This window comes from Macaca mulatta, chromosome X, assembly GCF_049350105.2.
Source record: "Macaca mulatta isolate MMU2019108-1 chromosome X, T2T-MMU8v2.0, whole genome shotgun sequence".
In the NCBI taxonomy this organism is placed as follows: domain Eukaryota; kingdom Metazoa; phylum Chordata; class Mammalia; order Primates; family Cercopithecidae; genus Macaca; species Macaca mulatta.
The window spans coordinates 55,767,077-55,839,165 of record NC_133426.1 but is presented as its reverse complement, the minus strand read 5'-3'; the positions used below and the strand labels follow the sequence as shown (position 1 = coordinate 55,839,165).

General features: G+C 39.0%; 1 protein-coding gene and 1 long non-coding RNA gene across 14 annotated transcripts; one reads left to right on the top strand and one right to left on the bottom strand.

Annotated features, from left to right (window-relative positions):
* Window positions 1–12,548: 12,548 nt before the first annotated feature.
* On the bottom strand, window positions 12,549–51,290 carry RRAGB (Ras related GTP binding B). 13 transcript variants are annotated; one of them, XM_077987750.1, is made up of 11 exons: window positions 51,251–51,290; window positions 49,688–49,721; window positions 46,780–46,879; window positions 41,714–41,797; window positions 39,739–39,805; window positions 37,324–37,546; window positions 20,135–20,230; window positions 17,819–17,941; window positions 15,393–15,484; window positions 13,999–14,114; window positions 12,549–13,077 (listed from the first exon to the last, which is right to left on the bottom strand). In XM_077987750.1, the coding sequence occupies exons 2-11, from the start codon at window positions 49,697–49,699 to the stop codon at window positions 12,980–12,982; spliced, it is 1,011 nt and encodes a 336-aa protein (XP_077843876.1). In that variant the 5' UTR covers window positions 49,700–49,721; window positions 51,251–51,290; the 3' UTR covers window positions 12,549–12,979.
* LOC144338689 (uncharacterized) lies at window positions 45,472–48,207 on the top strand. Its single transcript, XR_013412981.1, has 2 exons — window positions 45,472–45,722; window positions 46,019–48,207. It is a non-coding gene; the product is annotated as an uncharacterized LOC144338689 (long non-coding RNA).
* Window positions 51,291–72,089: the final 20,799 nt, after the last annotated feature.

The following is a 72,089-nucleotide window of genomic DNA, read 5'->3' as shown; positions in this document are numbered from 1 at the left end:
TGACAGACTGGATTAAGAAAATGTGGTACATATACACCATGGAATACTATGCAGCCATAAAAAAGGATGAGTTTGTGTCCTTTGTAGGGAAATGGATGCAGCTGGAAACCATCATTCTCAGCAAATTATCGCAAGAACAGAAAACCAAACACCGCATGTTCTCACTCATAGGTGGGAACTGAACAATGAGATCACTTGGACTCGGGAAGGGGGACATCACACACCGGGGCCTATTATGGGGAGGGGGGAGCGGGGAGGGATTGCATTGGGAGTTATACCTGATGTAAAGGACGAGTTGATGGGTGCTGACAAGTTGATGGGTGCAGCACACCAACATGGCACAAGTATATATATGTAACAAACCTGCACGTTATGCACATGTACCCTAGAACTTAAAGTATAATAATAAAAAAAAGACAAAAACCACCTGATTATCTCAATAGATGCAGAAAAGGCCTTTGACAAAATTCGACAGCCCTTCATGCTAAAAATTCTCAATGAACTAGGTAGTGATGGGACGTATCTCAAAATAATAAGAGCTATTTATGACAAACCCACAGCCAATATCATACTGAATGGGCAAAAACTGTAAGCATTACCTTTGAAAACTGGCACAAGATAGGGATGCCCTCTCTCACCACTCCTATTCAACATAGTATTGGAAGTTCTGGCCAGGGCAATCAGGCAGAAGAAAGAAATAAAGGGTATTCAATCAGGAAAAGAGGAAGTTAAATTGTCCCTGTTTGCAGATGACGTGATTGTATATTTAGAAAATGCCATCATCTCAGCCCAAAATCTCCTTAAGCTGATAAGCAACTTCAGCAAAGTCTCAGGATACAAAATCAATGTGCAAAAATCACAAGCATTCCTATACACCAGTAACAGACAAACAGAGAACCAAATCATGAGTGAACTCCCATTCACAATTGCTTCAAAGAGAATAAAACACCTAGGAATCCAACTTACAAGGGAAGTGAAGGACCTCTTCAAGGAGAACTACAAACCACTGCTTGACGAAATAAAAGAGGACACAAACAAATGGAAGAACATTCCATGCTCATGGATAGGAAGAATCAATATTATGAAAACGGCCATATTGCCCAAGGTAATTTGTAGATTCAAAGCCATCCCCATCAAGCTGCCAATGACTTTCTTCATAGAATTGGAAACAACTATTTTAAAGTTCATATGGAACCAAAAAAGAGCCCACATTGTCAAGACAATCCTAAGCAACAAGAACAAAGCTGGAGGCATCATGCTACCTGACTTCAAACTATACTACAAGGCTATAGTAATCAAAACATCATGGTACTGGTACCAAAACAGAGATAGATACCAATGGGACAGAACAGAGGTCTCAGAAATAACACCACACATCTACAACCATCTGATCTTTGACAAATCTGACAAAAACAAGAAATGGGGAAAGGATTCCCTATTTAATAAATGGTGCTGGGAAAACTGGCTAGCCATATGTAGAAAGCTGAAACTGGATCCCTTCCTTACACCTTATACAAAAATTAATTTAAGATGGATTAAAGACTTAAATGTTAGACCTGAAACCATAAAAAACCCTAGAAGAAAACCTAGGTAATACCATTCAGGACATAGGCATGGGCAAGGACTTCATGACTAAAACACCAAAAGCAATGGCAACAAAAGAACAAAAGCCACAAATGAGATCTAATTAAACTGAAGAGCTTCTGCACAGCAAAAGAAACTGCCATCAGAGTGAACAGGCAACCTACAGAATGGGAGAAAGTTTTTGCAATCTACCCATTTGACAAAGGGCTAATATACAGAATCTACAAAGAACTTAAACAAATTTACAAGAAAAAATCAAACAACCCTATCAAAAAGTGGGCAAAGGATCTGAACAGACACTTCTCAAAAGAAGACATTTACATGGCCAACAAACGTGAAAAAAAAGTTCATCATCACGGTCATCAGAGAAATGCAAATTAAAACCACAATGAGATACCATCTCACACCAGTTAGAATGGCAATCATTAAAAAGTCAGGAAACAACAGGTGCTGGAGAGGATGTGGAGAAATAGGAATGCTTTTACACTGCTGGTGGGAGTATAAACTAGTTTAACCACTGTGTGTGGTGATTCCTCAAGGATCTACAACTAGAAATACCATTTGACCCTGCAATTCCATTACTGGGTATATACACAAAGGATTATAAATCATGCTACTATAAAGACACATGCACACGTATGTTTATTGTGGCACTATTCACAATAGTAAAGACTTGGAACCAACCCAAATGTCCATCAATGATAGACTGGATTAAGAAAATGTCGCACATATACACCCTGGAATACTATGCAGCCATAAACAAGGATGAGTTCATGTCCTTTGCAGGGACATGGATGAAGCTGGAAATCATTCTGAGCATACAGAAACCAAACACCACATGTTCTCACTCATAGGTAGGAAATGAACAATGAGAACACTTGCACACAGGGTGGGGAACATCATACACTGGGGCCTTTCGTGGGTTGGGGGAATGGGGGAGGGATAGCATTAGGAGAAATACCTAATGTAAATGATGAATTAATGAGTACAGCATACCAACATGGCACATGTATATATATGTAACAAACTTGCATGTTGTGCACATGTACCCTACAAACTATAAAAAAAAAACATTAAAAAAAAAGAAAAAGTGAATGCTCACCAGAGCCAGATATGGCTTTAATAGTCAAAGAAGATGAATACTAAAACGTGTCCATTGAATTTCATGGTATGGATGGCACTGGTGATCTTAACAAGAGCTATTTTGGTGGAATGGTGAGGACAGAAGCCAGAATGGAGTAGGTAGAGGAATGAATGAGAGTTGAGGAAACAGAATTGTTTTTTAATAAAACTATAAATAAGTTAGCAACTTATAACGACGGCTTTTAAAAATAATTATGCAAGTTATCTTTTGATCTTTTTCAGTGTATACACTTAGGTGTAATTAGTACTTTCAACTCCCTGAAAGTCTAAGACTTAGTAACTGGTCATTTTCCTCTGGTACAAATTTGAATTATACAAAAGCAAGTCACCCTCCCCTCTTAAAAATAACCAGCATCCCTAATCTTTTTTTTTTCTCTGTACTTGTTGTTATATAGGCAGCACTCTTATCAAGTGAGAAAAAGAATTCTTTGTGAAAAACAGTTATCAAGGAAACTTAACAAAATTGAAAGGGATTAACTTGTGTTGTGAGACAAAGCATAGGAAATACATAACTCAACAGAAATGATTCCAGAAAATAGCCAGGCACTTAAATCAACATTTTCACTTTTACAGTTCTAGAATTTTTAAGATCTCTGATGACACCCCCTCATAAATGCCAAGAGTCAGCTATGCGTATCTCCATTTATCAACTCAATCCATAGACATAATTATAAGCAGCCGCTTGTGGCAAAATCTATTTTCCTACAACAACATCCATTCTTCCCTTGCTCCTTAGTAACAAAACATTATTTCATTTGGGGAGGCAATGTACCTAACTAAAAGATGGCAGCCGGGCACAGCGGCTTACTCCTGTAATCCCAATACTCTGGGAAGCCGAGGCAGGTGGATCACTTGAAGTCAGGAGTTTGAGACCAGCCTGGCCAACATAGTGAAACCCCACCCCTACTAAAATACAAAAATTAGCTGGGTGTGGTGGCGCGTGCCCGTAGTCCCAGCTACTTCAGAGGCTGAGGCATGAGAATCACTTGAACCCAGGAGGTGAAGGTTGCAGTGAGCCGAGACTGCGCCACTGCACTCCAGCCTGGGCGACAGAGTGATACTCCGTCTCAATAAATACATAAATAAAATAAAAGATGACATTTCTGAATCTCCCTTGTAGGTACATATGATTGTGTGACTAGATTCTGGACAGTGAGATATGAATGAGTGCTGTATGTGGTTTTCAGGAAGTCTGCTAAAATATTCTGTTGGCTGAAATGTGGATGTGATGGCTAGAGTTTAAATAGCCATATTGGACCATGAGGTAACCTTTTAAAGATAACAAAGCAACAAGCTAGAAGGAGCCTGAGTCTCTGATTTTACCATACAGCCAAGTCTTAGAGGATCTATCTCCAAACTTCTATTATTTGAGGAAAAAAAAAAAAGTCTTATTTAAGCTACTCCATTTTGGGTTTAATCCTAGACAATATGATACTCTACTGTATTTCATTAAGTTGCTGCATCAGATGTACATCTTTAATCCACTGTTAGGTATTTGAAATGTTCCTATTGTTTGCTATTATTTATAATGCAGCATTAGTCATATTTTTAAAATTTTCCCTCTAAAACCACATATACTTTTGGTATTTTCTTAGGATATCTTGCCACAAAGGAATCATCACCACATCAAAGGGTAAGAAAAATTTTGTAATATTATTTTTGCCAGATCCCTTGTCAGAAAGGACCGATTTGGAGCTTTCAGCAATATGCAAAGTATATTTCAGCAATATGCTGACAATAGCCCTGTCATTTTTTGCATTTGAATGGTACATAATAGTACCTTAAAATGTATTTTTGATAGCTGCACAGGCAATGCATTTTTTTCTACTTCAGGATCTACTTTGTGTATCACCTCATGCATTCTCCCCTACTTGAAAGGAAGCTCTCTAATGAGGCTGAAGCAAAGCCAGTGCATCTTTGATTTCCCTAGTATATTAGTTTTTATTTCTGTGTAACAAATTACACTAAAACTGAATGGCTTAAAACAATAAGCATTTATCATTTCACAGTTTCTGCAGGTCAAGAAACTAGGTGAGGCTTAGCTGAGTGTCTCTGCCTCAAGGATTCAAGACCTTCCTGGCAATCAAGGTGTTGGCTGGGGCTCTGGTCTCATCTGAAGGTTATACTGAGGGAGGATCTGCTTCCAAGCTCACTTATGTGGTTATTGGAAGAATTCAACAACCTTGTGAGCTACTGGACCGAGGGTCTCAGCTTCTTGCTAGTTGTTGGTCAGAGGCCATCCTCAGTTCCTCAGTTCTCAATGCTGAACATGCAAGAAAAGGTAAGCTAGACAGAAGCCACAGTCTTTTTGTAACCTAATCTAAGTGACATCTCATCATTTTTGCAAAATTCTGTTTGTCAGAAGAGAGTCATTAATCCAGTCTACACTTAAGGGGAAGGGAAAATACAAATGCATGGAGACTGCCTATCACAACTACTGAGGGTCCTGGAGTAAGCATTTGTTTTAATTTGTAAACTGTCAAGTAAAATTTGGATATTAAACAGAGGTGATCATTTAGATTGTTTACCTACTCTAACTTTTACATGTGTCATACATTATTTGTCCTTTTGGTGTTTTTTTCCTATATAAATTTATTTTAATAAATATATTTATTATATATTTTAAATAACCACTCTGTTATAACAATTTTAAGTTGAAATTTCTACTTGATGATCATGTGGAATACTTGCAATGTGTGGTTTGCCAAGTCTATTTAGAATGACTGATGTTCATAAGTTATGATCAGCCTGAAATTTTCATTTGTGGTAAAGTTATTTTGAGGTTTGGGGATCAAACCTTATTTGTCTCATCAAGCTAGACAGCACAGCATCCTTTTCTGTAGTACAATACAGGATTAACTCTTCTTGAAACAGTTGGAAAAAATTCATCAGGGTCTATTTGTGACACAAAGAGATGTGGAATTCCTTAGTAACATTTTCATATAATCTTCATTTGCTAATGATTATTCATATTCTTCAGCTGCAGTGTCCAACATGGCAGCCACTAGTCACATCTGGCTATATTAATTTAAATTTAATTAAAATTAAATAAAAAATTATTTGCTTAGTTTTGTTAGCCACATTTCAAGTGTTCAATAGCCACATGTGCTGAGTGGCTACCATAGTGAACAGCACAGATTAGAAAATTTCCATTTCCATCATCACAGAGACCTCTATTGGACAGTGCTGTCTTAGAGCAAGTTTGTATGGAAGGTATAGGTGAGGCTGGCTTGGAATCAGAACTGGGTTTAAGTGCCAACTACGCTCTTCACTAATTTGTGACACTGGATAAATCACAACCTTGTTGATGCTCAGTTGCCTTATCTATAAAACTGTGCTACTACCTTTCCTATCCATTTCACAAGATTCTTGGGAAGAACATAAAAGACAATGTATGAGAAACTAATGTGAGAACTATAAAATATATTCACAAGACAGAATTATTATAAGTTTAGAGAGATTTTTGATTAAAGTACAAATTGGTCTCTTCATACAAAATAAAGAAATAACAATACCCATTTCATAGGGCTGCTGTGACAGTTAAGTGAGTGAATACATGTCACAACAATTAGATCCTATGCCTGGCACGTCTTAACAGATCAGTAAATATTATTTGCTATTCTTGTTGTAGGCATTCAGCCACTCAATATTAAGGACATATACAGGCCTGAAAGTAAGCTTAAGGAGTTATCCATTTCAATCCCTCACTTTTTCAGAAAATGACAATATAGTTTTGCATTGCTTAATGATGATATGTTCTGGGAAATGGGTCGTCAGACAATTTTGTTATTGTGCAAACATCATAGAGTATACTTATACAAACCTAGGTGGTATAGCCTAGTACACACCTAGGCTATATAATATAGCCTATCACTCCTAGGCTACAAACCTGTACAGCATGTGACTGTACTCAATATTGTAGGCAATTATAACACAATGGCAGGTAATGTGTCATGCTACAATGTTAGATGGCTACAATTCCACTAGGATATAGGAATTTTTCAGCTCCATTATAGTCTTAGGAAGCTACCATCATATATGTGATCTGTTTAACCAAAATGTCATTATGTGGCGCACAACTGTATATGTTCAAGAGTCTGAGATTCTACATCAGCTATCTATTCTAATGCTTGTGGCAAGCTATTTCCTCCTTTCTTTATAAATTTTAAATAACTATTTAATTATTTTCTTTATCTACACTCACCATTGAGTTGATCTCATCCAATGTCAAAACTAAATTTGAATCTGTAGCTCAACCTCTCCTCTGAGTTTGACACTCATGCATCATACTCATATTCATACTCATAGTCAGCAACTCCATCTGTGTATTGCAGGTATCTCAAGCTTACCATACCATGTGCAAAACTCCCAAGCCTTGTTTTCTTCCTTAAGCCAGGTTCTCCCTCAACATTCTCAGTTTCAGGCAGCTTCATTAATCCAGTTGCTCTAGCCAAAAACGTTGAAGTTATCTGATTCCTCATTCTCCTATACACTTCATTAAGAAACCCTGTTGATGTGGCATTAGAAACTTAGCAAGAATCCTACCACTTCTCATCACTTCCTCTGGTACCATTCTGACCCAAGCCAAGCCACCATCATCTCTCACTTATTACTTTAATAGTTGTATTAGTCAAGGTTCTCCAGAGGGACAGAAACACACACATGTATATCCAGAGGAGATACACACACACACGTACTCCCCTGTGTATATGTGTATACACACATACATATGCTCCCTCATGTGTGTATATATGCTCCCCCCACACATGGGGGAGCACATTAGGGAAAATTGGCTCACACAGTTACAAGGTAAAGTCCCACAATAGGCTATCTGCAAGGTGGGGAAAGACAGAAGCCAGGAGCATGGCTCAGTCTAAGTCTGAAAGCCTCAAAACCAGGGAAGCTGACAGTGCAGCCCTCAGCCTAAGGCCAAAGGGTCAAGAGCCCCCTGGGAAGCTGCTGGTGCAAGTTCTAGAGTCCAAAGGCCAAAGAACCTGGAGTCTGATGTCCCAGGGCAGGAGGAAAGGAAGCCAAGCATCGGGCATAGCATGGGAAGCAAGAGAACAAGCAGATTCAGTAAACAAGCTGCTTTTATCCCCCTTCTTCCGCCTGCTTTGATCTAGCAGTACTGGCAGCCGACTGCATGTTGCCCACCCACACTGAAGGTGTCTTCCTCTCCCAGTCCACTGACTCAAGTGTCAATCTCTCCTGGCAACACCCTCACAGACACACCCAGAAACAATACTTTACCAGATAGCTAGGCATCCCTCAATCCAGTCAAGTTGATACCTAATATTACGTATCACAATAGCTTCTTCACTGGTCTCCCTGCTTTTACTCTTATCTCCAAATTGTCTATTCTTTAGCTGTGATCTTTTTTAAAAAGTAAGTCTGATCACATCACCCCTCTGCTCATAACTTTCTAGTGGCTTTCCCGTCTTACTGGTAGTAAACACAAACATCCTTACAATTGATTAAAGGGTCCTACACAGTCTTCTCTCCCACCCCATGTCTATCTAATTCCTCACCTTAATCTCCTATTCTTCTTACCACTCTTACCTCCACATTGGCCTTGCTGCTGCCTCTCTAATATTCTGAGAATCCTCCCACCTCAGGGACTTTGTACTTGCTGTTTTCTCTGCCTAAAATGTCTTTTTTTTTTTTTTTTAACGTGCTATACACATGGCTCTCACATTTTATTCAGTTCTTTGTTCAGATGTCATTTCATGTTAGAGGCTATCTCTGATCTCCCTAATAAATCCCTGTTTTAGTTTCTCTGATGATTAATTTTACATGTTGACTTGACTAGGCTGCAAGGTGCCCAGATTAAATATCTAGTGAAATATTATTTTAGGTATGTCTGTCAGGGTGTTTTTAGATGAGACTAACATTTGAATCGGTAGACCGAGTAAAGCAATTGCCCTCTCTAATGTGGGTGGGCCTTATCCAATCAGCTGAAGGCCTGAATAAACAAAAAGGCTGACTCTCCCATTAGTAAGAGGGAATTTCTCCTGCCTGACTGCCTTGAGCCAGGACATCAGTCTTTTCCTGCATTCAGACTTGAACTGAAACACTGGTTCCTTCTGAGTCTCAAGCCTGCCAGGTTTTGAACTGGAACTTACATTATCAGTTCTCCTGGTTCTCTGGCCATTGGACTCAGACTGTAACTACATCATTGGCTCTCCTGGGTCTTTAACTTGCTGATTGCAGATCTTTGGACTTCTCAGCCTCCAGAATCATGTCAGCCAATTTCTAATACATTTTTACACACACACACACACACACACACACACACACACCCTATTGGTTCTGTTTCACTGGAGAACCCTGATTAATATAGTTTCCTATTGCTTCTCTAACAAATTACCACAAACTTAGTGGCTTAAAACAATAAAAATTTATTATGTTATAGTTCTGGATATCAGAAGTCTGATGTGGGTTTCACTGGGCTAAAATCTAGACGTCAGCAGGGCTCTGTTTCTTTCTTGAGACTCTAGGTAAGAATCAGTTTCCTTGCCTTTTCCAGCTTTAGTGTGATTGCTCACATTTCTTGGCTCATGGCCCCCTACCTCCATCTTCAAAGCAAAGAACAGCAAATTGAGTCTTTCTCACAGCAAGTCATTCTGACATTGACTCTTTTACCTCCCTCTCCCACATTTAAAGGGCCCTTATGATTACATTAGACCATTTGGATAAACCTGATCTCCTTATGTTGGGGGCAGCTGATGTGTAGCCTAAATTCCATCTGCAACCTGACTTCCTCATTGCCATGCAACATATTCATAGGTCCAGGGATTAGGATGTAATCCTCCATGGGGCCATTATTCTGCCTACCCCAGCCCCTTCCCACATTACTGCTTAAGTTTTCTTCATATATCTCTTTCCTAATCTATTATGTTTACTTAATTGGTTGTCTGTCTCCTCTTCCTAGAATATGAACTCCATGAGTACAAGGGCTTTATTTTGTTCACTCTCATATCCTGGGCTTCAAAAACAGTGTCTGAAACATAGTAAGTATTGAAAAAATATCTTTTGACTAAATTAATGAGGCCAGAAATTTTGTTAGTGAGGGCTGCAGGAGGGCCCTAACCACTTCTTGCTTTATAATGAAGAGTCAGGAATTTGAGCAGGAAATATTAAACTGGCCTATGCAAGGCACTGTCGGGAGAGACCTAAAAATGTTATAAAGTTACACACTTTCTCCCTCCTATTTTTATTAATAAATGGCCCCAGAGAAGTAGAGGCTATAACTGCTTACAGAAACCTAATTCAGGGACAAAACTTCTAAATATTAAAAAACTGTTTAGGTTTGACCTAAATCCTTCAAGCTGGAGGGGTTTTTGCTTTGTTTTCCTGGTGACTGCTTTGTACTGCCTACTGTGGTAAGGCTTCCTATGCTCCAGTAAAACCAGGAGTAAGATAGGTTCATGAGCATTTGCTTTACTATTTCAAAGTAGCCAAATAGTGGTAATATCACAGTGAGGTACCACATCTGGGTGCACCTCATACTCTCCACTCTGAATAGGCCCTTACATTCAGGAAGGCCATATAACTTCAAGGTTAAGATTAAGTATATGAGCTCCGGAGTTACACTGAATTCAAATCCCAGCTTTGCCATTACTACAGTAACTATTAGCAAGTTTCTTATTCTCTCTGAGACCAGTTTCCCCATCTTCAAAATGGAAACAGTGATAGTACTTATGCCATGGGGTTCTTGTGAAGATTAACTGAAATAATCCTTATAAAGCACTGACACTTGGCAAGTACTCAACTAAAGGATAGCACCGTTTTCATTTGGCAATCCACCTAACTCTTCTTGGTATCCTATTGAGTTAGCAAATAAAGCTGGATGAAACTGCAACAAGCTAGGTCGTCCCGATACAAATCAGTACCCATAGTCTCTTTATACTAGCAAGGGATTCCACATGAACATATTACTTATGAAACACAAGCTTCCCAGGCATTGCTTTTGTCTACAACAGTGCTTCTCAAACTTACAGATCACTTTGAGAATCAGTGGTTTAAAACATATATATCATACTTGGTATAATGCCTTCACTTCATTATTGCCAAAGTGGTGAACACATGTTTTTCCCATACTTGTTTCCATGTCTACATTTCCTCTTTTCTTCCCTAAAGCAGTGGTTTCCAAAGTGTAATCCCTGGACCAGCAGGATCAGCATCATCTGGCAACATGTGAGGAGTGTAGATTCATGAGCCTCACCCCAGACCTGCTGAATCTGACACTTTTGGGGTGGGGCAGCAATCTGTTTTAATAAGCCCCCCTCCAAGTGATTCTGATGCATGCTCAAGTTTGAGACCCACTGCCCTATCCTACTGACATAGTTAACACGGCCTATAAAAAGCATTATTTCATTGTATCATTTCATTTCATCTCTAATTTTGATTTCTATTCTCCATCTGTTTCTGTGTGCATGCCTTCACCATCCACCTGATTCTACTTCTGTTTCAAAGTGACTGCATCTTTGGATAAATATATATCTCAAAACTTTTTTGCCTTCAGTGACAAAGACAGCTATCTGGCCATCACCATAAGAAGGATTAAGTCTAATCAGAACCTCATTTGTCTAAACTTTCAAAACATCCATGTCCAAGTTATAACTATAATCTGAGCAGGGATTGAATGAACTAAGGGCAAATAGGATAAAGATATAACTTTATGATTTTTCTGGGCTCATCTAATTTAATGTCTCTATATGTATCAATATCTATCCACCTTAAAAAGAACACATTCAAGTAGTGTGAATGTCTGATTTAGAAGTGAATCCCACTTCATTACTAGTCACAGAATATACCCCTGTTCAATGACTCTTTTCACTTTCCTGAACTCTTTTCATTTTCCTAGATGCTAATAGGATAAAGACTCTGGAATACTTAAATCTCTCCTTCTGCAGAAGATTAACACAGCTGTTGATAGAAATACTCCCATAAAATTGTTTTACAAGTTGAGAATTTTAGTCTACATAATGCAGGTCATGTAGCAAAAAAAAAACAAAAAACAAAAAAAACACATGTTTTTTGCTGCTCAGTGAAAACTCTACTTATCCCTCAACTGGGACTATTAAACTAAGGTGAGAAAAGGTGAGAGACCAGTGGTTTAGAAGAAGTTCCTTTATGACATGGAGAAGGAGAAATGGGATGAGTCTACTGTCAACGGTGCTGTACATTCCCTAAATGGTTCTGTCTTCTATTTTCCTGCAAATGGAAACTAAAAAGGTTAGGGCTTTGTGATATCAAACTCTATTTCTCACAGTTCACCGTGTTTCATTTTTTCCTTAGGGGACAAAATTAAAGTCAACTGCCAGCTTGAAAAAGGTTTTAATACTGCTTGATAGAATAATGAAGGTACATCTCATTAAGTGTTGTGGAAATTACACCTAATTAACCACTCCTGGACCTCATAAATCCTATTTCCCCCCCACTTTTTATGCATTCCTTCTCCAGCTGCATCCTGAATAGACTTTCAATACACTTCAGGCATGGATTACTACCAGAGTTTCCCCAGCTGCCATCAGTCAGTACATATGGTCTAGCTTAACTTTCTTTCAAAATTGCTTTCACATAATTCCCTTGCTCAAAGGCCCACAATGCTTTCCTATATCCTATCACATTTAGATGTCTTATATCTGAATTTTTCTGGCTCGCTTTAAGGCCATAATCTGGCTACATTCTTCCCATCCAACTTTATTTTGTGCCTTCCCAACCAGAAGGTCCCTTTCACCTAGGATAACTGTGAAATTCCTTTACTGTTTCTTAGGACAAAGTTGAAGAAACAGGGAAAAGAAAAATAGACACTGAAATCCCTAACAGCAAAAGTTTATTTACAATTGAAGTTAAGGAATATTTTTAATGCATGCTGAGAAAACAGTAATACTCCAAACTTACAGGTTACTTACTGTCTGATAAGGAATACAAGATGATGCTGAGAAAGGCTTTGGCAAACACAACTATTGGAACCAGGTTGCCAGTACATTTAAACACTATTAGAACCTTGTTATCAGAAAACTTACATATCACCTACTTTTATGTAACACCAACTTCATGAACAATTCATCTTCTAACTCCTCAATGGCTATTTAAGTTAATAGCATTCAAGGTTTAACATTAAGACTAGGGAGTAGAGAAGAAATACAGAAGCAATAAGCATCACAACATTTCAGAGCCTACATATATGAATACAACATTAATTAGGAAACTTTTAATTTTTGTGTGAAACAACATTCATCAATGTTTAGCGCATGAGAAGACACTGCTTTGGTCCATCCACTCTTTCCAGCTTTTCAAAGTGTTTTCTGGCATTGCGGATGTTGATCAGAGTAGCTGCAGAAGCTGAGGGTGGGGGCGGAAACACCCAACAGAATTAAGTATGGGCAGCCAAAGGAATGTCTGACTAGTAAAACAAATAAACAAAAGAGAGCCAAATCCCTCAATGTATGTCAGAGAACATACAGGAATAGGAGGTCCCAAGTTATCAAGGTTTAATTTTTCTGAATAAGCAGAAGATTTATTCATATTCTAAACACAAAATTCCCAAAATAAATTTCCAAAATCTTTTGGTTTGGAGCTAACAACATAAAACCCATAAATTTATGTTATATTTTAATATTAACTTAAAGTAGCAAAAGCCAATGGATGAGAAATTAATTTAAACTCTGGGACCATCCTGAAAACTACTGCAAGAACCTTTATTTCAATGGTTGTGATAGTCATGGTTATTATGGTATGGAAGCATCAAACACCCCTTCATGCCCATAACAGAAATATGAGAATATGGTACATAGGAATATGCAATGACATATAAAATAGTTTGTCATTTAATAGTTTAAGAGCTTAGATTGACTAGTCTTTTAAAAATCTATACCAGATGCAGCATAAATCATGTATTTGGGTTCTCTTTTCTTTAAAATTCTTGGATTTAGTGACTTGCTTTTTGAAGTTCCCATGAAGAAAAACATAATACACTAGAGGGTAAATTATTTTTAAGCTTTAAAATATAAGTCTATTAAATAAAAACTATTTACCACTAGTACTAAAATAGTTTTTTTTATTGTGGTAAAGTATACATAACACAAAGTTTATCATTTAAATTATTTTTAAGCATACAGTTCATTGGGATTAAGTGCCCTCACATTGTTGTGCAATCATCTCCACTATAAAACAGCTTTTAAGTATCTAATAAGGTACTACCTCTGGGACAATTGTTTAAAGAATATGTGGCTTTGAAGCTAGGTCAGCTAAGTTTAAACTTACGAATGGATGGATCAGACATCACAACCATCACATAAGTGTTGGATGTAAAGATGTCAATGAAAGCAGCGAAGTTAGAGTTCCTGACTTCCATACTCTGGAAAGAGGCAGCCAGCTTGCTATAGGAAAAAGAAGAAAAGTGGTTAAAGAATGAAATAATAACACTGTAACAAGCTCTTATCATTTATGTTAAACATCTTTTTTATAGCATTATACCTCAATTCACCACTTCATTAAGATTGTTAATCACTAACTCTATTTTTTCCAAGGAAACTCTTATACTGAATTTAACATGTTTTGAAAAGTAACTGGGACAAAAGTGGGCTAGGACTTGATTTTTAAAATTTTTTCAATTTCAATTTACTTTTTTATGAGTCAGAGTCTCGCTCTGTCACCCAGGCTGGAGTGCAGTGGTGCCATCATGGCTCACTGCAGCCTTGAAATCCTGGCTCAAGTCTTAGGCTCCTGCCTAAGCCTCCCAAGTAGCTGCGACTACAAAGGTGCATGCCACCACATCTGCCTAAAGCACTTGAAACTGACTGTGAAATGAAAATTGGCTTAGACCTAGATCCATGTTTAAAATCATTTTCAGAAGACTTCTTCAACATTTAATAAGCATCTTAAGTTGAAATTTCCTTATCATTGAGATTAAAGCCTACATCTTTTCAGTGTTACATTTAAATTCAAGAAATGACCTTTTTTCTTTGAAAACAAACAAGGCAACTATATTTGCTTGTCATTGGCTATTTCTTCTTCAAAATGTTAGCATAAACATTCCAGAAAGTCTCAAAGTGTGCTAAGGCATAGAGAGTAAGCTTACTCCTGCTGTTCTGGAATCAAACTTTTATCAGGGTAAGGATTTTGATTATTAAATCTTTGCTAAATTATGGTGTTCAGCCATTCCTTTTTCCTAGATTCGCAATGCTATGATTCAAATTTTATTTAACAATGGCTGACACAACATGATTAAACATTTCTAGACTGTCTTTTCTGTACCATTTCTGAATCAGTACTTCACTATTTTAATTCAGTTAAATAGTAAATACTTAAAGTAGTAGTTTTAGACTAAATTTTGGTATTCAGTAAGGCAAATGCTCCTTCCTTCTTCTTTTTCAAAACTCTCTTGGATATTCTGTTTCTTCCCAAATAGTATCAATCATCTCAAAAAGATACTCTGTTTGGATATTTTTCATATGCTTCTGTACTAGCTGAGTTTGCATTAAAGGACAAGGACCTGCACTTCGGTCAACTGGAGGCCCCTTAGAATTTAGCTTTCTCTTTGATTGAAGGAACTATTCTGAATATAGAAGTACAGTTAACTATAGTTACTTGAACTTCTAAAAAATGACAATAATTTTTTCAAGAGATAAACAGATCATTCATACAAGATCTCTTACCTGCAGCTCAGCTTGAACTGCTTAATAATGTTGCTTATTTTCTCAAATCTATGGGCATCACGCTGCTCTTTACACTGATAGTGAGAAATTACCTATGAAAAAGAATATTGTCCTTTGAATCCATGCAAAATAGTCATATCATCCTCTGCTACTCCTCAAAGCAGACATTTGTCAGTCCCTTGGTCACTGGTTTTTAGGGTAGAGTAGACTTGGCACCTGGCTTGTCTCTTTTCCTCTGTCCTGTATCTTACCAACATTCTGTGTGATTTCAACGTCCATTCAGATGGCCCATCTAGTACCGTTTGGTTATAATTTTATTAAATCATTTACGTATTGCCTATTTTGGTTCACTGCTATTTTTTCTAACTTTAATCACTAAATATTCATTTTATTTCAATATTTCACATGATAGTCTTCGATTTTTAAAAAGTACATCAAAAAGAAAAACATAAAAATTCCTAGCTTTTCTTGAGGTATACTTCACGTGTTTAATTTTTAAAAAGCCCAAGCTAACCAAATAGCTTTTGGAATTATATTTTAAAAGCTTAACTGGTTGATTCCAATCCCTGAGGACTATTTACAAATGAACTTATGCAGGATGGACATCCACACCAGCTGAAAATACTTTTTCTAACTTTTTCAGATTTTAATAAAACCACACAAGTATTACCTATAGGCTGAATATACAGATGCAGAGTGTCTAGTAGGAAGCAAAACTGAGTCACTCACCAGAAGAAAACTCACAGGGAAATTCCATGAGACAATGTGAAAATTTCAAAACATAATTTCTATACCAGTGGAAGAACAAATCCCCCTTGCTTGACTTCACCCCGCTCAGTGAAAATGTTCAGTCACATCTAAACTTGGTCTCAAGAGAAACAAAAACTACCTGTTACTATTAGTGAGGAACAGGGAGCTTATATTAGGTTAACCTCTACAACCATGTGTGGCAGACATAGTAGGGGAATACTGCTGAAGCAGGTTTCGGTCCTGCCACGTACATCAAGACAGAATAGCTTTCTTGCTCATGGTTACTCACACTAGCAGGAAAAACAGGCTCAGGGTAGCACAATTCCAAGCAAGTGACCTCTGTCAGTGGGCTGAGACAGAAAGATACTCTAATTAGGACTCCTTGCCCCATCTATACCAGCTAGAAGGATGGCTCCCAAATACTCTCGGGGTTACAAATAATATTTCCACAAAGGAAGAAGGGAAAATTGTACTTTAGATTCTCTGCCCTGTTGCTATAGTAGCAAAAGGAATCAATATTTAATAGTTTGCCAGCTAAATGCCAAGGCTTGCTAGGTGCTCAATGTTCCTGTGTCCCATTTTCATCTGCACAATAAATCTACGATCTAGATATTCGTAGAAGGAAAACAAGCCCCTAGAGATTAAGTATTGTTTCTAACATCACCAAGCATTGACAGGGCCCAGAAACAAATTATTTACTGGGAAAGGCTCTTAGAGTTACATTTACCAAGGCTAATTAGCAATTACTTATGCAGTGTGTTGTGACATCTTAAATTAGTTTCTGTTATTGCTATTTTTAAAATGTATTTACAAATACAATATTGGTTTTTGCATCCCCCTTTCAGGGTTATACAAACAGTAGGCTCTAATATAGTTGCTAAGCTCAATTTACAAGAAAAATAGAAATACCAACATGCTTCTTTCCCTCTCCACTTCTTCATGTGAACTCCTAATTATGTCACTGAGATGACCATAATGTTTCTTCTACATTAAAAGTTTTCAATGAGTCTTTTAGAGAAAAGGATAGGATGTGAGTTTTCTCAAAAGGAAAATATGCCACATTTCATAATAAAAGTCCACAGGAAATAGGAATCCTTTAACATAAATGAACAGTTATTAGCATAAATAATCTGAACTCTCTTTTTTTTTTTTTTTTTTTTTTTGAGACAGAGTTTCACTCTTGTTGCCCAGGCTGGAGTGCAATGGCACGATCTCGGCTCACCACAACCTCCATCCTGCCTCAGCCTCCTGAATAGCTGGGATTACAGGCATGTGCCACCACACCTGGCTAATTTTGTATTTTTTAGTAGAGATGGGGTTTCTCCATGTTGGTCAGGCTGGTCTCAAAATCCTGACCTCAGGTGATCCACCCACCTCGGCCTCCCAAAGTGATGGGATTACAGGTGTGAGCCACCGCACCCAGCCAATAATCTGAACTCACTAATAAGAAATACCTGCAAAAATCTAATTTCATTAACTTCTAAAGAGCTACACACCAAAGGGCTTCCTTCTTTCAGGTCACTTGCTGACAATACTATTTTATAAATAAGGCTGTACATGCTGAAGTTGACAAGAGGGAAAAAGGTTCTTTGTGAAAGTAGTGTCATGCTGTTCTCTGTTGCTGAAAACAAAGAAGGTACAGTGTGAAGTACATCTGCAAAGCAGAAAGTTCTTACCAGAAAAGTAGCTCTCTCAAACAGAAGTACTTCATCAGCTTCAATAATTTCAGCAAAGTTCCTTAGGTTCATTTCCAGCTGCTGAACATTGGGAATCAGCTGATAAACTATGCTGGACCAAGCCTAACAGAACAGAAACACAGTGTACTATTATTAACAGCTAGTCAGTCCCAGACCTTTGAAATTAGTAAGTACACTATAACATGTGGACAGCAAAATATGATGATAATCCAGTCCCAAACAAATACTGACATTAAATATGATATAAAACAAATGAAATGAGAAAATGAAGCTAGCATCTGATTTTTATCCTTGAGTTGAATTTTTTTTTAAGTTCAAACACTTTTGTAAAATGCTGGAGAAACTTATTTCCATTGATAATTGAAAGCAAACAAATATTTAATGCCATCATGTTGCCTTAGGAAAAAAGTTGAAAAATATGATCTACTCTGTTAAAAAGCTCCTAATCTAGTCACAAATATTTAAGCCCAACAGTGTAGATTTCTCTAAAGATCAGAACCTAATTATGCTATATTTAACATATACCTAAGAATCAATTTAATGAAAGTAGCAGAGCCACATAGACAAATGGCCCCTCCCCTCAATAGAATAATATACCATTAAAAGAGAAACTAGTGGCATTATCATTCCCAAAGGTTTGTTGTTATCTGCATAAGTTATTGATCCAATTGAATTCAAAATGGTCTACTGTGTTTTTGCCTAAAACTGACTTCATCCAGGAGTATGACTAATGTAAGCAGTTGAAATTAACCACACTCTCCCTCTATTCTTATAGGCTCTTTTATTTGTATTTTCATTATAATACTTCCTTCACTCTGACTCCAATTTGTCTGGTAAGGTGTACTTTGTTCTTCTCTCCCCTACAAGAGGGCAGGAACCTGGTCTTAGTCATTTGTGTATCCAACAGCATCAAGCAGGTATGTAATGAGTGCTTGTTGAATAAAACTTAATATAAAAATTTAAGTCAGCTCTATGCAACATTGATGTAAGAGATAGAAGTGCCATGTCTCTGTTCCAATTAGTTTTATTACTTAGGCATGAGGGTTCAGGTTCCAAGTTCCCAGGTCGGTGTTAATGTCACTGCTGAATTTACCTTGGAGAAGGCACCAAAGCTAACCACAGCAGAGACATTGTCACTCACAGCAGTGTTGTGATTAGCCAATTGTCTTTGGTCGTGTTATGTATTGCCATCCTTCACACCGCAGTTGGTTCTTATCAGTGCGTCATGTCCATCCTTATTCACGGTTACCTGTTCTATGGGAATAAGGCTTTGAGAGAAATTCGGCCCATATTAATCTAGAACAGTATTTCCTAGACAGGTATCTCAAAATGATCTGTTATTAGAGTGAGGCTAGGTCAACATAATATTGGGGAAAATGAATTAGTTAAAAAAAAAAGCAATGGCTATTTTAAAGTCCAATGGTTTTTCTCCTTGCCACGTCAGGTTTCTGTGCTTCTGGTTGTAGATACTTGTCAGATGCCGTTGATACTGAGGCTCTAGCTACCAGTGACAGAGAAGGGTGCTTTCCTACCCAGAGTCAGACTTGTCAATGGATACCAGAAGCAGTCTGAAGGAAAGGGCTAACTATAGGAGGATCCAAAAGGACCTAGTCCTTCAAATAACCAGATCAGTAGGAGAAAGGGAGGAATCAGAATAAGGAGCCTATGTGCCAATAAGGTAATTTCAGCTTCATCCATAACAAAGCTATTGTTGTAACCTCCATAATAAGTGTAAGCAGTGTGGTATCCATTCCAGAAATGGGAACAGTACTTCTGGTTGAAAGAATGCTCGTCTCCAATTTGGCATGAAAGTTGAAGCTATTATACCATATGCTAGGCATAACATGTCTGATTCTAAGATTCCTTCTCCAATCTCTTTCCTAAATATTGTCATTTTATTGCCATCCAAACTTAGGCAGACTAGCTTATATCATGTAGAAGTACCTGAATACTAGATACAACTCCAATCAGCATTGAGACCACAACAGGTCAAAATGGATGATGGCCAGTAAGTGAAACCTTTGCTATCACAAAGACCAGTACCAAATTAATCATCACCAAACTGGCTAATTCAGTGTGACTCAGTAGCTATGTCGACCCAATCTAAGATCAAAACCCAAGTCTCTTAATATTAAGTTTGATATTCTTCAAACAATTTGTTGCAGATTATTTTTCTTTTTAGTACAACAAATCTAGATGGCTATGAAATAGTTTAAAATCTTTCAGTGTTGTTAACATCCTTCTAGGTTTTTTTTCATGCTCTTAAAATGAGGGAACTCAGGGAGACATACACACCTTATAGAGGGTTTCATCCCAGATAGATGTTCGGAAACAAGAACATTCCAATGGGCGAGACAAACGCCTCAAATCTTCTTCTCGCTCTTTAAAAATCTAAATTAAAAAGCCCAACATACTGATCAACATATAATAGTTCTCATCTTTCAAGCTAAGATGTAGTTATTTTATCATATTTTAACCAGGAGCTTTTTGTTCCTTTCTAAGAGGAATTTTAAGTATGTCTATTTCACAAACTAGGATGGCAGAAATTGTTTCAGGTCAGGTCTAAAAGTGCAATAGCTAGAATTCTTCAGGCCTATCCTGCTTATGCTGAATACTCACTATGAGCACTATGTTTATAAATAAAGCTTATCATACAGAGGAGTCTTAATAAAATACATCGAACACTCCAAATCACCAAATCTGGGTCATTTTAAGATAGTTATACACATACCAAGAATATATAAATGAAAATATTTTAACCCTTGTATATATCTTTCTCAGACACATATATACATATGGAAAAATATCTATATAAACATATATACACTGATATTTTCCCAGGAGTCAGTGGATTATTGTTAAATATGTACATACACACTGGGATGGCTAATTTTATGTGTCAAGTTAGCTAGGCCATGATACCCAGACATTTGGTTAAACACCAATCTGTATGTTGTTGCAAAGGCAGTTTTTAGTTAAGATTAACATTTGAATCAGTAGACTCTGAGTAAAGTAGTTCATTCTGTATAATGTGGGTGGGCCTCATCTAATCAGATGAAGGCCTTAAGAGAAAAAGCCTGACATTTCCCCAAGAAAAAAGAATTTTGCTTCCAGATTGCTTTCTAACCTGAACCACAAAATTAACTCCACATTAACTCTTCCACGGGTCTCCAGTCTGTCAGCCTGCCCTGCAAATTTTGGACTGGCTAGTCTCTACAATTAGTTGAGAAAGTTTCTTAAAATCAATCTCAGTCTTTCTCAATCTCTCTCCCTAAACACACACACACACACACACGTACACACATATGTATGTATGTATATGTATATTCACATATTCTATTAATTCTGTTATTCTGGAGAACCCTAACCCAGACTTTAGTACTGAGAGTGATTCTAGAGAATAATCTTAAGGATGAGTTTTCTAAATTGGTTCTGGGGTTGGTTCTCTAATCTGATTAGATTTAAAGGCCCTAATGACTCTCTTTCCAGTAGAAAACAGAGTACTGATAATCTATAGTGTGATGTGGCAGCAGAGATACACAAAATACCACCACTGGATATTCCTAATAAAACAGTTTTAAGAGGCAAGGTTCCAGGTGACCACATACAAAATTTTGAACATTTTTGTCAAAATAACAAATATGAGATTGGCTGGCTAATCCTAAGTGTGCTGAACAAAGGAGAGAAAGGATGAGCTCAGAGATCTGAATTATCAGTGTAAGTACTTTGTAAATGACCAGAAAGTTTCTATGACTGCCCTGAAAAAAACCTCTTAACCCCTATAGCTGCAGAGCTGAGACTGATGAAAACCAAACTCAGAATCTCATCCTTTAAGTGGATGAATTACAATGCAAACTGAATTCACAACCTCACAGGGCATCTGCTAATAAAGTGAGGGCATTGACCAAGAAGAAGTAGGATTCTAAATTTTGGAATGGAGGTTATTTGGGAAGATCCTAATGAAGCTGGCAAAATTGAACCCTTAAATTCTCAGTCTTCTTTGCCAGTAGAAGCAGCCACTCATCCATATCTTAGATTAACTCTATTTGGCCTGAGAAAACTGCAATGGTCTCCTCTGAGGTATCTGCCATGCAAGACACTACTGATTCACCCCCACTACCCCTCTTTGCTTCTAGACCTATAACTAGTTCAAGTCTCAGCAGGCTCCTATAGGTGAGGTGTGAAGTATGACCCATGAGGAATTATGCTATACTCCAAAGAACTACATAATTTCTCCAATTTACAGACAAAAACCAAGGAAATATGTATGGGAATAGGTATTAAAGGTATGGGATAACAGTGGAAAAAATATAAAGTTGAATCAGGCTAAATTTACCAATAGGAGCTCATTAAGCAGAGGTTCCACACTTAATGTTGCAGCCCATGGGGTAAGAAAGAGCTTTAACAGTTTGTTTGGACGGTTGGATGAAACATGGACCAAAAGGTGGCCTAAACGACATGAAGTTAAAATGCCAGAAGTGATTTGGTATACTCTAGAAGAAGAGATCCATAAAAAAAGAGACTTTAGGGACACTGTAATGTTCAAGTATTAACAGATTTATTTAAGGCCTACTCACCAAACCTGCGAGGTTCCAGAAGACACACCTTTCTTTTATCATGACTATGAAAAATAAAGTTGTAAGGGCAGCCCCAGCTTCTTTCCCCAGTTATGTGATCATTCTTCTCTGCAGGCTAGAACTTTCAGTGGGAACTGCTGCCACTGAATTGGGAAACCTAAATGCAATGGGAGTAGTTGGATCCTAGAATGGCAGGAACCAAGTGGGGGCACTTAATCACCAAAGACAAGGTGAGCATAGTACCATAACTGAGGCAGAGTCAAAGCATTAATCAGAATAGTCTGACTCGTAGAGACCTATGGTGTTGGCTAGTTATCATGATGTTCCTAGAAGTGAAATGGATGGGAAGTCTACTAAATTTTTACTTGATCTGTATACGTGGAAGAATTCTAGGTCAAGTGATAAAAAATTTAATTTGAATTATTAAATTGGAGAGTCACAGCTTCTCAATCAATACCCAGACTTGTACCAGTTTACAAACCCAGACCCCTTGAATGAAGGGGAGCCTGGGTCCCTTTGAGGAAGGACACTGCCAAGTATTTATACTGTTAATCTTCCTCCCAGCCTCCTGCAAATGGACCTATGTGGCCTTTTACCAGGGTGACTGTGCGTTAGGGAAAAGGAAATAATCTACTACTGAGCATTAGCTCTGAATTGACCCTAATTCCAGGGAGACCTAAAATGTAACTGTGATCCAGCAGTCAAAGTAGGGCCTTATAAAGATTAAGTAATCAATGGAGTTTTAGCTCAGGTCTGTCTCATGTAGGCCCAGTGGGTCCTTGCAACCTTCTTGTGGGTTATTTTTCCTGTTCCAGAGTACATAATTGAAGCAGACATGCTCAACAACTGGCAGAATCCCTCATTGGTCTCTGGACCTGTGTAGTGTAGGCTGTTGTGGTGGAAAAGCCAGGTGGAACCCATTAGAATGGCCTCTACCTAGGTAAATGGTAACCAAAAGCAATATTGCATATTCTTGGAAGGATTGCAGAGGTTAGTGCCATCATCAGACTTGAAAGATGCAGAGTTGGTGATTACCACCACATCCTCCTTCAAATCTCCTATTCAGCCTGTGTAGAAGAAAGATGACTCCTGGACAGTGGATTGTCATAAACTTAACTAGATGGTGACTACAATTGTAGCTGCTGTGCCAAATGTGGTTTCATGGCTTGAGCAAATTAACATATGCAGCTGGTTTTCTAACAAATGCTCTTTTCTCCATACCTGTCTTTATTAAGGTCCACCATAAGTACACTGTAAGTTGTTTGCTTTCAGCAGGCAAGGCCAGCAATACACTTCACTGTCCTGCTGCACGGGTATATCAGCTCTCTAGTCCTATGTCATAATTTGCTTCACAAGAATCTTGACCACCTTCACAAGAATCTTGACCACCCTTTTATAAGATATTAGGCAGGTAGGCCGGGCGCGGTGGCTCAAGCCTGTAATCCCAGCACTTTGGGAGGCCGAGACAGGCGGATCACGAGGTCAGGAGATCGAGACCATCCTGGCTAACACGGTGAAACCCCATCTCTACTAAAAATACAAAAAACTAGCCGGGCGAGGTGGCGGCGCCTGTGGTCCCAGTTACTCGGGAGGCTGAGGCAGGAGAATGGCGGGAACCCGGGGGCGGAGCTTGCAGTGAGCTGAGATCACGCCACTGCACTCTAGCCTGGGCGACAGAGCCAGACTCCATCTCAAAAAAAAAAAAAAAAAAAAAAAAAAAGATATTAGGCAGGTCCATTGCATTGATGACATTATGCTGATGGGACCTAATGAGCAAGAAGCAACAACTACATTAGACTTACTGGTAAGATAGCTGCACGTCAGGGGATGGGAAATCTGACAAAAATTCAGGGGCCTTCTACCTCAGTGAAATTTTGAGGGGTGCAGTGGTATGGAGAGATATCCCTCCTAAGGTGAAGGATAAGTTGTTGCATCTGGCCCCTCCTACAACCCAGAAAGAGGCACCACATCTAGTAAGCCTCTTTGAATTTTGGAGGCAACACAGTCTTCAATTGGCTGTGTTATTCTGGCCCATTTACCAAGTGACCCAAAACCCTGATAGTTTTGAGTAGGTCCCAGAACAGAAGGTTCAGGCTGCTATTCAAGCTGCTTTCCACTTGGGCCATATGATCCAGCACATCCAATGGTGCTTGAAGTGTCAATGGCAGATAGGGATGCCATTTGGAGTCACTGGCAAGCCCTCATACGTGAATTGCAGCACATGCCTTCAGCATATTGAAGCAAACCCCAGCTATTGTTCACAGATAACTATACCCCTTTTGGGAAACAGTTCTTAGTTTGCTAGTAGGTCTTAGTATAGACTGAGCACTTAATCATGGGCCACTAAGTTACCATGAGACCTGAGCTACCGATCATGAACTGGGTATTACTTGACCTACCAAGCCATAAAGTTGTGCATACACAGTAGGACTCCATCACTAAATTAAAGTGGTATATATGAGATCAGGCTCAAGTAGGCCTTGGATGAACAAGTAAGGAACATGGCCACAGTCCCCATTCCTGCTATACTACTCTTTATTTTTTTTATTTTTTTTTATTTTTGAGTCACTCTGTCACTCAAGCTGGAGTGCAGTGGCACAGTCTCGGCTCACTGCAACTTCCACCTCCCAGGTTCAAGCGATTCTTGTGCCTCAGCCTCCTGATTAGCTCAGACTACAGGCGCATGGCACACACCACCACACCTGGCTAATTAGTGTATTTTTAGTAGAGATGGGGTTTTGCCATGTTGGCCAGGCTGGTCTCGAATTTCTGACCTCAAGTGATTTGCCCACCTCGGCCTCCCAAAAAGCTGGGATTACAGGCATGAGCCACCATGCCTGGCCTATACTACCCTCTCTTTTCCAGCCTGCAACTATGGCCTTATGGGGAGTTCCCCACAATCAGCTGACAGAGAAAAAAAACTCAGGACTGGTTTACAGATAGTTCTGCATGATACACAGGTGCCATCTGGAAGTGGACAACTGCAATACTACAGGCCCTTTATGGGACAGCCCTAAAAGAAAGTGGTAAAGGGAAATCCTCCCAATGGGCAGAACTTTGACCACCTGGTTGTTCATTTTGCTAGGAAGAAGAAATGGCCATACATACAATTAGTTACCAATTCATGAGCTATGGCCACTGGTTTGCTGGATGGTCAGGGGCTTAGAAGGAACATGACTGGAAAATTGGTGACAAAAAGGTCTGCGGAAGAGGTATATAAACAGATCTTTCTCAATGGGTGAAAAATGTAAAGATATTTGTGTCTCATATGAATGCCACCAAAGAATGACTTCAGCAGAAGAGAATTTTAATAACCAAGTAGATAGGATGACCTGTTCAGCCTATTTCTCCAACCATGCAGGTAACTGCCCAATGAGCTCATGAATAAAGTGGCCATGGTGGCAGGGTTGTTATGTATGGTCTCAGCATCATGGACTTCCACTCACCGAGGCTGATCTGACTACAGCCACGACTGAGTGTTCAATCTGTTAGCAACAGAGACCAACACTGAGTCCCTGATATGGCACTATCTCCCAAGCTGATCACCTAAGTACCTGGTGGCAGGTTGATTACACTCATCTGCTCCCATCATGGAAGGGACATGATTACTGAATTACACATTCTGGATAGGGATTTGCCTTCCCTGCATGCATTTCTTCTGCCAAAACTACCATACATGGATTTACAGAATGCCTCATCCACCATCACAGTATTGTACGCAGCACTGCTTCTGATCAAGGAACTCACTTCACAGCAAATAAAGTGAGGCAATGGGCTCATCCTCATGAAATTCACTGGTCTTACCATGTTCCCCACCATCCTAAAGCAGCTGGCTTGACAGAATGGCAGAATGGCCTTTTTGTTTTGTTTTAATTAGAGATGCATCTCACTATGTTCCTAGGCTGGATTTCAACGAGGCTACGCAACCCTTTTGCCTTACCCTCCCCCAAGGAGATAGGACTACAAGCATGACCCATCATACCTGGTTCGAATGGCCTTTTGAAGATGCACAGTGCCAACTATGTTGCAATACTTTGCAGAGCTAGGCAAGGTTCTCTAGGAGGCTGTATGTGCTCTGAATCAGCGTTCAGTAAATGGTGCTTTTTATTTCATAGTGAGGATTCATGGGGTGGAAACTGTGCCACCACTCACTCCAGTGACCCACTAGCAAAATTTTTGTTTCTTGCCCCTGTGACCTTATGCTCTGCTAAACTAGAGGTCTCAGTTCCAAAGGCAGAAATGTGTATACCAGGAGACATAGTGATTCCACTGAACTGGAAGTTAAGACTACCAACCAGCCACCTTGGGTCCCTGAAGCCTCTGAATCAACAGGCAAAGAAAGAAGTTACTATGCTGACTGGACTGACTGATCCTGACTACCATGGGGAAGCTGGATTGCTCCTCCACAACAGAGGTAAGGAAGAAGAGTATTTCTGGAATATAGGAGAGCTCTCAGGATGTCTCTTAGATTTAACTCAATGGAAAACGACAATGCCCAATTCAGGAAGGTCCACTAATGGTCTTTGGGTCACCCCACCAGAGAATACAACAAGCTGAGGTGATTGCTGTGGGCAAAGGTAATAAGGAACTGAATAAGGCAGTTATAAATACCAGCTAAAAATCACATGACCAGATATACAAATGAGAATTGCAATTGTCAAGAGTACTTCATCTTGATTTTGTTATGAACATGTATCTATGTATATAAAGTAAATGTCTATTTTTTCCCTTTTAATCCCTTATCATGAACATATCATATGATATATAATATTTAAGTATTGTTAACTTTATATTATAATGTAAAAGAAAAGTAAACATTAGTCAATAACTTTACATCCTCTTCTGGGAAAATGATTAGTGCATTTTTGGTTGTATGCAGGATTACTGTATCATGTTAAGTGGAAGTATGACCTTGTTATTGTTTTTATTTGAAGATTCAGTATGGTTTCATAGATGTGTATGAGTGCCAAGTTGACAAGGGGTGTGACTGTAATATTTAGTTTTACGTGTTAACTTGGCTAGGCCACAGTATCCAGACATTTAGTCAAACAGCAGTCTAGATATCACTGTGAAGGTATTTTTCAGATGAGAGTAACATTGAAATCAGGAGACTTTGGGTAAAGATTACAACCTATAACGTAAGTGGGCCTTATTTAATCAGTGGAAGGTCTTAAAATAAATACCCCTCTCTCTGCATGTGTCTCTTCCTGTCTTTCTACGCATGGGTGCATGTGGGAGTGCAAGCGCACACATAAACACACATACACACACAATTAGTTCTGTTTCCCTGGAGAACCCTAAGATACACACATAGAAGAAAATAACTAGGTGCGGTTTTTGTATTGTTGAAATTTGCCATTTGACATTGGAATACATTCTTAAGTAAATGTGGTTATGTGAGACATCATTTTAATGTCCATTTCTCGCTTTATGTTTTTTTGCTAATGACTTATTACTTGCTGTTTATTTTATATTTATTTTAGACTATGGAAATGATGTTAGACAAAAAGCTAATTTGAGCGATTTTCTTATTCGAGTTCAAATGGGTCATAAAGCAGCGGAGACAACTCACAACATCAACAATGCATTTGGCTCAGGAACTGCTAACGAACCTATGGTGCAGTGGTGGTTCAAGATATTTTGCAAAGGAAACACGAGCCTTGAAGATGAAGAGCATAGTGCTAGCCATCAGAAGCTGAAAACAATCAATTGAGAGCAATCATCAAACGTGATCATCTTACAACTACACGAGAAGTTGCCAAAGAAATTAACGTCGACCATTCTATGGTTGTTCAGCATTTGAAGCAAATTGGAAAGGTATAAAAGCTCAACAGGTTTGCTCATGAGCTGAGCAAAAAAAAAAAAAAAAAAAAAAAATCATTATTTTGAAGTGTTGTCTTCTCTTATTCCATGCAACAACAACAAATGATTCTCTCAGTTGGATTGCGGTGTGCACCAAAAAGTGGATTTTATATGACAACTGGTGACAATTGGCTCAGTGGATGGACTAAGAAGCTCCAAAGCACTTCCCAAAACCAAACTTGCACAAAAAAACTCATGGTCACTGTTTGTTGGTCTGCTGCCGGTCTGATCCACTACAGCTTTCTGAATCGCGGGGGAACCATTACATACGATAAATATGCTCAGCATATCAACGAGATGCACCAAAAACTGCAACACCTGCTGCCAGCACCAGTCACAGAAAGGGTACAATTCTCCATGACAACACCCGACCGCACATTGCACAACCAACACTTCAAAAGTAGAAGGAATTGGGCACAAAGTTTTGCCTCATTCATCATATTCACCTTACCTCTTGCCAACCAACTACCACTTCAAGCATCTTGACAACCTTTTGCAGGGAAAACACTTCCACAGCCAGCAGGATGCAGAAAATGCTTTCCAAGAGTTTGTTGAATCCCGAAGCACGAATTTTTGTGCTACAGGAATAAACAAATGTGTTTCTTGTTGGCAAAAATGTGCTAATTGTAATGGTTCCTATTTTCATTAAGAAAGATGTGTTTGAGCCTAGTTATGATTTAAAATTCATGGTTCAAAATCACAATTATTTTTGCAGCAACCTTAGCTGAAATGGATATTTAGGGAAGTACACTAACCATTTTACCTAAAACTTCTAAGTCTATATTTTTAATAAAATAAAGAACATACTTTTTTTTAAAATATTTATTTATTTATTTATTTTAAATTTATTTATTATTATTATACTTTAAGTTGTAGGGTACATGTGCATAACGTGCAGGTTTGTTACATATGTATACTTGTGCCATGTTGGTGTGCTGCACCCATCAACTCATCATTTACATCAGGTAAGAACATACTTTTCTTAACTAAGCTTAAAGTATCTTGAAGAATATTAATCTATCTTTGGAAATCTTTATATACGCATTTAGAAAATAATAAGATGATTAATCAAAATTACAAGTGATTTTTTTTTTCCAAGATGATAGACTGAAGGCTTTGTCAGCGGGCCTCACCTGCTTGGAAACAGCAGAGTGGTGTGTAGAGATTCACAGTCTAAACTTTTATCCAAGAAGGAACACAGGAACTCAATAGAAAAACTGAAAGAAACTTCAGACACTTTGAAAGAAGTGGTGGGCAGCAACCTACACCATGAGCCAGGCAGACCACTGTGAGTCTCCCGAGCATGAAAGGGGGCGAGAATGTCTCCTTGATACACATTCCTACTGAGGAGTTGAGCAAGCCAGGCCACAGGGGAGCACCTTAACCCTACCCAGCACTGGAGTTGATCTGGTGAGCAGTGGGAAGTATATGAAAAACAGCAGTACTTTGCATGTACCCTGAAACCCCAGTGGGGACAGAAGGAAACCATTCCTGATAGAGGAACCTTACAGCTAACTCAGGCAGTGGTCACAGGATGCGAGAAGCTCCCAACTGAGATTTGCACTCTTAATCTCTCCAGTGGGGACAAACTCCCTTGGCCAGAACTGAGGGGCGAGTGGGAAGTATGCTCTTGCCACAGGAGCAGCAGCCAAGTGTCCCAGCTTTGTGAACAAACAGGGAGAAGTGAGGCCTGAAAGGCGTGGTTTCTGTCTCAGGCAGCAGGAAGGCTTATGGCCTGGGGCAGTTTTGCATTCTGAACACAGACTGCCTGGGACCCAGCTAGCCGTTGCCAGCAGAAGACTGTGGGTGTGAGACCCACCTTGTCAAGAGTGTGGGAGTTGGGTGGGTCTCACTGACACCTGCTACTCCTTCTCCCAATGTGGATTCTTTTGTGCAGCAGAGTCAGTTGTGCTTCTCCCTGGAACATTACCCTAGTGGCCAGGGAACTGCCCTCCAAGCCCCATTGGGACCACTGCTTGTGCTTACACATGAGGAGCCAGAATGCAAATCTGTTTGACCCAGCCCAAACCTGGGTTTGCCCCTCCACCTGCCTTGGTAGCATAACACAACAGACAGGGACTTTTGGGAGTTTCATGGCCTTGCCCATCGCCTGAGACACAAGTACTTCCCGTGGGTATCATAAGTCAGGCACAAATCCCATGGCCACCATAGCAATTGGCTCTCTCCTGCAAACACCACCTCCTGGCTAGAGACCAATTGGTGCAGCCCATTACAACATCTGCTGACACAACAACACACCACTTGAGAAGGAGAAAACTTCTGCATGACCTCAGCTAACATCATTTACCCACACCATCCCAGCTAATCAGGAGGTCTTGAGCCTATTCATCTGCCCAGTACATTACTACTATAGCTGGGATTTGAGAAAGCCATCACAGTAATGCTATTTTTAGCCAGGGAAATCTTTCAGAGTCTATGTCATTCCCCTGCTACCCTTATCATAGCTTGTGCTTACACCTGCTGCTGGGAGACCAGAGGGCAGGGCAGCTTGGTCCAGATCCACCCAACACTGTCCCCCTCTGAAGCTCAGAGCAGAGCCTAAGCCACTGCACATCCTGCAGACCTGTCCACAGCCTGAGGCATCAGACAGCTTCTCCACTTGGCTGATAAGCAGCATCAATGACCAATTCTCCTCAGAAGGAAGAACGAAAATTACAGGTGAATAATCGTAGCCCAAACGGAATGTTAAGCGGAGAGTGCTGGAGCTTATCAGAGAGTTCACTGGAAGAATCTGTGACTCACCAAAAAAGAAAAAAGAAAGTAACAAGAAGCTGGCAGAGATCAAACCCTGAGAGACTTAGTAATCTGTGGACAGGGGAGATGGGAGTGCTCTTGGCCTCTCTGGCCCTTGCAGCAGACTGCTGGTATCCAAGCTCAAAGAGGGCTTCTCTGCACTCGTGAGCACAAGTACCAGAGTGAGCTGTGATTTACGGACTCCTCAAGGGCATTACCTTGCTAGCACAAGGTCCCTTCACTTTCCCTCTGGACCGGAGCTATAGCAGTGGGTGCCATGCTGGATGTGCACCCATTGTGAGACTTTGTTTTGCTCAGGGACCTTCAATCCTTGTGTCTTCACATCACTGGATGATTTGCACATATTCCCCCAGCAACAGCTTAGAGTGTGGAAGCCCCACAAGGTGGCTAGACCAGATGAGCAGCAGGATTCACAGCTGTCTGGCCCTCAGGGACTGCCACACCTATGGGAGCAGGGAGTGCACCACATCAAGGGAGCACCCTGTGGGACAAAAGAAACCAGACTGCAGGCCTTGAGTCCCAGAAGTTTCCACTTGTGGGAAGTTTCCTTCAGCAGAGGCACAGGTGCAAGGCCATGCTCAGTGGTGAAAAACTGCAGTTCTACCCCAGCAGTCAGGCAGCTCCAGGGCTCACGAAGGGACCTAGAGAAGGAAACTTCTCCCCCTTGCCCAGCACTTGCAGATACAGGTGGGGCTTCTCTTCCAGGAACTCAGCATGAGTGTGCCTATAGACAGTCTTTCTGGAGCACTTCAGGGTGACTACATCTCCACAAGAGGAGTGCCTTCTGGGTTCAGGCTTGCATAAGAAGTAAAGTCACAACTCCTCTTTACACGGAATGCCAGCATTCCTGCAGATGGACAGAGGTGCTTGTCTGATCTGAATATCCAGAACACTGGGACAAGGGCATGATGAGGAAGCAGATGGCTTTCCTGCTGGCCTGGGAGAGGAGCTGAGATGGCTCCCTTCTGTCCCCTTGCAAAGACCTCAGTACATTTCAGAGAGCTCCCCCAGCCAGCTTAGTCAAGGCTGGGCCTTCTGCCCACAAACGGGATACTGCATATACCCACCTGCTTCAGCTGCAGCTGGTTTTCACCTGTGGGTGCCTGTACTAGCATGAAGGCTGAACTATTCAATGGCAGAGGTCTCATGAAGCTTATCTCATTCCCCAGTGGTATGTACTTTGTTATTTTTTCCCCAGTATACTTCTCACAAAAATAACAAAATGTACACCATGGGGAAATGAGATAAGCTTCATGAGACCTCTGCCATACTGGCCCATGGGAGACAGTAAGCCTTCTCACACACCCAGCACACTGCTACTATAACCAGCAGCTAAGAAAGCCATTGCACAAAGATTCTGTACAACCAAAGAGCTCATACACAGTCTTTGACACTGAAAGCACCCAGAGCCAAAGCTAGGTGACCATACACTACACCCATTAAAGTCACATCCTCAAGGGGAGAAAAAAATTTAAAAACCCAGTAAAATCAGAAATAAATGTAAAAATAATAAGAGGAAATTATCTACTCAAATGAGAAGGAACCAGAAAAATGATTCTGGCAATGTGCAAAAACAGAGTTCTACAACACCCCCAAAAAGATCACACGAACTCTCCAGTGATGGATCCAAACCAAAATGAAATATTTGAAATATCAGATAAAGAATTCAAAATGTTAATTATTAGGTTGCTAAATGATATCTAAGAGAAAGTTAAAAACCAACATAAAGAAATAACTGGACCAAGCAGAAGAAGAATTTCAGAGCTTGAAGACAAGGCTTTCAAATTAACACAATCAGATAAAAATTTTTAAAAAGGAATTAAAAGAAATGAACAAAGTCTCCAGTAAATATGGGTTTAGGTACAAAACATCCAAATCTAAGAATCACAGGTGTTCCTGAGGGAGAAGAAAAAGCAAAAAACTTGGAAAACCCATTTGAGGAAATATTTGAGGAAAATTTTCCTGGTCTTGCTAGAAATTTAGACATCCAAATACAAGCAGCTCAAAGAACTCACAGCAGATTCATTATAAAAAGGACATTACCAAATCATCAGGCTATCTAAAGTCAACATGAAGGAAAGAATTCTAAGAAGAGTGAGACAAAAGTATTAGATAACTTATAAAGGAAAAACTTATCAGACTAACAGCAGACTTCTCAGCAGAAATCTTACAAGCCAAAAGGGATTGAGTCCTATCTTTAGTCTCCTCAAATGGAATAACTGTCAGCCAAGAATTCTCTATCTATCAAAACCAAGTTTCATAAATGAAAGAGAAATGAAGTCTCTCCCAGACAAGCAAATGCTGATGGAATTTGTCTCCACTAGACCAGAACTATAAAAAATGCAAAAGGAGTTCTAAATATCAAAATGAAAGGTCATATGCACCAGTATGAAAACACTTGAATGCAAAAATTTCACAGGACTTATAAAACTGTAACACATTGAAGAAAATCAAGCAACTAGGTAGCAGCACGATGACTGCAACAGTACATCACATGTCAATATTAACATTGAATGTAAATGGTCTAAATGTGTCACTTAAAAGATACAGATGGACAGAATGGAAAAAAACACAAACCAAATATCTGCTGTCTGCAAGATACCCAGTTAACTTGTAAAGATGCTTATAGACTTAAGGTAAATGGGGAGGAAAAATATTCCATGTTAATGGAAACCAAAAGTGAGTGGGAATAACTATTCTTAGATAAAACAGACTTTAAATCAACAACAGTAAAAAAGACAAAAAATGTCACTATACAATGATAAAGAAATCAATTCAACAAGAAGATACAACAACCCAAAATATATGCACGCCTAACTCCAGAGCTCCCAGATTAATAAAACAGAAACTACTATACCTAAGAAAAAGAGATAGAAAGCAATACAATTATAGTGGAGGACTACAACACCCCATGGACAGCACTGGATAGATCACTGTGACAGAAAGTCAACAAACAAACACTGGACTTAAACTGGACTCTAGAACATGTGGATTTAACAGACATTTACAGAAAATTCTACCCAAAAACTGCAGAATAGACATTCTTATTGTCAGCACATGGGACTTTTTCAAGATAGACCATATGCCAGGCCACAAAACAATACTTAATAAATTTTAAAAAATCAAAAGCATATCAAGTATCGAATCAACCCAAAGCAGAATAAAACCATAAATCATTTCCAAGAGGAACTCTCAAAACCATACAAATATATGGAAATTAAATAGTCTACTCTTGAATGATCTTTGGGTCAAAAATAAAATCAAGATGGAGATTAAAAATGTTTTTGAAATGAGTGAAAATACTGACACAAGTTATCAAAATTTCCAGGATATAGCAAAAGCAGTGCTAAGATCAAAGTTTATTGCACTAAATGCCTACATCAAAAGGACAAAAAGATCACAAATTTACAACCTAACATCACACCTCAATGAACTGGAGAAACAAAAACAAGCCAAACCCAAAGCTAGCAGAAGAAAAGAAATAAGAAATAACAAAGGTTAGAGTAGAACTCAAGAAAACTGAAAATAAATTAAAAAAATACAATGGTCAATGAAACAAAAAGTTGGTTCTTTGAAAAGATAAACTAAATTAATAAACCACTAGCTAGACAAAGTAAGAAAAGAAGATTCAAATAAGCTCTATCAGAAATGAAAATGGAAACATCATACTGATAACACAGAAATACAAAGGATGACTGAGACTACTATGAAAACTTCTATGCACTCAAAGTACAAAATCTAGAGGAAATGGATAAATTCTTGGAAATACACAACCACACAAGCTTGAATCAGGGAAAAAAAAAAAAAAAAAATAGAAATCCTGAACAGAGCACTAACAATTAGTGAGACTGAATCAGTTAAAAAAAAAAAAAAAAAAGCCCAAAATCTCCCAACCAAAAAATCAAAACAAAACAAACAAACAAACGAAACACCCAGGACGAGATGGATTCACAGCCAAATTCTATGAGACAAAGAACTGATGCCAATCCAACTGAAACTGCCCCAAAAGATTGACAATAAGGGAATCCTCCTTAACTCATTCTACAAAGCCAGTGTCATCCTGATACCAAAGCCACAAAAGGACATAAAAAAAGAAAGCTACAAATCAATATACTCAATGAACATAAATGCAAAAATCTTCAACTAAATATTAGCAAACCTAATCTACCAGCACATCAAAGAGATCATTCACCAAGATCAAGTCGGTTTCATCCCAGGGTTGCAAGTATGGTTCAATATACACAAGTCAATAAATGTGATTCACTATATAAACAGAATTAGAAACAAAAACCATATGGTCATCTTAATAGATGCAGAAAAAGCATTCAATAAAACAGAGCATCCCTTTATGATGAAAAACCTCCAACAAACTAGGTACAGAAGAAACATACCTCAAAATATTAAGAGCCTTTTATGAGAAACCCACAGCCAACATCAAAATGAATGGAGAAAAGTTTAAAGCATTCCCCTTAAGAACTGGAAAAAGACAATTATACTCACTTTCACCACTTCTATTCAACATAGTACTAGAAGTCCTAGCCAGAGCAATCAGGCAAGACAAAGAAATAAAGGTGATCCAAATTGAAAAAAGGAAGTCAAACTATCTTTTGTTTACAACTCAGGAATGGAAAACCAAATACTGCACATTCTCGCTTGTAAGTGGGAGCTAAGCTATGGGTACACAAAGGCATACAGAGTGGTATAATGGACACTGGAGACACAGAAACGGGGAGGTTGTGGGGGGTGAGGGAAGAAAAATTATCTACTGGGTATAATGTACACTATTCAAGTGATGAATGCACTAAAAGCCCAGACTTGACCATAGCACAATTCATCCATGTAACCAAAAACCACACATAACCATAAAGCTACTGAAATAATAAAATAAATAAAAATACTAAAAAAAACACAAAATTACAAGTGAAAAAAACACTTCTAAATGTTTAAAGGAGCTCATTTATTGGAATGCTGTAAATTTTTCTACTGCAATTTTGGCTAGGAAATAAAGTGATTTTTAAAAGCAAACGAGAACAAAACAGCAAGTGCAGTAACAAGGCCCTCACAAACTCAAGACCCAAGTTACACACATGATTTTATGCTGAATTAAAACCATATTAATTATTAGGTATTAAATAGTAATTAATACTTAATGACAGAAGTTGAGGAAGAGCTAAAAAGACTACTAAATAATCAAAAGCAGTTTTCTGAGTCAAATATGGAACCCTTCAAATGGTTTTGAAAGCCTATAAGCTAACCTATAAATATCAAAACACTAGAACAGTGGAGGCAATCCTGTAACTAGTAATATAAAGAAGTATTCCTTACCAGAGCAATTACCAAAACATCCTTTCATTAAAGGATTTCCTTAGATTCTTATACTCCAACTCAAAGAGTAACTGTATTCCTCTATATGACCAGCATATCCCAAAACTGCTTTCCTTAGTTTCATACCCTTAGAAATAGAGAAGGATCTTCTCTTTCAGCATAGACCTTAAAATCCAATCCTCTTATTTTATATTGAGCAAACTAGACAGACTATATTGAAGCTAGACTATATGACTTGCCAATCCTGTAGTCTCACAGCTAAGCAGGAGTTTACCCATTTTACTATGTCTTTCTATAATGGGCCTTTGAGCCTTCTCGGGGCTATTTTGGTTTGTGGATAACTATCTATATTTGTTTTTTTGTAGGGGAATGAAGACTGGTTATCTCCTACTCCACTATCTTGGTGACATCACCTGCTACTGTGCCTTCTCTGGTTTAAATTTGTGTGTACTAACTCCCACGTCAGAAAGAGAAATTTACTATATCAGTGCAATTATGAGGGACCTGGCATAGTGCCTAACACACTGTGGTTGGCACTTGAACTGGTATATACCAGTTTCCTAAGTCAATCTAATGAAATCAGCAACCTCTCTTCATCTCACTCCTAGTGGGTCTTAACCTTGACACTACCTCCCTGCTTTGAAGGACAATAAAACTGGGGCAGCAAATATATTTTAAAAATAAATAAATGCTGCTTAGTGAGATCACTTGGACAGATTTCTTGCCTAATTCTGAAAATTATTTACTAATAAATAATATCTTTCCCTTATCATTGAAAATGTGTTTAAAAGAGTGTTTTGTCAAAGCAAATGACAAAATTTTACTTTGAAAACTTCTGCTGACCTTTTATTCCTGAAAAAAATGGTACAAATTAACCTATACCTCTACAAAATAAGTTTGCAAAGCATGTCAAGCATTTGGTGCAGCGCTTTTTCTGTTTCTTACCAGGTCCCGTTGATCCTCCTGTACCAGATCCATTTTGTGTACCAAGCAAAATATTTTGGCATCTGGAGAGTTCTGCAGAATGGCCTCCAGGCATGATTGGTAATAGTGCATGTCCTTTTCCAGTTCGCGGCTCTCCACATCAAAGACATAAATCAGAACCTCCACATTTCGGAAGATGTTGTCCCGTTGGCTAGTAAAATAATTTTCCATGAAGGTGTCTTGCCTGGTAGAAAAAAAATATATAGTAAGCAAATCCGCAGTTCAATCACTCCTCCTTATGACCTATTTTTGTTGGCTTGATCAATGTGAAAGATAACCTTAAGGCTTCAATCTAAAGGGCAAATCATAACAAATAAGTCTGGCCTTACCTTCTTACCTCTTGAGGCACAACTTGAGCCAACAAAAGAAGTTTGCAAAGCATGTCAACCATTTGGTGCAGCCCCTTTTCTGTTTCTTACCAGGTCCCACTGATTCTCCTGTACCAGATCCATTTCTCTGCCCCTCTCCTTATATTCTAAACACACTGACTTTTTCTCAATTCCTCAAGTGACACATGGTTTATCCACTATGTAGCCTTTACACATGCTGTTCACTCTGTCTCAGATGCTACCCCCCACCTCTTCATCTAGTTAACCCCTGCTTGTCTCTTTAGATTTCAGTTCAATCCATATTTCCTCACAGAAACTGCCCATGGCCTCCTGACAGGTCAATCCACTAAGCATAGGCTCTTATATCAATACATTCCTCTTACTTCTAACACTTACCACAAGTTATTACACTTGTTTGTGAGAGTTTTTCATTAATACCATTCACTTCCCTAGACAGCAAGTTCCATGTATGTTACTATTCTTCATTGTTTCCCAGCTTCTAACAGTGTTAAGTACTCAATGAAAATTTGCTGAATGAATAACTCAACAGTCAAATATTCTAAACTACATAAAAATTACTCCAATGGTAACTTTTTTTTTTTTTTTTGAGATGGAGTCTCGCTCTGTCGCCCAGGCTGGAGTGCAGTGGCCAGATCTCAGCTCACTGCAAGCTCCACCTCCCGGGTTTACGCCATTCTCCTGCCTCAGCCTCCCGAGTAACTGGGACTACAGGCGCCCGCCACCTCGCCCAGCTAGTTTTTTTGTATTTTTTTGTAGATGTTGCTCTCTGCTCCTTAGGCTAAGTGCTGCTTTCCAGGAAGCTCTCAATTACCACTTGGCCAGCAGAAAACAGTAGCATCCGGTAGTAGGAGAAAAAAATCAGCAACCTAGGTTCTAGTCCTGCACTTTGCTATTAATTAGCTGTGTGAACTCAGCAGAATCATAATCTCCCCAGGCCTCAGCTGCCTTATCTGTAAAAACGAAGATCATCACATCTTAGTGCCTAAAAGCAAGGGACTTGGGACTAATGTCTTAACACGGATTCGAAAATTAGAACCAATGATAATGAGGAAGGATTTGTATGGAGATAGGTGCTAGGATGTTAAGTGATCCATCTGCTATCAGGAATGGAGTCATTTTCTTATAGAGTATTTAGCTATTGCATTATTCTTTCAACACATATTCACTGAGCACCCACTCTATGGCTGGCTCTATGCTAAGAGCTGGGATACACTGAGCTAACAATATCTATGCATTTTGTGAGGCACTCTGCTATGCAACTTTGTATAAATTATCTTAATCATCAAAACAACCCTATGAGCTGGTACCATTGCCTTCACTACTGTACAGATGAAGAAACTGTGGCTCAGAGAGTTTAAATGATTTACCCAAGATAACACAGTTAACAGAGCTGAGGTGCAAACCCCAATCTGACTCCAAAACCTATGCTCCTATCCACTGTGCAATGAACACTGCTCCTTCAGCACAGAGATGCAATGGCCATAGGGTAGGGAGCAACATCAGCATACATCCATAGTGTGTGTACATTTGTGATGGAATATGTGGTGAATACTTTGCTCATAAGAGGAAGAGCTAACTCCTACTCTTCCAAAAAGTAGGTCACTTAGCTAGAGAATGTGTGCTCAGTGTCTGATCTACAGTATTGAGACTGCCTGGAGAAAATTATTGATGTTTTATTACTAAGAACAAAGTAGTATGGTATGACAGCTAAGAGCTCAGCACTGGTGTCAGGATGTCTGAGACAGAAACCTAATTTATTCCTCCACAAAAGGGGATAATCTATCCCAAACTACAGATACCTAGATAGAGCTTGGATTAGTGCTATTTAAACATGTCACATACAGAGGGCATTTTCACAATTCCATAAAAGTCAGAGATGTTTATTGACTCAAGTGTCAATTTTGAACTAATTTCTATCTAATCTATTACAAATGATAGTTACTCTAGGTGTATTCACCATGCTGATATGCTAGATGCCATGATTACTGACATCAACTTCACAAACAAGTAAGCAGATGGTACTTACCCACCACAATCCCACAGGTTCAACACCAGGTTTCCCAGAAATCGAACATGAGAATGTTCTACATCAACTGGAAGACAAATATGACAGATCTAGTAATTATAGCAGGTGAAGTGAAATTCAAAATAAGCAAAGCACTAACCCATGAAATTTAGAAGGACCAAAGTGGAGTGAAATGCTCAAAGCCACAACAAGAAGGTGATTTTCAGCTGAGTAGTGTGGTTTAGTGGCAAGGTGGGCACCTAAACTACCCTGAGCTACAGAATTGGCTCTCATGTAAGTCATTTTACTTTTTAGTAGTTTAATACCTAGAGCAGAAACAATCTCCAATTACAATACTTATGTTAAAATTTCAACATGTAATAGATATATACCATTTAATCAGTCTTCCCTGTCCCACCTGCCCCCACCAACCTCACAAACACACACAAATTTAAAAAAAAGTAACAAAAAACAAACATAACACATAACCAAATGAACTCCTGCTATTGATTTCCTTTCCAGTTAATGACCCTAACTTTTTCCCACTTTTGACTCTTCTATCCACATTCAATACATTGCTAGTCCTTTGTAATCTCTCTTAATTCCATTCCTTATTTTATAACCCACCACAAACACTAAGGAAGCCCCTTATCATCTGTCTACACTACTACAATAGCTCCATAACTGACCTCCCCACCAAAAAGCCTTACTCACTTTTACTTCATCCTACAGGCTACTCTCAGGCTCATCTTCTTAACACTACTTTGAACATGTCACTCCCCATTCAAAACACTTTCAATGGCTCCTCCATGCCTATGGGGAGGCATTCAAGGTCCTTCACAATTTGGCTTCCAGTCTACCTATACATTCCCCAATGATCCACATTAATAAAGCCTTTCACTCCAGCCCAATTTGGTTTATTCACAGTCCTCCCAAACCCCACTACCTCCCCAACCCCCAAAATACTTTACACCAGGGGTCGCAAACTTGCTAACAGGGGCCAGGCCAGTAAACATATATGAGCAAAGTTGGCCACATATGGAGGGTAAACATCTACCCAATGGGATAGTAGAGTGAGCAGCAGTTACTCAGCTCTGGTTCCTTTGCCATGCAGGAATGGGGGCTCTGGGTTACCAGACCTTTAAGTTTTTCAGCAGTAGTGGGAAATCCATATTTTTATGAAAACTTTTACATGTTGATAACTAATTGCCATTTTTAGAAAACATCACATGGGCCAAACAAAACACATCTACAGGTCTTATCCAGGATACAGGCTGCCTGTTTGCGACCTCTGAGTTACACTTCCCTCCCCTCTATTCTTCACCTACTCTGTTCATCTGCCTGGAAAGCCCTCCCCATCTTTCTTTCAAACTATATTCATCTTTTAAGAGCCAGCCTAAATCCCACCTCCTCTAAAAGCCCTGCCTGGCTACCCCCACTTACCGTCATCTCTCCCTCTGAATTCATTCAAACATTTATTAAGCATCTACTCTCTGCCAGGCACTAAAAATCCCAAGGAGTAATAATGAAAGATTTTATCCTGAAAATTTATCAAAGTCTAGGAATTATAATCTATACAATTTGTGATAATCAATCACACAGTGATATTTCTCCTATGACTATCTCAAAGCTGTTGCTTAAATTGACTGCTATCTAACTTTTGTGCAATTTTATCTTCTTATAAACTACATTGTAAGCAGCAGAGCATTATTTTAAAAAGCACGGGCTTTGGAGTCGAACAAATCTTCATTCAAATATCATGGCTCTACCTCTCTGTGTGACCTTGGGCAAGTCACTTAAGCTCTGAGTATTAGTTTCCTCTTCTATTAAAAAAGAAAGTGGGCAGGGGGGCGCGGGGCATAGCATTGACCTCACAGGATTACTATGAGGATTCAATGAATTATCATACATAAAGTGCCTGGCACGTAGTAGGTGCTCAAACTACTTCCCTTCTCCCCTTTACTTCCCCCTCCTTGGAAAAGGAATCATATCTTACATGTCTTTGTATTTCCAACAGAGTCTACGAGAGAGTAGGTGCTCAAACTGCTATTAATTTGAAGACTATGTATACGGTCTAGTACTAAAAAAAAATGGAAAGAAGTGCTACTGAGAAAGGGAAAGACAATAACAAAAGAAGTGACAGGATTCAGTGACTGTTTAGACATGGGGCACATGGGATAGAAATCAGGTTTCTACTCCCATATCATAGAAATTATTCTCATCAAGTGACCAATGGCCCCATAACCAAATCCAATGGACCTTTTAGTCCTTGTCTTACTTTCTGCAGCATGACACTGTTGACTACTCTCTTCTCAAAAAATTCTCTTCTCTTGGTCTCTGATATCATATCTACAACTTCTCTGGCAGATCCTCCCTTACAATTCCTATTCTTCTTTCTGTCCCTTAAATGTTGGGAGTTCTTCAGGACTCCATCCTTGGCCACCTTCCCCAAGGCAAGCTAGTCTATTCATATTATTTTATTTGCCATTTAGACACTGATGACTCAGAAACAGGTATCTCTAGGACAGATTTCTCTCCTACCTTTCTGACATATATTACAAATCTCCATTTGAATAAACCACAAGTATCCCAAACTCAACGTATCCAAGTATATGTAGCTCATCATCTCCCCTTTCTTCCTACAAATCTATTCCTCTTTCAGTCTTCTCTATCTCAGTGAATTCAACCAGTTGCCTAAGCCAAAACCTCAGTTTCATCCTTCAGTCCACTTTTTTCCTCATCATTCTCCCTAAATCTACCAGGAAGTCTGGCTGACTCTATCTCTTAAATAGATCTCAAATCCATTTGCTTCTCGCCATATCCACTATCATCACCCTAGCCCAAACTAAGCCCCCATCATCTCTCACCTGGTCTACTAAAATAGTTTCCTAACTTATCAACCTCTTTCTAACCTTGCCTCCCTCCAATCTATCCTCCATATTACAGATAGAGTGATCTCTCTCCAAAATGCAGATTTTCATTCTTCTTTAAACAGAAAAAAACCATGTCTCTCTGCATATGCACAATTGTATACACCCAGAAAAGAAAGGGCCAGAAGGATAACCTCAAAACTACTAATTGTGGTTGTCCCTAGGAAGCAGGCCTGAGAGGGAGAAAAGAGGCTTTTCACACGTCTGTAATGTTTGAATTTTTCACAAGTACTACTTTTGTAATTAAAACTGAAAATTAAAAATATAAAATATAAATCTGCTCATGTTGCTTTTTTTTTTTTTTTTTTTAACATTTTCCCTAATCCCCGGGACCTGTAAAATATCGCTCTTCTGTTTAAAACTCTCTCTACCCTCAGGTCCTACTACCTAACTTGGCTTACAAGACATTTTATGATCTAACCACCCACTTCCTGCTTCCCTCTTTAGTCTCATATCTTCCATATATGGCTTTCTGGCTCTCCTAGTCTTCCTACCCTATTATCACAAGAACAACTAAAAAGAACCAAGAACAGAGCTTTGGGGAATGACACACACTTACGGGGCAGAAAGAAGAAAATACTATGATAAAGATTTTTTTTAAAGAGAGATGGGATGGTTAAAGATAATGGAAGAAAACCAGGGTAACAGAGCATTAAATAAAAGCCAAGGGAACAGAGAATTTTGAGAAGGTAGGAAATCTTGGAGCCGTCAACAGTGTTTGAGACTAAAATACTTCATAATTATTTTTATTGACAAGTTTACTGTTCCAACAAATACATTTTAGCAGCCCCCTAATAAATTAATAATATCACAATCATGTACTCTTACTTCAAATTTCAAAACACAGTAGGCTCTAAGTTTAACAAAATAAAACTGGACTATTTTCAGCAATGAGAAACTAGAAAAACACTAAAACATTAAAATCAATGTAATATTTTAAAAGTACTCTTACTACTTTTAAAGAAAATCAGCAACTACATAAAGAGGACTATCAAGTAAAAAGTAATGCACTATATATGTATTTTGAACTTGTCTATAAGTTTAGCAGTAGAACCCAGGTATTTCTTTAGCAATGACAAACTAGCTAATGATGATATCCTAAAACATAGTATTTTAAAGTATAATTTCACTACCTGTAAGGAGATACAGTGATTACTAACAAAGTATTAGTAATAAAGGTTCTGCTTGAGATATTCTAAGGACAAGAGCTCTGTCCTGTTCTCTGTGCCTCCTACATAAAAAGTTCCAGAAAAGCACTTGCTAAATAAATGGTTTGCCTTAATGTATAGGGTTCATATAATTCGCAAAATTCTGTTCACAATAAGGCTGCTAGGTTATATCAAAACTATTTCAAGCAGTTTGAATAGCTCTGAAATGTTGGTTGCAAGACTGTTCTCTGGATTCAGGGTAATAAGTCAACTCTGATCAGCTATATAAAAACAGCAACAGCAACTGGACTAGAAAAAGGTGCTTCAACAAAGTGTGCAGAATTTAAAACAGAAATAAAAATACGTCTGCCAGGAATTGTTAGGAGAGGGTAAGCTAGATAGAATGTGGCATAAGGAATAAGGGAAGAGCATAGATTGACATTCCAGCTCTGATACTTCCTAGCTTAGTGATATTAACTTCTAAGTTGTACCTCCTTCTTTATTCCCTATAAAAATGAAGTTAAGATGAGAACTAAAGTAAATAAAACAGTACACAAAAGCCTGACAAATAACAGTTGTTCAGTAACCATTAGCTTCCTCTAATCTACTGAAACCATAAGGGTAATTAGGCCCAAATATTTAACTTGAAAGAAAAAAAAAAGTTTTAATCTATCAAATCAAGACAGAGAGAAGTTTGGACAGGTAGACTTTCCAGAGGCCAGAGCTACAGATGTCAATTATAGAGGCATGACAGGCCATGGGACATTATCCTGACCAAAACTTTCGACCAATGACTTAGATGAAAACTAGAGGAGATATTCATCAAATGTACAAACTCCATGGAGTTAGGAAATATAGCTAATATATCAGATAAGAGAATAAGTAGCTAAAATGAAAATAGGATCCAATCCCTTTTTTCATGGATGAGAAAAAAGGGATTGGACTTGTTCTGAATTTCAGTTAACAAACAAAGGGTACAGGAACATATCATGGGCTAAAACAAACAAAACTAAATAATTTAATAGAAGAAAGCATTTATTCTTTGGTTTAAAATATTAATTGCCCAAAAGCCAGAAGGGTATGTGTTTTAATAACAACATATTTGAAAGGGAATTTGAATATATTTGAAAGGGTTTTTTGGTAAGACTCCTCATAACAAAACTTACTCCAGAAAAGGAGGATACATGTTAGACTGTGCTAACAGCAATGTAATGTCCAGAATAACAGATGTGATAGGCCCACTCCGCCCTGATCAGACTCCACCTGCATCCAAGTCTCAGTACCATAAGAAAAATGTAGACAAGTTTGAACAAGTCCTTAAAAATGTTTCAAAATATGTCAAATGAGAAATAGATGGAAGAGCTGGACATTTTTAACTTAAGGAAGACATGATTTGTGAAGCAAGATGGCCAGGCATGGTGGCTCACACCTGTAGTCCCAGCACTTTGGGAGGCCAAGGCGGGAGGATCACCTGAGGTCAGGAGTTCGAGACTAGCTTGGCCAACATGGTGAAACCCCATCTCTACTAAAAATAAAAAAAATTAGCTGGATGTGGTGGTACACACCTGTAGTCCCAGCTACTTGGGAGGCTGATTCAGGAGAATCCCTTGAACCAGGAGGAGGCTGCAGTGAGCTGAGATCATGCCACTGCACTCCAGCCTGGATGATAGAGCAAGACTCTGTCTCCAAAAAGAAAAAAAAAAAAAAAAAAAGATTTGTGAGGCAAGAGATGGCTTGGACAAACTGAGACAATGACTATCCTCAAATTTTTGCAGAGGCTTAAGAGAACAGAAAGAGAACAAGCTAACAGAAAAAAAAAAGAAAGAGGCCAGGCATGGTGGCTCACACCTGTAATCCCAGCACTTTGAGAAGCAGAGGCAAGCAGATCACTTGAGGTCAGGAGTTAGAGATCAGCCTGGCCAACACGGTGAAACCTTGTCTCTGGTAAAAATATAAAATTAGCTGGGCGTGGTTGTGGGTGCCTGTAATTCCAGCTACTCGTGAGGCTGAGGCACAAGAATCACTTGAACCCAGGAGGTAAGACTGCACCACTGCACTCCAGACTGGGCAAGAGAGTGCAAGACTCCATCTTAAACAACAACAAAAAATACATTCAAGAAACAGCTTTCTAGTCATCAAAGCTGCCCCAATTATGAGAGTCTACACTTACACTCCAAGCACCATAAGAACAGAAATGAGGTTTCCTTCTCTTTTATTTCCTAGGGTCTGAAACATACTGTGTTTTTAAAATGCTGTTGTTTTTGAAACTTCAGGAACTGTATAGAGTAGTGGGTGGCCTGTCCCTAAAAATAAAGGACCAAGCAGAATCCAGAAATGCTTGAATGCTGCAGAAGGAAATGGCAGTACAACCCAGAGACAGAAGGGCTCTCCCAGGATCCTACATTCACTGTCCATGGCAGCCCAATTAGTACATACTAACACTCAAACTATAAAAGGCAACAACATATTCCCTAAATCAGAACCAAAACTCTAATGAGATCATCTATGTGTATCCAGGAAAAGAAGTAGCAGAGTACAGATCAAGTTAACCTCTTTCCTTCCCACCACCGTAATTTACCTTTTAACGAAGACAAGGTGTAACTACTGCTTTAAAAAATCTTAGGATATTTTACTGTTATGCTTGTTAATACCTATGAATTTCCCTTTGTATAAGAGTTAAAAACACTCTCCCCACAAGACGAACAAACAATGCTTGTTTAAGAAATAGCAGGATAAACAAAAAGTTGGATAAGGGCAATCCACTTCATAAACAACCTAGAAAGAAAAGAACCTCCCTGAAGAGAGCAAGCAGCAGTAACTGGAATTAGGCCATACCTCTTTGAGAACCAATGCAAAAAGGGTAAACATGCTCCATAACAAATCCCCCAACCTTTCTGCATCCCCAAGCTACTGCAAACAAGTGTGTTATGCAGATTATTAAGAGTTAAGATCACCTGACTTTACGATAAGATAAAACATCTTACTTGTTGCGCCAAGGCGACGTGTGTCTCTGGCAATATAATTTGCAAAGATAATAGACCTCATGCTGGTCTTACCAGATCCACTTTTACCCATCAACAGCACCTAAGGACAAAGTAGGGAAAAGAAAAGGAAAAAAGTTAGCAATCTAGAGCAAATCAAGTCTAAAGGGATCTATTTCTCTCCTGGATTTGATATTTTCCTGAACTGACAGTACCAACAACCTGGTGTGGATACTCACAACTAACTAAACTCTTCCCAACCAAGGGTGAATGCAGAGATACTTAGAATTCCAGAAGCCAGACACTTACCTGTCACAGGACACACATCCTTTAGGTGACAGAATTACAGTGACTCTATGCTATTAAGATGCACTGTTAATATGTTCAGAAACACATTAGAAAAATACCACGTTTAGAGGAAACTAAACCCTGTTCTATCATAACCCAATGTTTTGTTATCTGAATTACCTAGCAGAGGATTGCAATATAACTGAAAGTTCTTCCTCCTCCTGCTCAAGGTCAATCTTTCCACCTCTGCCTTTGATCTCATCCCTTCCACTTACCGCTATGCTCTTGTTCCATTTATTACTATCCCTCCTTTTTCTTTTCAAAAGCTTCCCATGGCCTGCAGGATGAAGTCCTCAGACTACATATAAGACCCTCCTTAATCTAGTCTATCTACTTCTCATCCCTCATCTCTTGTCCCTCTTGGCCTGAAAGTTTTAGCTTACAGCCACACTTAATTGAACTGCTGGTAGTCCCTCTGATTGCTCCCAACCCTCTGGAAGGTCCTGCATCTGTGCCATTGTTTCACACAGTACTATCTGCCGGTAAACTATCCATTCTCCTTCTTCCTTCAGCTAAATTGCAGTTACCCTTCAAGACTTGGTTCAGTAATCATTTTTGCAAGAAGATATTCTGAGTCCAATGCTCTAGGCTGACTTAAGTGTCTTACCTCTGTCCTTCCATGGCACTGTTATTTCATTGCAAAGACTATAATGCACTGCAGTTACTTATTTTGGGGGGGTCTGTCCCTCTCTCTCAGAAGACTCTGAGCTCTGCAAGGGGAGAGAGAGTCCCCTCATACCTCCAGTGCCTAACATACAACAGATGCTCCAAGTATGTACATCAAAAGGACAAGCAAGTTATCAAAACAAATATATAAAGCAAGAGAGTATCTGACAGTGAGAATTGTCCAAGGGCAAGGGTAGCCTCATGAAGGTAAGCAGCCTTCCTGTCAATGTCAGCATCTCACACAGAGAGCACTTGTCAAAGATGTTGTATACTCTTATACTAAAAGGAAATTTAGTAAAGTGACTTTTGAGAGTCCTTTCAAATCTAGAACTTACGAAATATACTTCCAATTACCTTGCTTTCCTTTTCTTTCTTTCTTTTTATTTTTTTTGAGACTAAGCTTCGCTCTATCATCCAGGCTGGAGTGCAGCGGCATGATCTCGGCTCACTGCAACCTCCGCCTCCCAGGTTCAAGTGATTCTCGTGCCTCAGCCACCCCACTTCAGCCATCCCATGCCTGGGATTCCAGGCATGCACCATCACGTCCAGCTAGTTTTTTTTGTATATTTAGTACAGACAGGGTTTTGCCATGTTGGCCAGGCTGATCTTGAACTCCTGGCCTCAAGCGATGCACCCGCCTCAGTCTCCCACAGTGCAGGGATTACAGGCATGAACCACCGTGCTCAGCCTTACCTTGCTTTTCAAATGAAGGGAATCTATATTCCACCTTCAATCCTAAGATATTTTATTAAATTTTTTAATTACAAATATAAGGAGTATTGATGAAATATACTACACTCAGGCTTGATTTCATCTAACAATTTTAGCTACATAACTTTATCTCACTAAGGAAATGTCACTGCTGAGCCAGTCTAAAGTTGCCACAAAAAGTTTGCTTTTGTTCTTTAAAATGTTAATTGAAAAACAATATATTTAGGAGGTACAACGCGATGTTTTGATACATGTATACAATGCAGAATGATTAAATCAAACTGATTTTTGTTCTTAATCATGTAGAAATTTCTGGTATTTTTAGGCATTCTCGATGAAAGCAACTTCAGACAGGCTCATCAAGAACACTCCCTTAGCAAACTGTAGTTACAGAACTGAATTATTAGATGAAGCTAAGGCAAAATATGGTACATTTCCTTCAGTTATTAATTTATACAATGTACCTCTTTTAATTGCCTATGAAAGACTTACCAAGGCTAATCATGTTAGGTACTGATCTAAGTGTTCTTCAGGCATTTACTAACTTAAACGTCACAACAATCCTATGATACAGTTAATATTATTACTACCATTTTACAAATTAGGAAACTGAAGCCCCAAAAGGTTAAGAAATTAGCTTGAGCTGCACTCTTAGCAATTCTGCCTAAATCCCAACGTAGGGCACAGTACTATGACAGCACAAAAGAAGGTGTGTCCAATTCCATCTGAAGAACTCACATAAGACCTTATAGTGGTAACATTTGAGTTAGATTAAAAATAAATGTGCAGACAAAGGCCTGTATGGTGTGTGGTATATGGCTTACACAAAGTGCAAATTAATTTGTAAATCTGGAGAACAATAAATTCTGTATGGCTGCGAAAGGGTGCGTAAGTGTGGCAGAGGGTTTGGTCAGGAACAGATTTTTAAAGGACCATGAAATCATTTGGATTTTATTCCACGGGCTTAAAGAAGTTACTAAAGGTTCTTAAGTATGTAGATGACTCAGTCAGATTTTCATATTAGAAAAATTAAACCAGATAGCATACAAGGGGAAGAGAGTCAGAGAGACCACATAGAAGGCTCCTGCAATAGTCCAGAAAAGATGGTGTATATATATCACAAACTTCCTGAATATCAACTTCTTACCTTTACCTTCATGGTTTTGGCGTATCTAACACGTCTTACCTTTTTCTTCATGGCTGTATTTGGTAGCACCCACCTGCAGATATAAACCAAAAAACAGTTTCTATGATCCAATTCCCTTAGAAATTGAAATTAATGAAATATAAATAAATACGGAGGTACAAAAGAGCATGTTTAGTACAACAGCTGAGTACAGCTGTGTGGGACATGAGATGAATAGAGGCCTCATTTTCCTAAATTATAAAACTGTGTGTATGCTCCCTATCTCCTAAGTAGAAGTTCAAGAGAGAACTCCTAGGAAGATGTATTTAGGAATACAAATCAGTCATTAAAATTCAAGATTCAATTTTTCATCATCTTAAATTAATCAAAACAATGCAGCTGCCTTAATCAAACAATATTTTCTATTTCTAAAAAATAGAGTATATTGATATCCTCTAATTGAGGACTGAATATTGAATATCCTCTATTTATAAAAAGCATTCAGCCTCCTAATTTTAAAAGCTGGAAGTATCTTTTTAGTCCTTCAGCTGTCCTTCCAAGCCCTATTTCACTCATCACAGGCACAAAGTAGACATAACATAAGTCTCAAATTCAGGTACAAATTGGCACAGAAAGCACCCTCAAGCCACTGGTCTCTGACCTGGAAATGCAAATCTTCTTCCTAGTCTTTCCATCCCCAACCTGGTGACAGCAAATCTCCTTTACTGATAATTCAAAGCAACTCAGAACTGCTTTAATTAGAACACTCCCCCAGCACCACCACCAGGAGTATCAGCCCCTTCCCAAGGGTTGTTTCTGCCCAGTTAGCACCAATTCGCTTTCCAGTTTATCCTATCGTCCAAAGCATAATACCAATCAACATTACTGGTAAATCAAAGCAATTTATCATGGGGGGGGTGGGGAGAAGTGTTCTAATTCACAATACTCTCTTCAATTTGAACACCCCCACTTCCAAGTTTGACATAATACCCTTCACCCACCCAAGCGATCCTTCCGGTTCCCCTAGTGGTGGATCCATTCTCGGCCCCACATTTTCTTTCTCCATCGTTTTCTCAGAGTCAGATTCTTCCATTGCGCAACAAGTCCTTTCCAGTCCCTTCTAAATCTTCAGTAGTCTTTAGGGTTTTTTGTTGTTTGTTTTCTTTTTCACCCCTCAACCGCGTATTCTCATCCCTATGGCCCTCAGGCTTGCTCTATTCTTGCCTCCGCCTTTGTCCACTGGGGGGCCGCTTTCCCCACGGTTACCTTTATCTCCCCAAACCTGGCCTCAAGGCACAGCCGAGCTGGCTAGCTCTAAGGCCAAGTGATTCCGTGGTACAAAGTAAGAGTTGGAGAATGACAGGAAAAGAGAGGTGGGTTGGGGTTCGTCCCGAGTTTGGGCCTCAGGCCCCAAGGTCTGGCAACCCAAAGGTAACTTCACCCGCAAAGAGGTGAGGACCGCGAAGGCGGAGGAGGCAGAAAGAGCTGACACGTGCCGTAGGCACTAAGCGGTGAAAGCCTGAGCTGGCTCGTTGCTTCCGAGCCCGGCCGCTCGGAGAGTCGGCCAGCGGAGGCGGTAGTTACGACCTAACCGCTCGCCCTTCAGGAACCCAGGTATCTCACCGCAGCCACCCCACTGCAGGCCAGGATCACGTGGGCATCTGCCGTAAACCCGGAGTCTGTCACGTGACTGACGCTACCAAAGGGATGGGTGGGCTGGGAAGAATACCATAGAGACTGCTCCGGGAAAGCCAGAGTGCCGTCTGTCATCGTCACGTGGCCTTGGCTCAGGCTACGCGCCTCGGGCGGGGTAGGGCGCCGGGAGCCTTCAGCCTGTTTCATGTGGGTGGGCCTGGCACCACTCAGCCGCTATGGAGAATTAAAGGAGCCGCTGGCAATTTCAGTGCCTCTGAGCTTCTCTCTTTTACTGCTGGTTACCGGTAATGGTTTTTGACGGGGAAGACTCAGCATTCTTTGCCTTCCCGCTTTTTATTAATTCTTGCAATCGAGTTTGTAATTAAATGATTAATACATCCAAAGCGCTAAGAACTGTCTTCCACATAGCAAGTGCTGTATAAATTATCGTTATTGCTGAAACCAGGGATTCATCAGGAATTTTAACACACGCATTCATCTTCCCACTTGTTTAAAACAGGAAGTACAGAAAATACCATAGTAAGAAGTCAATAAATAAAGTCTAGGGCAGGGGGTGGTGGTTCATGCCTTTAATCCCAGCACTTTGAGAGGCTGAGGAGGGAGGATCACTTGAGGCCAGGAGTTCAAGACCAACCTGGCCAACATAGCGAGACCCCATCTATAAATAAGTAAAGTCTAGAATTGATAACAGAAAGACTACTGGTAGGGGTATGCACACCAGGAAAAATGCCCAAAGGGGTTCAAAGATGTTGCTTTTGGAGAGTGGGGTAGGGGATAGGATGTGATATATCAGGGGACTATTATTTTTTATCTGAAGCCCTTCTGTGCTATATATGTTTCTATAATGTATAAATGATATATAATAAGATAATATGACAATTATATTTAATATAATTAATACTTAATATGTTATAGATGCTATTTTTAATACATATGTAGTTTGTTAATTATTTATAATTAATATATATGATATACTACATGTATTATTTATACATAACTGTGTACATATATTACTTTGAGAAGAAAAAATGGGAAGGAAGGAAGAGAAGGGTACTATTATTGAAACTGCCTTTGCAAAAACTGTAACTGAGGAAATTATGACAGCGAAAGAGATCAGACCTAACCGACTCTATCTTACATCTAACCTTTAAGGTGTCCTTGTTCATTCCTGTGTATAGGCCGAACTAACCTTGGGAAGGAATTTAGTTTATAGTTTAACTCTGATACAAAATTGATAATAGCCCTTCGGTCTCCTCCCACCCAAAAAAAAAAAAAAAAAAAAAACAAACAAACAAAAAAAAAAACCTTCTTACCTGGGAACCAGTCAGCCTTTGCAGGACTAACAAATTAACTACAAGATTAGAAATTACAGTTTAGGGGCCATGCAGCCTCCAGTTGCAAGGATCTGAACCTCCCCAGATTGCTCCCGGGAATAACATCACTGTTGTAAAACCTAAGATCACTGTTTGATATATTTTGCAGCCCCTGCATTCTGATGCACCAGCTTGTGATACACGAGTGGGGTAGGGAAGTGCTGGGCAGAGAAAGGCGGGTCCCTGGCTAGGGCTCCACCCTCGAGTCTGTGCCCAGGGACCTAGGTGAGGATAGGCACTCCTGCCTTCCCACCCAAATGTTATTTTCACCCCTAGATGTTGCCATGGGGTCAGAGCCCCACAGCCTGCCTGTCTGCATACTCCCCCTAGAGGTTCTGAAGAAGCGAGCCATTCCCCCTGTGGCATGCCCTGCAAGGGGGATAGGGGAACTTTCCCCATTTCACTTACAGCACTCAGACCAGTAATCTGGCCCAGACAGTTCTGTGAACCCACCCAGGAACAGAGGATAGCAAGAAAAACTCACTTAGAGCCCCCTATGATTCCATATCCAACTCAACCAGTCAACACTCCCTACTTCCCAAGCCCCTACCCACCAAATTATTCTTAAAAATTTCAATGCCCCGAGACTGATTTGAATAATAAAACTGCAGTCTCACACACAGCTGGCTCTGCATGAATTACTCTTTCTCCATTGCAATTCCCCTGTCTTGATAATCAGCTCTGTCTAAGTGGCAGGCAAGGTGAATCCGTTGGGCAGTTACACTGTCTGCTCCCACACTTTCCACTTGAGGTCCTGTGTGATTCGTTTTCTCCACAACTGCCTTGCCTCAAGAAAAAAGCTATTCTACACGGATTAGTGATCCTTCACTCTATCACTAGCTAATTTTTTGTTTCCTTCCAACCAACTACCCCCAAACAAGCTTCCATCTGGCTTTCCTTGTCTGATGAAAGATCCTGAGGCCAAAATCAGGAAGTCACTTTAGATTCACTGTCCTCCATATGTGTCAATGAGACCAGGTCATGATCAGTCTGTTTTCTACTGTCTGCCTGCTCTTATTCTTACTGTTGCTCTTTTTGTTCCAGCTATCATAATCTCTGGCCTAGACATCCACAATAGCCTGCTAAGTGATTTTCCCACAGTGGCAGCTCCGAAGGGATTGGGAGTGAGTGAGTTGATCTTCATTAATCATCTCATCCCCCCGAAAATTTGATGTAATTAATATGTGCTTGCTTTCTAAAGGCAGCTTTTAAATATGTCTTCCAACACCTACTGCCCCCAGGCTTCACCAGCCAAACTGGTCCCTTAAACCACTCTTTTATAAAAATTTACTGTCTCGGCTAGGCACGGTGGCTCACGCCTGTATTCCCAGCACTTTGGGAAGCCGATGTGGGGTGATCACCTGAGGTCAGGAGTTTGATACCAGCCTGGCCAACATAGTGAAACCTCATCTGTACTAAAAATACAAAAATTAGCCAGATGTGGTGGCATGCACCTATAATCCCAGCTACTCAGGAGGCCGAGGCAGGAGAATCACTTGAACTCAGGAGGCGGAGGTTGCAGTGAGCCAAGATCGTGCCACTGCACTCCAACCTGCGCAACAAAGCAAGTTAAAAACAAATTTACTGTCTCCCTGTTGCTGCCAGTATCCTTTTCCCCCTCCTTCAAACCATCCATCCTCCCTAAAAGCTGCTCAAGTGATCCTTTATTTTAATTAATTAATTAATTAATTAGTTTTTGTTGAGACTGGGGTCTCACTTTGTTGCCAGACTCAAACTCCTGGTCTCAAGGGATCTGCCCGCCTTGGCCTCCCAAGGTGCTGGGATTAAAGGTGTGATAAAATTTCTTATTGTCGTCTTTGTAGTTGTTGTTGTTGTTTTTGAGACAGGGTTTTGCTCTATGACCCAAGCTGGAGTACAGTGGCACAATCATGTCTCACTGCAACCTCAACTTAAGTACTCTTTTAAACCACAAATCAGAGGAGACTACTTCTGTACTTTAAAATCCTCCCATAACTTAAGGAAAAAGTGTGTCAACACAAGGACCTTCAAGATCTGGCCTATAGCAACTCATCAGCTATATTTCTCTACCCACATCCACTACCTCACAAGCTTCATAAGGAACTGCTGGTAGTTGCCTCAAAGTGCCAAGAGGCAAGAAGTAAGAAGAGGAGGGAACAGATAAAGAAGGGGAGGGGAGGGGAGGGATGAAGAAGAAAAGGGGGAGAAGTGGGGAGATTGGAAAGAGGGAAGGAATAGAGGGGTAAGGAGAAGAGGAAAAAGGAGGAATAGGGATAGGAGGAGGGGAATGGAAGAAAGATAGTGGAAAAAGATTGAGGAACTAAATCAAGTAAGTATAGATTCCAAATAATGGTGAATAGGGCCAATGTGCAATGCATTCCTATTGTAAATCAAAAATAAAATACCAAGGTTCCTCAACCATTTGAATGTACTTTCACCTCGGCCAGGGCGCTCTTTAAAAATGTAAACTGAGAGACTTTCTGGCCATGACAGGAAGTAGGGATCGAACATGCCTCATTATATTTCTCCAGCTTTAACATCAACACAGACCTTTAGATCTGATAAGAAGCATTTACATTCTATTCTCTCGGAACCTGCAGGCTTCATCTGCATGATTTAAACTTTAGTCTCCACAACCTCTTATCTTAACCCAGACATTCCTTTCTATTGATCCCAGTTCTTTAAACTCAACCAATTATCAGTCAGAAATTTTTTCAATCTACCTATAAGCTGGAAGGCCCCCTCCTACCCCACTTGGAGTTGTCCCACCTTTCTGGGCCAAACCCATGTATTTCTTACATGTATTTGACTGAAGCCTCTTGTATCCCTAAAATGTATAAAACCAAGCTGCTCCCCAACCACCTTGGGCACTTGTTCTCAGGATCTCCTGAGGACTTTGTCACAGGCCATGGTCACTCCTATTTGGCTCAGAATAAATCTCATCAAATATTTTCCAGAGTTTGACTCTTTTTGTTGACACTATGTAGTCTATCAGTTAAGATTCTGGTTTCTACCCAGGTACCTTTGGCTACTTATTTTTCACGTTTTTATTCTTAAAAAAGAAACCTTATATACATAGGAAGCAGAGGTCACTTTTTATTTTTGTAGAATTAATTTTTAAACTTTTAATTATAGGTTCTTTTCAGAAAGAGTGAACTAAACTCTATTACTCACACATTCATTCAACAAATGTTTATTGAGCAACCATTCAGTGCCAGGAACTGTGTTGGACAACAGGGATACAAACATCACTCTATTTCAGGTTCCACTGCCTGTCAGATGCTTCTGTCTTAACACTTCAGCTCCACTATATGCACACGAACATCAGCATTCCCTTTGTCTAGATCCCAACACGTATATTTTTTTAACCATCCATCTCAGCAAGAAAAAGTAATACAGGCCCCCGACAAATCCTTTAATAAGTTTCCTTTTATGCCCTAAATTCAATCTAGTTACCTGTATCTGCAAACATGCTCCTGAGTCTCCAGTACTCAAACTGTCACTTGTAAGTTGCCTGCCCTTCTCCTACTCCACCCTTCCCTTCTTCCTCTTTTTCCATAGCTCACTGCTACTTCCCAGAGCACCTTAAGTTTACGCCTACATACTGCTAGCAACTCTTTTCTCCCCATTCCCACATCATGGCTTAAAATGTCACAAAGTGTTCTATTTAACAAGATTTAAGGACTTGATTGATGAAAACTTAAGGTGGGGCCTTTCAGTTTCCAATCCTACGTATAAGGAGCTTAGAAGTCAACACTCCATGTTAACAATAAGTAAAAAACCGAACAAACTGAGAAATCAACAATTATTCTTAAATCTTTAGAGAAGTGAGGCCACAGGACAAACAGCTGCTGCCAGAATTGGGGAGAGAGGCAAATACAGATAATGACAAGTTTCCAGAGCAAAATTCCATGAGCAGAAGCCTCCCTGGGAACCATTACCTAGGTAGAAAAACCTGAACTGTCAGAGGTGTTTGAACCACAGCAACTCCATCTTTACTAGGGGCTGGGTAAAATAAGGCTGAGACCTGCTGGGCTGCATTCCCAGACAAGGCATTCTAAGTTACAGGATGAGATACAAGGTCAGCACAAGATATGGGTCATAAAGACCTTGCTGATAAAACAGGTGGCATTAAAGAAGCCAGCTAAAACTCACCAAAACAAAGATGGTGACGAGACTGACCTCTGGTTGCCCTCACTGCTACACTCCCACCAGCACCATGACAGCTTACAAATGTCATGGCAATGTCAGGAAGTTACCCTATAAGGTCTAAATAGGGGATGCATGAATAATCCACCCCTTGTTTAGCATATCATCAAGAAATAACCATAAAAATGGGCAACCAGTGCCCCTTGGGGCTGCTCTGTCTATGGAGTAGCCATTCTTTTATTTCTTTACGTTCCTAATATCTTCCTTTCGCTTTATGGACTTGTCCTGAATTTTTCTTGTGAGAGATCCAAGAACCCTCTCTTGGGATCTGTATCAGGACTCCTTTCCAGTAACATCTTTCTGGCAACCACCAAAGGGACTATACTGCAGAAACACCTAACCCAAAGGCTAACTTTGGGCAAGTGATAGGATCCAGTAACATCTTTTTGGCAAACCTCAAAGGGATGATACTGAAGAAACACTCCAACTCAAAGGAAATAAACTGCAGCACTGATTGTCCCATTTTGGGTAAGTGGTGGGGTACCCAGGTAAAGGATGCGATTGGGTTAGAGGCCCAATTTAGAGGAGTTAGAGTATCTCATAAGACAGAGTAGGTTAGAGGCCCCTCTTAATAAAAGGAAAGAACACTTGACCAACCTTGGGTTAGAGGTCCAACCTAGGAGGGTTAGGGTCCCTTCTAAGACTTAGAGGGTTAGAGGCTCCTCTCAGTAAATTCCCTTTTGGCTAAGAATGGGTTTGGCACTACAGAATGTTAAATGCTATTCTCTTTGGAATAATCTGCCTTGCACCTTTTGCTGTGGGTGACAGGATTAGGCACGTACAGGACAGTGGGATATGGGGAGCCTTTTTCTTCCCAAAAAGGGGAAAGTTGAGAGCTGATGGGACTGCTGGAAAATATCCCTTCACAACTGAAAAGTGGCCATCTGAACTTTTGATTCAGTGTGGCTGCAAGGGATGAGTCTTTCACTTCACCTCCCTGAGCTCTTCACCTTTCCCACCCTGCCACAGGCAATACTTTTCTTTCTCTCCTTTTTCTTTCCTATTTTTTCTATTACTCAGGGTGACTGTCTTGCCCAGAGACCACGAGTTGAAACTCCTGATCAGAGGTTGGATTAATGATGATGGGGCCCAATCAGGGGCAAGTTTGGGCCTTGCCAGTTTGATATTGGGTGATAAGCACAGTGGCTAATGTCTACGTTTTGTCATATGTATTTTGCTCTGGCCAGAACAGAAAATGATAATTTTCCTTTGTGTTGCAACTTGGCCCCCAGTGCTATGGTGCAGCAAATCGGTTCACCAGGTTGAATCAGGGAAAGGAAACACAGAAGCCTGGGATGCTGGCAAAAGGGCAAGAATTTCTTACAAGTCAGACTCCTGGCCTCTCTCTCTCTCTTTCCCTTCCTCCCTCCCTCTCTCTGTCTCTGTCTCTGCAAACCAGTTGAAAGAATGGTAAAAATCACTGTTTATTGCCTGTGTAATGTTTGATTAATGGATAAAAAGGATTTATGAGGATTTGTGAGGCTAGTCTTGAGCTGTAGCAATTCTGGTGTTCTTCATGTGTCTTTCTGTATTGTTCTGTCATGAAGGAGGGGTACCTTAGGACAGAACATGGGCCTAGGACCCCAGAGCCCACTATCTAAGATGGCCCAGAAAACTGGTTACAAACTTTGCTGTAGTTCCCTGAAAAAAACTGGATGAGGTTTCCCTCTTGCCTTGTATGTCCTTGGAAGCTTGACATTGAAACAATGTGGCCATGCTTTCTCTTTTTACAATAGTAGTCCAGGTTCAGGTTTTAATTCCTGGTTTGTGGAATAAGTCGTTTATCTTCTGTCTGTCTGTGTAGTTATATGTGTTATGTGTGTTTAATATAAAAGTTTTAATTAATTGATTTAATAATAATAAGAGCTTAAATTAAATATTTTGTCAGAAAAGTAAAAGTGCAATGCTTTTTATTTAGTTCATGTAACTTAATCTTTGGGAAATAAAGACAGTTTTAAAGGTTATTGGTAAAATAAAAATATCTTCTAAAATGTAAGCATTTGGTCTAAATTAAGCAGGTTAGATATTAAGTTTGCTAAATGCTTTAAGGCCATAAACTGCTTCTTTGACTTTTAAAAATTGTTCAATTTACCTAGCTTGGACATTAGATTCTAGATAAGGCCTGGGGGCAAGTTGAATTAGCCATGCTCCTTAGCTATGCAAAGAAGATTATAAAGAAAAGACATTTTATAAAACAAAGGATGTTGTATGGTAAATTCTTGTCCTAAAATAAAATGAATGTTTGTTTGGCAAGAGCAATGTTTAGGACAAGTCAGAAAGTCCAAGCATGTCATAGATGGTCTGTATAAGTCATGAAAGAATTTGTCAAAGGGAATTTATGCAAGAAATGTGCAATTTAAAGGTGATTAGCCCTCCTAAATACTTCATAAAATGCCACTGTGACTCTTAACTGTACAACTTGCCTGTTTTACAGCTAGGTAAGGCCTGAGACACATGAAATTAGAGACTAGAGAGAGTCATACCTTATCTACACTTCTGTCTGAGTCCTAGGCTCCACACCTAGTACATAATTAAAATCCCAAACTTACCAAGGTTTTCATAGAATATAAAAATTGCCAAAAGTTAACATTGTAACACATAATTAAGACTATTAAAGAAACAGTCCTACATGTAAGACTTGTAAGGAAAGTGAATTGTGTTTTTGGTAAAAAAAAAATAAAATAAAATAATAAAAAGTCATGGGAATGTGGATTCTTTTTTCCTAAAGGGTTAAAGGATTGTTTTAAGTTATGATAAAACTAAAGGTTTAAGCAAGTTGTGGAAGGTTCATGAAAAACTAATTGTAAAAGAGATTCTGTATGTGGACATTGCCTAAAATTAAAAGAGTATTATTCAGTTTTTCTGTAAATTTAGCATTGGAATAAAAGCGCAACAGGTTTTTCTTAGAGCAAAAACATGCTTATGATCTGCTCTTAAAAATTTGTAAAGGTTTTAAAAGGTTTATGAAAATCTTACCTTATGGTCAAACTGATTAAGATTGATTATATTTGTCTATAAAGTTTTATTAAGAGTTGGGTTTGCATCATTCTCAGCAAACTAACACAGGAACAGAAAATCAAACACCAAATATTCTCACTCATAAGTGGGAGTTGAAAAATGACAACACATGGACACAGGGGAGGGAATATAACATACCAGGGCCTGTTGGTGGGTGGGAGGCAAGGAGAGGGCTAGGATTAGGACAAATACATAATGCTTGCAGGGCTTAAAACCTAGATGATGGGTTGATGGGTGCAGCAAAGTACCATGGCATATATACACCTATGTAACAAACCTGCATCTTCTGCACATGTATCCCAGAATTTAAAGTATGTTAAAAAATAAAATAAAGTAAAATAAAATGAAATAAAATAAAATAAAATTGGGTTTGACATCAATAATGCACTAATGCAATAGTGACATTTGGCTTATTTGGTATAAAAGTTATACAGGAAGCATTATCAAACACAAAATGGTATTTGGTTTTCTTTGGGCTGTATTTCCCTATAAATGTGTTTTTGGCATGTTATGAAATTATGGAAAACTATAATTCTGATATGACTTTGTGTATGTTATTAATAATTATAATTGTTACATAAAATCATTGTATGTCACAGAGGTAACCAAATTTCTTTGTGAATTGTGTTATTGTATTGTCTTTTTTTAAATGTACATTAAGTTCTGTGGTACATGTGCAGAATGTGCAGTTTTGTTACATAGGTATATACATGCCATGGTGGTTTGCTGTACCCATCAACCCATCATCTACTTTAGGTATTTATCCTACTGCTATCCCTCTCCTAGCCCCCAATGCCTGGACAGGCCCCAGTGTATGATGTTCCCCTCCCTGTGTCCATGTGTTCCCATTGTTCAAATCCCACTTATGAGTGAGAACATGTGGTGTTTGATTTTCTGTCCTTGTGATAGTTTGCTGAGAAAGATGGTTTCCAATTTCATCCATGTCCCTGCAAAGGACATGAACACATGCTTTTTTATGGCTGCATAATATTCCATATTGTATATGTGCCACATTTTCTATATCCAGTCTATCATTGATGGACATTTGAGTTGGTTCCAAGTCTTCACTATTGTGAATACTGCTGCAATAAATGTATGTGTCATGTGTCTTTATATTAGAATGATTTATAATCCTTTGCGTATACACCCAGTAATGGGATTGCTGGGTCAAACGGTATTTCTGGTTCCAGATCCTTGAGGAATCACCACACTGTCTTCCATAATGGTTGAACTAATTTACACTCCCACCAACAGTGTAAAAGTGTTCCTATTTCTCCACATCCTCTCCAGCATCTGTTGTTTCCCGACTATTTAATGATTGCCATTCTAACTGGCGTGAGATAGTATCTAATTGTGGTTTTGATTTTCATTTCTCTAATGACCAGTGATGATGAGCTTTTTTTCATATGTTAGTAGGCTGCATAAATATCTTATTTTGAGTAGTGTCTGTTCATATCTTTCACCCACATTTAGATGGGGTTATTTGTTTTTTTCTTGTAAATATGTTTAAGTTTCTTATAGATTCTAGATATTAGCCCTTTGTCAGATAGATAGATAGCAAAAATTTTCTCCCATTCTGTAGGTTGCCTGTTCACTTTGATGAGAGTTTCTATTGCTGTGCAGAAGCTCTTTAGTTTAATTAGATCCCATATGTCAATTTAGGCTTTTGTTGCCATTGCTTTTGTTGTTTTAGTCATGAAGTCTTTGTCCATGCCTATATCCTGAATGGTATTGCCTAGGTTTTCTTCTAGGGTTTTTATGGTTTTAGGTCTTATGTTTAAGTCTATAATTCACATTGAGTTAATTTTTGTATAAGGTGCAAGGAAGGGGTCCAGTTTCAGTTTTCTGCATATGGCTAGCCAGTTTTCCCAACATCATTTATTAAATAGGGAATCCTATCCCTATTGCTTGTTTTTGTCAGGTGAGTCAAAGATCAGATAAACATGACACCATTCTCAGTTGAGAGAAATGTAAACAAATGTAAAGATGCAGAATCAAATCATATCTGCATAAAATTAGCTGTGTTACAATACTGTACTACTATAATAATTTCATAGTCACCTCTTGTTGTCTTTGCAGTGGACTCAAGTGTTTTATCACTTAAAATGCCCTGTGAAACTAATTATCTCTGCATAAGGAGTTTATCTCTCCAGAAAATTGGGTAACAAAGTAAAAAGTGATCTGTCAGAGTTCTCACTTATTTTTTTTTAATCGTGTTTAGTGCAGTATTGTGTACCCACCTGACAGGTTCTTCCTGCCCACTGCACAAAGACCACAGCACCACAATAAAGAAAAAGTTTAACTGACATGCCACATCAGAAACTGAGTTATTACTCAAATCAATCTCCTGGAAGGCTCCTAGGTTAGGGGTTTTTCCAAGGCAGTTGGGGGAAGGGGTGGAGGTGGCTGGGAAATGGTTGTTTGCTGCTAATTGGTTGGGGTGCAATTACAGGGGTGTGGGAAATGATCCTTCTTCAGGCTGAATTTCTTCTGGATAGGGCCACAAGAACCATCATTTGGTGAGTCCATGTGGAGCCATGGGTTCCAGACATACACAAAACCTGAAAAGATATCTCAAAAGGCCAATCTTAGATTCCACATTAGTGATCTTATCTTGTGACCTCTGGAATAATGGCTGGCAATCTTTTATGTCTACACCTTAGCAGAATTCAGGCTCCTTTCCTCCTCCTAGCCTAGTGGTCTCTCATTAGGTTTACAAAGGCAGTTGAGTTTTGGGGAAGGGCAATTATCATTTAAACTATAACCTATATAAACATACGTGTGCATGTGTCTTTATAGCAGCATGATTTATAATCCTTTGGGTATATACCCAGTAATGGGATGGCTGGGTCATATGGTACATCTAGTTCTAGATCCTTGAGGAATCGCCATACTGTTTTCCATAATGGTTGAACTAGTTTACAATCCCACCAACAGTGTAAAAGTGTTCCTATTTCTTCACATCCTCTCCAGCACCTGTTGTTTCCTGACTTTTTAATGATCGCCATTCTAACTGGTGTGAGATGGTATCTCATTGTGGTTTATTGCGGCACTATTTACAATAGCAAAGACTTGGAATCAACCCAAATGTCCATCAGTGACAGACTGGATTAAGAAAATGTGGCACATATACACCATGGAATACTATGCAGCCATAAAAAAGGATGAGTTTGTGTCCTTTGTAAGGACATGGATGCAGCTGGAAACCATCATTCTTAGCAAACTATCACAAGAACAGAAAACCAAACACCGCATGTTCTCACTCATAGGTGGGAACTGAACAATGAGATCACTTGGACTCGGGAAGGGGAGCATCACACACCGGGGCCTATCATGGGGAGGGGGGAGGGGGGAGGGATTGCATTGGGAGTTATACCTGATGTAAATGACGAGTTGATGGGTGCTGATGAGTTGATGGGTGCAGCACATCAACATGGCACAAGTATACATGTGTAACAAACCTGTACGTTATGCACATGTACTCTAGAACTTAAAGTATAATAATAATGATAATAATAATAATAATAATAAATAAATAAATAAAAAATAAACTATAACCTAGATGTTTTCCAAAGCTAGCTTGGCAGTTTGAAGGCTAAAGGCCAGAGGAGAGTTGGCTAGATCAGATCTTCCTCGCTGCCATAATTTTCTCACTGATATAATTTTTACAAAGGCAGTTTTAATTGTAAACCTTGAATAATGACAATGGGCCTATACAAAGTTCCACTAGTGATGCTGGAAGTGCTCCCAAGAAACATAGAAAAGTAATTACATTACAAGAAAAAGTTTACTTGTTTGATGTGTACCATAGATTGAGGTCTGAAGCTGTGGTTGCCTACCATTTCAAGATTAATAAATCTAGCGTAAAGACCACAGTAAAAATTAAAAAAAGAAAAGAAATTTCATGAAGTCGTTGCTGGAGCTATGCCAGCACGCATGAAATCCTTGCACCTTTTGCAAAATACTTTTTTATATTGTATTGAAAATACAGTTTTTATTTGGGTGCTGTGTTGCTATAAGCATTGCATTCCTACAGACTTCAATATGATCTGACAACTTAAAGCAAAAAGAATGTGAAAGACCTCAAGCTGAAGAACTTAATGCCAGTAATAAATGGCTTGATAAACTTAGAAAGAGGTTTGCCTTCTAAAATGTTCAGATAGCAGGAGAAGCAGCTTCTGGCAATCAACAGACACAGAGGTCCCAGACACCATTAAGAAAATCATTGAGGAGAAAGGATATCTGCCTGAACAACTTTTACTGCAATGAATGTGCCCTATTCTGGGGGAGAAAGCCACAAATGATATTTATTAGTAAGAAAGAGAACCGGGGGGTGGAGCAAGATGGCCAAATAGGAACAGCTCCAGTCTCCAACTCCCAGCGCAAGCGACACAGAAGACAGGTGATTTCTGCATTTCCAACTGAGGTACTGGGTTTATCTCACTGGGGAGTGCCTGACAATCTGTGCTGGTCAGCTGCTGCAGCCCGACCAGTGAGAGCTGAAGCAGGGCAAGGCTTCCCCTCACCTGGGAAGCACAAGGGGGAAGGGAATCCCTTTTCCTAGCCAGGGGAACCGAGACACACAACACCTGGAAAATCGGGTAACTCCCACCCCAGTGACAGACTGGATTAAGAAAATGTGGCACATATACACCATGGAATACTATGCAGCCATAAAAAAGTATGAGTTTGTGTCCTTTGTAGGGACCTGGATGCAGCTGGAAACCATCATTCTCAGCAAACTATTGCAAGAGCAGAAAACCAAACACCGCATGTTCTCACTCATAGGTGGGAACTGAACAATGAGATCACTTGGACTTGGGAAGGGGAACATCACACACCGGGGCCTATCACGGGGAAGGGGGAGGGAGGAGGGATTGCATTGGGAGTTATACCTGATATAAGTGACGAGTTGATGGGTGCTGACGAGTTGATGGGTGCAGCATGCCAACATGGCACAGGTATACATATGTAACAAACCTGCGCGTTATCCACATGTACCCTAGAACTTAAAGTATAATAAAAAAAAAAAAAAAAAGAAAGAAAGAAAGAAAGAGAACCACCACCAGGATTTAAGGCAGGAAGAAATAGGCTAACTCTACTGTTTTGTGCAAATGCAGTTGGGCTTATGATCAGAACTGCCCTTATCTATAAAGCTGCTTATCCCGAGTAATGAAGGGAAAGATAAACAGCAGCTGCTACTCTTTTGGTTGTGCAACAAGTAGTCCTGGACAATGAGAACACTTTTTCTAGATTGATTCTATCGATGCTTTGTCCCTGAGTTCAGAGATATCTTGCCAGTAAAGGACTTTCTTTTTAAAGTTATTTTGATATTGGACAATGCCTCTGGCCACCAAGAACCTCATGAGTTCCACACCAAAGGCATCAAAGTGATCTACTTGCTCCCAAACACAACATCTCTAATTCAGCCTCTAGATCAGAAGATTATAAAGACCTTTAAGGCTCATTACACATGGTATCTATGGAAAGGATTGTCAATGCTATGGAAGAGAAACCATATAGAGAAACCATCCAGAAAGTCTGGAAGAATTACACCATTGAAGATGTCATTGTTGCTAAAGAAAGAGCCATGAAAACCATCGAGCCCAACACAATATATATCTGCTGGAAAATAATGTGTCCAGATGTTGTGCATGACTTCACAGGATTTATGACATAGCCAATCAAGAAAATCATGAAAGAGATTGTGGAAATGGCAAAAAAAAAAAAAAAAAAAAAAAGAAAGAAAGAAAGAAAAAAAGAAAAAAAAAGATGGGGAGTGAAAGTTTTCAAGATGTGTATCATAGGGAAATTCAAGAGTTAATAGATACCACCCACACCAGATGACAATTTGATGAAGACGAGTGCTTTAGAACCAGTTCCAGATTTTGAGTAAGAAGACTTAGAAGAAGCAGTGGAAGAAAACAGATTGACATTAGACAATCTAGCACAAAGGTTCTGACTATTTGAGACCATTTTGACTTCTTTTACAATATGTACTCTTCCATTACGTGGGCACTGAAACTAACGCAAACAATAGAAGAAGGATTGGTACCATAGAGAAACATTTTTAGACAAATGAAAAAGCAAAAATGTCAGTTGTTTGGCTATCTCCGCCCAAATCTCATCTCAAGTTGTAATCCCCAGATGTCAAGGGAGAGACCTGAGGTTATTGGATCATGGGGCGGTATCTCTCATGCTGAGTTCTCATAAGATCTTGAAACTACCTTTGCAAAATGATAACGGAGGAAATTATGACAGTGAGAGAGATCAGACCTAACAGACTCCATCTTGCTTCTAATCTTTAAGCTGTCCTTGTTCATTCCCAAGCATAGACCGAATTAACTTTTGGAAGGAATTCAGTTCATTGTTTGACACTGAAAAAAAATTGATAATTGCCCTTCCCCCCCTCCCCCAAAAAAAACGCTTCTTGCCTGAGGACAAGTCTGCCTTTGCAGGACTAACAAATTGGCTACAAGATTAGAAATTATAGTTTAGGGGTCATGCAGACTCTGGCCCCAAGAGTCTGTACCTTTCCAAATTGCTCCTGGGGATAACATCACTATTGTAAAACCAAAGATCAGTGCTTAAGATATTTTGCAGACCTTACACATGATGAATCAGCTGACAACACTCAGACCAGTCACTTGGCTCCACCAGTTCTGCCATCCCACGCAGGAACAGAAAACAGCAAGAAAAACTCACTTTGACCCCCTGTGATTCCATCTCCAACCTGACCAATCAGCACTCCCTACTTCCCCAGCCCCTACTCACCAAATTATCTTTAAAAACTCTGATCCTCGAATGCTCAGGGAGACTGATTTGAGTAATAATAAAACTCCAGTCTCTCACACAGCTAGTTCTGTGTGAGTTACTCTTTCTCCATTGCTATTCTCCTGTCTTGATAAACTGGCTCTGTTAAGGCAGTGGGCTAGTTTGGGCAATTACAATCTGATGGTTTTAAAAGCGGCAGTATTCCCTGCATGCTCTCTCTCTCTCTCCTGCCATCATGTAAGACATGCTTTGCTTCCCCTTCACCTTCAGCCATTATTGTAAGTTTCCTGAGACCTCCCTAGACATGCAGAACTCTGAGTCAAATTCAACCTCTTTTCTTCATAAATTATCCAGCCTCAAGTAGTATCCTTACAGTAGTGTGAGAAGAGACTAATACAGTCAGGCAGAAATTATGATGTGTTTCTGTAAAGTTAAACAGGGTATACCTGCTTCTCTTGCCTCACCTTTCATCTCCTTCACCTCTTTCATCTCTGCTACATCTGAGACAGCCAGACCAACCTCTCTTCTTTCTCCTCCCCCTCAGCCTAGTCAGTGTGAAGACCTTTATGATGATCCAGTTCCACTAAATGAATAGTAAATTTATTTGTCTTCTTTATTATTTTCTTAATAGCATTTTATTTCCTCTAGCTTATTTTATTGTAAGAATACAGTATATATATATATATATATATAAACACACACACATACACACAAAATATGTGTTAATCAACTGTTTATGTTATCAGTAAGACTTCTCATCAATAGTAGGCTGAGTAGTTAAGTTTTGGGGGGAGTAAAAAGTTATACATGAGATTTTTTACTGTCCAGATGGTCAGCGCTCCTAATCTCCACATTATTCAAGGATTAACTTTTATTTTATTTTTTTACCAGAGCCTAACCTCCTAGGGTATTATCAGGCCCTTTTCTTTCTGGAAAAGGGGAATGCTCAACTCCAGCCATCTTGCCCCACCTAAAGGGATAACATAACTGAGAAGCACTGCTGAAGTTCATAGTCCAGGGGCACAAGCTCACCAAAGACTGAGACAGAACTGTAGAATTTCCCATCTTCCACACCTTATTTACACATTGTTAAAGTGAAATAAATATGGTCTGAGAAGGACTCTGTACTTCTATATTTGAGTCCTTGTGGACAAACTGCAACCTAACTTAATAGGTAGACAAGATTGAAAATCTAACTTAGGAGTATGCTCCTGTAACAATGGCTGAATCTTGGCCAATCCCAGCAGCCATACTTCAACCACTCATACACTGCTGAGTGTTCAAAGTGTATTCAAATAAGGCAAATGCCAACTTGTAATCAATCCAGCTGTTTCTGTACCTCACTTCCTATTTCTGTACGTTACTTTACTTTTTTGTCTATAAATCTGTTCTGACCACAAGGCATCCCCAGAGTCTCTGAATCTACTGTGATTCTGGGGACTGCCCAATTTGCAAATCATTCACAACTCAATTAAGTGCCATTAAATTTAATTAGGCTGAAGTTTTTCTTTTAACAACATTTAATAAAGGCCTATTTCCTGCAGTTCCTTTTACCCAGTACATCATGTCCCCACCTTTCAACAGAAAATTAGAAAGCATACTAAAATGCAAGAAAAAAAAAACCAATTTGAATAAATTGAACAGATACAGAAACCAGAGGCAGATAGGGTAGGAATATTGCAATTATCAGACCAGAAAACTTAAAATTATGATTAATATGCTGTGGACCTTAATAGGAAAAAAAGCAGATGACATACAAGAAAAGATGAATAATGTAAACAGGGAGATGAAAATTCTTTGAATTCAAAAATGCTAAAAAGCCAGGCCTAGTGGTACATGCCTGTAATCCCAGCTACTCAAGAGGCTGAGGAAGGAGGATTGCTTGAGGGAAGGAGTTCAACACTGTAGTGCACTTTGATTCTGCCTGTGAATAGCCACTGCATTCCAGCCTGGGCAACATAGCAATATCCCATCTCTAGTTTTTTTAATGCTAGAGATAAAAAACACTGTAAAATATCTGAAGAATGCCTTTAGTGGACTCATTATTAGACAACACAGCTGAGGTAAAAACCCCTGAGCTTGAGGATATGACAATAAAAACTTCCAAAACTGAAAAGCAAAGCTAAAAAGACTGAAAAAAAACCCTCAAAAGTCCAAGAATTGTAAGACTACTACAAAAGGTGTAACATGCATGTAATACAAATACCAGAAGGAGAATACCTTGAGGAAAACAAAACAAAAAACAAACAAACAAACAAAAAAAACAGATGGTATATTTGAAGCAGTATGACTGAAAACTTGCCCCTCTCCCCCAATTAATGTCAGATAGCAAACCATAGATCTAGAAAGTTCAGAAAACAAGAAGCAGGATACATGTTAAAAACTACTGTCAGGCACATTATATTTAAATTTAAAAATATCAAAAATAAAGGAAAAATACTGAGAGAAGCCAGAAGAAAAACATACCTTGCCCTTGAGGGACAAAAACAAAAGTTACATATGACTTCTTCCCGAAGTCACGCAAGCAAAAGCATGGAGTGAAATATTTGGAGTTTTGAGAAAAAAATACATCAACCTAGAATTCTGTACCCTGTGAAATTATCTTACAAAAGTGAAGGAGAAATAAAGCCTGTCTTGGACAAACAAAAATTGTGGGAATTTGTTGCCAGCAGATGTGCCTTGCAAGAAAGGTTAAAAATGGTTCTTTAGAAAGAAGGAAAATGATATCGATCAGAAACTTGGACTTACATGAAGAAAAAAAAGAGCATGAGAAAATGAATAAATGAAAATCAAATAATATAATCAGGAAAATAAAAAAAATTAAAAAATCAAATGAAAATCAAATATAAAATAAAATATCTTATATTTCTTAATCTTAACAAAACTAACAGAAACATGTTCAAAATAATGGCAAAATGTATTTGATTGTATCTGTTTATGTGTGTATATATATGCATATATATGCTTATGAATATATGGAAGAAATGACAGCAATGATACAAGGAATAGGAGGGGAAACTGGGAACATTTTGGTATTAAAAGATACTTGAACTATCTATGAAGCAATATAGTGTTACTTAAAAATAGACTTCAATTAGTTGTAAATTTATATTGTAAACTCTAGGACAACAGAAAGCATTTTTAAAAAAAATATGTAATTGATATGGTAACAATGGAGAGAAGACAGAATTATAAAATGTTCAATTCAAACCATAAAAGGTTAAAAAATTGTTGAAGACCAAAAAAAGAGGTAACAAGTAGAAAGCAGTGCTAAATATGGTAGATACTAAATCAACTATATCAATAATCACTTTAAATGTCAAAGGTCGAAATACACCACTTAAAAAACAGAGATTATAAGAGTGGATAACAAGACCAAGTTACATGTTATCTACAAGAAACTTTAAATATAAAGACACGTATCAATTAAAAGTATAAAAAAGGAGAAAAATGTACCATGCCAGCATGAATCAAAAAAAAGTAGGAAGAGTTAATTTTAGAGAGAAAATATTTCAGAGCAAGGACAGTTACCAGAGATAAAGAGGGGGATTATGCAATGATAAAAGGGTCAATGCTCCAAGATGTCATAACAATCTTTACTGAGTTTGAACTTAACAGAGTGGCAAAATACCTGAGGCAAAACTGATAGAACTACAAAAGAAATATATGAATCTCCTATTATAGTTGAAGACATTAATACATTTCTATCAGAAAAGGACAGCTTCAACAAGAACTGAATTCCTACTGAGAAAAATTAGGCAGGAAAAAGAAATACAAAGCATCTAAACTGTGAAGGAAGAAGTAAAATTCTGTTTGCAGATAACACGATCTTATTTGTAGAGAACACTAGAGTCCACAAAATAACCATTTCACTTGGACTATCTAATCAGTCCTATGAATGTATTCCTAAATGTGGTTATTGAAATCCGAATAGCTGCCTCATGACAAGTACATGTTATTTAAGGAGGAGAAATATTAAATTTTGAATTGAGTATGTAGGATCCCTATCATTATATATAGTTTCTTTTTCCACGCTAGTCAATGACTTGACCTAAATTGTAAATGTTTCTAAAGAGTGAATTGTCACACATCAAACTTATATTAAGTAATTCCATCCACTTATGGAGGAGGAGGAGAATGTGGAAGAGGTAAAAAGCTGGGCACAAATTTATCTGCCTATGAGTCAGTAAAGACTGAAGTAATGTCCCATGTTGAGCTGGTTATTTTGATATATGATAATAATTACCTTCAATATAGAACAATTCTGTTAACTGGAAAGTCACAGGATATATCCAGCATATTTTTCAGGATAGATAGTTTTTACTGTGGGCCAAATAGGTTAAAATTACACTATATGTTAATTGCATTTAGGTTTTAAAGCAAAGAATCTGTAGAGAAATCTATGCAACGTATAGTTAGTTCAGATTAGATTTCATTTGGGGAATGAAGTTCTGAAATATCTCTAAAGCAGTTTACTCATCAAATGAAAAGTCCTCCAAAAAGAGAACTATTGGGAAACCACGGTGTGTGGTGGTGGAAAAGAAAACCTCCCTCAGTTTTTTGGAGGGAATAACTTAAAAAAATACTTAAGTGACTAAGTTAACTTGGTGCAGTTAAGAATTAAACATGACAATTTTACCATTGGTGTTACATCAGAAATAAACTTATGTGATGTTCTGGTAAAAAAAAATTAATAAATAAATTCAGAAACATTGAGTGATACAAACCCAACATGTAAAAATCAGTTGAATTTCTATTTAATAACAATGAAGTCTCCAGAAAGGAAATAAAGAAAACAGTCTCGTTTACAATAACATCAAAAGAATAAAATACTGAGGAATAAACTTAATCAAGGAAATAACTTATACACTGAAAACAGTAGACACTGATAAAATAAATTAAAGCAGACACCAACAAATGGAATTTTTAAAATATATACTTAAAGTTCTGGCATACATATGGAGAACGTGCAGGTTTGTTATATAGGTATACACGTGGCATGGTGGTTTGCTGCACCCGTCAACCCGTCATCTACATTAGGTATTTCTCCTAATGCTATCCCTCCCACAGTCCCCCACCCCTCCTACAGGCTCTGGTGTGTGATGCCCCTGCCTTGTGTCCATGTGTTCTCATTGTTCAATTCACATTTATGAGTGAGAACATGCAGTGTTTGATTTTCTGTTCTTGTGTTAGTTTGCTGAGAATTATGGTTTCCAGATTCATCCATGTCTCTGCAAAAGACATGAACTCTCCCTTTTTTATGGCTGCATAGTATGCCAAGGTGTATATATGCTAAATTTTCTTCATTCAGTCTATCATTGGTGAGCATTTGGGTTAGTTCCAGGACTTCACTATTGTGAACAGTGCCACAATAAACATACGGGTGCATGTGTCTTTATTGCAGAATAATTTATAATCCTTTGGATATATACCCAGCAATGGAATTGCTGAGT

Excerpts from the sequence above, each read along its gene's own strand:
- RRAGB (XM_077987744.1), bottom strand. The coding sequence starts at position 50,720 with ATGGAAGAATCTGACTCTGAGAAAACGATGGAGAAAGAAAATGTGGGG. Across the intron at positions 39,806-41,713 it reads TGTTGGAAATACAAAGACAT|TTGATGTAGAACATTCTCAT; the intron begins GTAAGATATGAT and ends TTTGTCTTCCAG. Across the intron at positions 13,078-13,998 it reads GATGTCTGATCCATCCATTC|CTTCTGCAGCTACTCTGATC; the intron begins GTAAGTTTAAAC and ends CCCCACCCTCAG.